This window comes from Impatiens glandulifera, chromosome 7 (genome assembly GCF_907164915.1).
Source record: "Impatiens glandulifera chromosome 7, dImpGla2.1, whole genome shotgun sequence".
NCBI classification, from domain to species: Eukaryota; Viridiplantae; Streptophyta; class Magnoliopsida; order Ericales; family Balsaminaceae; genus Impatiens; species Impatiens glandulifera.
This window is the reverse complement of record NC_061868.1, coordinates 37,223,824-37,295,139: the sequence shown is the minus strand read 5'-3', so window position 1 is coordinate 37,295,139 and position 71,316 is coordinate 37,223,824. Positions and strand designations below refer to the sequence as shown.

At 29.5% G+C, this 71,316-nt stretch overlaps 8 protein-coding genes across 12 annotated transcripts; 2 read left to right on the top strand and 6 right to left on the bottom strand.

Moving 5' to 3' along the window:
- The first annotated feature begins 3,987 nt into the window (after nt 1-3,987).
- On the top strand, nt 3,988-12,151 carry LOC124909828 (transcription factor TGA2.3-like). The gene is made up of 11 exons (XM_047450462.1): nt 3,988-4,121; nt 8,673-8,824; nt 8,930-9,015; nt 9,103-9,360; nt 10,391-10,468; nt 10,564-10,623; nt 10,705-10,782; nt 10,888-10,951; nt 11,040-11,320; nt 11,422-11,667; nt 11,759-12,151. Exons 1-11 carry the CDS (start codon nt 3,988-3,990, stop codon nt 11,903-11,905), a joined length of 1,584 nt encoding a protein of 527 aa, XP_047306418.1. The 3' UTR covers nt 11,906-12,151.
- Nucleotides 12,152-14,594: 2,443 nt separating this feature from the next.
- Nucleotides 14,595-20,030, bottom strand: LOC124945009 (serine/threonine-protein phosphatase 2A 65 kDa regulatory subunit A beta isoform-like). The gene is made up of 13 exons (XM_047485368.1): nt 19,913-20,030; nt 19,173-19,569; nt 18,693-18,939; nt 18,187-18,299; nt 17,362-17,441; nt 16,967-17,108; nt 16,782-16,862; nt 16,596-16,700; nt 16,036-16,218; nt 15,469-15,561; nt 15,233-15,372; nt 15,089-15,155; nt 14,595-14,964 (listed from the first exon to the last, which is right to left on the bottom strand). Exons 2-13 carry the CDS (start codon nt 19,563-19,565, stop codon nt 14,842-14,844), a joined length of 1,767 nt encoding a protein of 588 aa, XP_047341324.1. The 5' UTR covers nt 19,566-19,569; nt 19,913-20,030; the 3' UTR covers nt 14,595-14,841.
- Nucleotides 20,031-25,114: 5,084 nt separating this feature from the next.
- Nucleotides 25,115-26,806, bottom strand: LOC124945978. The gene is made up of 4 exons (XM_047486521.1): nt 26,539-26,806; nt 26,358-26,461; nt 26,114-26,285; nt 25,115-26,022 (listed from the first exon to the last, which is right to left on the bottom strand). Exons 1-4 carry the CDS (start codon nt 26,734-26,736, stop codon nt 25,228-25,230), a joined length of 1,269 nt encoding a protein of 422 aa, XP_047342477.1. The 5' UTR covers nt 26,737-26,806; the 3' UTR covers nt 25,115-25,227.
- A 1,827-nt stretch (nt 26,807-28,633) lies between these two features.
- LOC124944545 (serine/threonine-protein kinase prpf4B-like) lies at nt 28,634-37,227 on the bottom strand. 5 transcript variants are annotated; one of them, XM_047484826.1, is made up of 16 exons: nt 36,679-37,227; nt 35,285-36,426; nt 35,026-35,201; nt 34,364-34,563; nt 34,149-34,217; nt 33,248-33,320; nt 32,275-32,431; nt 31,899-32,190; nt 31,692-31,806; nt 31,412-31,575; nt 31,204-31,278; nt 30,224-30,411; nt 29,993-30,122; nt 29,615-29,694; nt 29,305-29,347; nt 28,634-29,199 (listed from the first exon to the last, which is right to left on the bottom strand). In XM_047484826.1, exons 1-15 carry the CDS (start codon nt 37,030-37,032, stop codon nt 29,320-29,322), a joined length of 3,243 nt encoding a protein of 1,080 aa, XP_047340782.1. In that variant the 5' UTR covers nt 37,033-37,227; the 3' UTR covers nt 28,634-29,199; nt 29,305-29,319. The 5 variants fall into 5 exon arrangements, 2 of the variants coding, with proteins under 2 accessions (XP_047340782.1, XP_047340781.1); XM_047484825.1 differs by having other exon boundaries at nt 29,993-30,070; XR_007099929.1 differs by having other exon boundaries at nt 29,305-29,694; nt 29,993-30,070.
- A 1,651-nt stretch (nt 37,228-38,878) lies between these two features.
- On the bottom strand, nt 38,879-41,588 carry LOC124910758. Its single transcript, XM_047451437.1, has 3 exons — nt 41,304-41,588; nt 41,135-41,216; nt 38,879-39,163 (listed from the first exon to the last, which is right to left on the bottom strand). The coding sequence occupies exons 1-3, from the start codon at nt 41,397-41,399 to the stop codon at nt 38,976-38,978; spliced, it is 366 nt and encodes a 121-aa protein (XP_047307393.1). The 5' UTR covers nt 41,400-41,588; the 3' UTR covers nt 38,879-38,975.
- Nucleotides 41,589-50,507: 8,919 nt separating this feature from the next.
- On the top strand, nt 50,508-52,600 carry LOC124945739 (dihydrolipoyllysine-residue acetyltransferase component 4 of pyruvate dehydrogenase complex, chloroplastic). The gene is made up of 5 exons (XM_047486228.1): nt 50,508-51,509; nt 51,601-51,792; nt 51,864-52,022; nt 52,109-52,192; nt 52,276-52,600. Exons 1-5 carry the CDS (start codon nt 50,616-50,618, stop codon nt 52,378-52,380), a joined length of 1,434 nt encoding a protein of 477 aa, XP_047342184.1. The 5' UTR covers nt 50,508-50,615; the 3' UTR covers nt 52,381-52,600.
- A 259-nt stretch (nt 52,601-52,859) lies between these two features.
- Nucleotides 52,860-54,228, bottom strand: LOC124910586 (ACD11 homolog protein-like). The gene is made up of 5 exons (XM_047451257.1): nt 54,129-54,228; nt 53,797-54,043; nt 53,541-53,713; nt 53,202-53,347; nt 52,860-53,128 (listed from the first exon to the last, which is right to left on the bottom strand). Exons 1-5 carry the CDS (start codon nt 54,152-54,154, stop codon nt 53,022-53,024), a joined length of 699 nt encoding a protein of 232 aa, XP_047307213.1. The 5' UTR covers nt 54,155-54,228; the 3' UTR covers nt 52,860-53,021.
- Nucleotides 54,229-56,266: 2,038 nt separating this feature from the next.
- Nucleotides 56,267-62,280, bottom strand: LOC124944990 (ubiquitin receptor RAD23c-like). Its single transcript, XM_047485344.1, has 13 exons — nt 62,041-62,280; nt 60,471-60,632; nt 60,232-60,273; nt 59,108-59,169; nt 58,949-58,996; nt 58,600-58,647; nt 58,312-58,489; nt 57,799-57,948; nt 57,642-57,713; nt 57,201-57,248; nt 56,987-57,102; nt 56,813-56,891; nt 56,267-56,682 (listed from the first exon to the last, which is right to left on the bottom strand). The coding sequence occupies exons 1-13, from the start codon at nt 62,104-62,106 to the stop codon at nt 56,563-56,565; spliced, it is 1,191 nt and encodes a 396-aa protein (XP_047341300.1). The 5' UTR covers nt 62,107-62,280; the 3' UTR covers nt 56,267-56,562.
- Nucleotides 62,281-71,316: the final 9,036 nt, after the last annotated feature.

Genomic DNA, 71,316 nt, shown 5'->3' with positions numbered 1-71,316 from the left:
CCATTCTCTAACCAATTTTGACCACAAATCCAAGTGCTATTAGAAAACTCCACAATTCGAGAGATCAAGGCACACAATATAAACACATAAATATGCATGCACCAGAGTTTTGGTCTCTATAGGAATTTAAACAGACATAAATCTTCTGCATTTCAATTAGTTGTTCTGAAATGAAGATAAAGAGACAATGCTAACATAATACTTCAACATATGTTAACATATGTTTTCATAATAGATAATCAATTCTTACCATACAAAATAAAATGATAATTCATCTTTAAGAAGTAATTCACAGTTTTCAATATTTGAATCTCCATCTTAAGTTCCTTCACTTTAGTCTTCAATTCGCCCATATTAGGGTTGCAGCAGAGAATGTTTACGACGGTTGTTGTGAAGAGGGCGAAGAGGGAGGCAACGGGGACTACTGGTGAAGTGGTCGGCGACAGCGGTTGCTAGTGAAGAGGTCGACAGACGGTGGTTGCTGGTGAAGAGGTCGGCAACGGGGGCTGATGAGGAATGGGCGAGGCGGCTACTGAGGAACGGAAGGAATGGAGAGGAATTGAGTAAATTAGGTATGTAAAAAAATGAAGGAAATTTATTTATTTAATTAATGACTTAGGTTCGTTTGAAATTAAAAAAAACTTTAATAAATATATAAAATAAATACGTGGATGCCACATGGATACAAATTTAACCCCGTTAGATGGCTGCCGTTATTTTATTTATTTTTGACACATTTTGACAACTTTATATACAAAAATAGAATTTTGCGACTTTGTAAATAAAATTTACACCTCGCTCTAATTTTTTAAACAAAATTGACATTCTTCCTTAAAAAGTATTACTTTTGAACTTTTCATGATTTTTTTAGTATTAAAGGTTGTCTCGTTTCTCTTTCAATCACTCAAATTTGAGTTGATGTTGCGTTTTATTCTGTTAATTATCATGTTTAACTAAATCGATTTTTTCATCTCAGATTTTGGTAATTTTAATAATACTCATAATCATTAGTGGATCATTTGTTGTTCATACTCTTCGGTTTTATTGGTGATTTTTTTGAGTCCATGTACGTTCCTTTCTTAGCAATTAATGAGACAAAATATACTTTTTAGTAAAAAATTACTCGATTTAATCTTTAATATGGTGGCCTACTTCTAGGTATCTTTTCAAGATTTGTATATATGGATTTCTCAATATTTTGACAATATATATAAATGGTCTGTCATTGAGAGAACATTTTCGGCTTTGTTCATCAACTCTTGAACTCTTGGCTATGGATAATTTTAATTGCCGTTAAAAATATTTGATAGATATTTTTCTAACACCGTTTCATTGATTCATTCGATTTGCTCTATTTCAACACTTGTTGTTAATAAATTTAAATAAGTTCGATTTTGGAGTAATGCTCAAAAAAGTGTTCGATTGTTCGATTAACCGTTTTCCAAAAAAAATTGTTCGATTGTTGAATCGTTTCATTGTGAATTTTATTTTTGTTAATTGTTCATACAATTTAATATATGGATCATCATTTTTATATTTATATTAATTTTTTAGAATTATTTATATTATTTATTAATTAATTTTTTATATATAACTTTTAATTGAATTAATGAGAATTAATTCTTTATAAAAAAAAACTATATAGATCTTGTCCCTTAATAAAACTCATTTTCAATTGTATAAAAAATATGTTTATCTCCACTTTATTAAAATTTCTATTGAAAAAAAAAAAAAATATATATATATATATATATATATATAACAATTTGAAATGAACTCTTAAACTCACATATATCACTCAAAATTTTAAGAGTAAAATGTCGAGTTAACTCTAAAAATCATACAATTGAAGAAAACTAACGAATCTGATTTTAGGTAAATTTTCAAATAGTTAAACTCTTATAATTTTAAATTTACAATATAGAATTTTTTGTTCTCCTTTAATTGAATTGATGACTAATTTGAAGTTTACACATCCATACGGTGATACAACACTTTGTAGAGTTAAATTCAGAGTTATAACAAGAGAGAATATCGCGTTTCAGAAATATGTTGAAACCCATGAAAAACGGTGCCTAGGATTTCCTTGGTCGGGTCTTCGGTCGCTCCCTCGATCAACCCCTTTGTCGGAAACTAGGTCGCGATCATGGGTTGAAATTATAGGCATGTGGTTCGGTCTTTGACTAGCTCGTCGGTCCGTTGACCTAACCCGGAGGCTAAGTCGGCGACCTGCCGACGACACTATCGGAATCTTCGTCGGTCGACGACTTTTCCAACGAACTTTAACTCAATTTATTTTTTTCAAAAATACCTAGAAGACAAATAAATCATTAATATCAAATAAATTCACCAAAATTCGTCTATATATTAATATATCACGTATCTTATATATCAAGTCCAATCGACAGGGCAAAGACAAAAAAAACATTATTTATTTAACAAAGATAAAATATATCAATAATGACTTTTTTTTAATTTAACCCATTATACATCTTATTATTTATTTAAAGTTTGAAATAAATTATTTTAGGAGTCTAATTATCATGGCAACGTCTCTAAAAAAATAATTATTTATTTAATAATTTGAACATTAAGCTCGTATATGGAGGGTATATAATCATAGACTCGAAATTTATTAAATATATATAAATTATATTATTATGGAGTAAAAAATATGCTTGGTTAATTTTAAATAGCTCCATATCAGTTAAAATTTATTTATAAATCACATCATTTAAATGATTTAAGTATCCTCTCATTTATGAACTTTACATTCAGTTTTATGCAAATTAGATAATAAATAATAATCTTTTGTGACAAAATCTCCCAAGTATACAAAGTTCTTGCAACATCTTCTTTCAAGTTCTTTCTTTCTAAGAAAATCAACATTATTTCTAAGAAAATCAAACATTATTTGTCCAACAAATAATAACCTCACTTATTACAAATATGGCCCAACACATTCATCTTATATGAATTAGATCAGTATTTGACCGGGAGAGGCATAGGCCAACTTGTTTGTCATGGACATTAATTTTGAAGCCCAAATAGAACATTAATGGTTGTTTTTGTTTGTAGTTGTGGTAAATTCTGACTCTATTTAAAATGAGATTGAATACTGAATGATACAGTCAATTGAATGTCTCCATGATTTTACTCGCTGACTCTCTTCCCCATAACGAATACATCACACACAATCCTAGGTCTAGACCTAGGCCTAGATCCACAGAAAAAAGGCATGACACACCTACATATAGATTCTACGCGCCAAAAATTAGTAGATCCTAGAGCTTTTTATTTATTTAATTCTCTTTTTCAGGGTATTAACATTATTTTAATTATTTAATTTATCAATTAATATATATTAAGTGAAAAAAGTATAGATTCATTGAAACCTAAATTTTAAACACAAACAAATTTCAAATACTCATTTTTTTATTGAACAAATGTTTTTGGACAAAACTCATAAAAATCATAAAAAAAATATCAAATAAGTCCTTAAGATTAATTTTGTTTTTTTTTTAAATTTAAAAACAAATCTCATTTATTATTTTACTTTAAATATATAAAAAATATTTTAATATTTTAATAATTTATAATACTATAATAAAAATAAAAAATAAAATACGGTATTTTAAATACCACAAAATTATCTCACAAACTCACATAAATTACTACTGAGAGTTCCTCTATTTTCTTCAGAAAGTCTCTCGAAATCGGTTAAGGGAGTCAAATGAATTGAATTAGTCAAAAATTATTTATGGTATTTTGGTTGTTCTTAGCTCAACTTGTTAGAATATACATGATCAATGTCTTTAGATGTAGGGAAATGATCACTGAAGTAGAGTGATCATTTCACGTTTTGAATAAACCAAAATTGTTGACTGTAGGTAGGGTTTCATCTTTGAGAAAATCAAATATATATATATATATAACTCGTTCTTATCCCTCCAGCAATCACGACGAAGAAGACAATCGGGGGATGAAATGACGTTGTTACGAGCGAGAACGCGAAGCGGTCCGTTGGCGTTCCATCAACGCACCGTTGCATTTTGGCCGTTCTGTCGCGTTTCAATTTACAGAGCTAACATGCGCGTTAGTGTGTTGCTTGCTTCGCGGATGTACGCTTCCTCCGTTGGAGTAAGTGACATTGGTGGCGTTGGATGACAATTCAGCGCTCATCCAATGATTCTGGTTCTTGCTACAACCGTTTTTCATAGTTCCGTTTTTCATAGTTTTAGTTACATAGAATCACATATTTTATTTTTATTTTAAAACCTTAAGAGTTTGTTTGAAATTATTTTTTCTTTTACACTTTTGGTTTTATTTTTAATTTTGTAAAAAACATAAAATATTTAAAATAAATATGATAAATATTTTGTAAATTTTTTATTTTTATATTTTTGGATTAAATAAATAATTATTTGAGATGAGATGAGTACCATATTTCACCTTAAGTTATTTATTTTAATTCATCTATTTTTTCTAAAATTATTTTGAGATAAAATGAGTATAACATTTATCCCAATTAATTTTATTTATTTTATTTGACCATTTTTCTTAATTAATTATGTTTTATTTATTAAAATAATTAATCTAATTAATTGTTTTAATTAGGTTTTAGCTTGGGTTAATTATTTTGATTTTATTTATTTAAAAATAAATTAAAATCATTATTTTAAAATTAAAAATTAAAAATATAAATTTTTATAATATATTATTTTTACTAAATAAATTTATAACAAATTAAAATAACTGAGTTACAAACATAATTTTAAAATACGATTGTGGTCCTACCGGTTTGACCTTGAAACGGTTAAATGAGTTGTTCGACTTTTGATTTAAATACGATTACTTTTGAACCGGTTCGACAAGTTGATTCGACCGAAAATTTGAATCAATATTTTTTGAAAATCTTGGCAATAGACTTTATATGCATACACAAGGACGAATCTATGTAGGGGCTCGAGTGGGCTGAAGCCCATCCAAAAAAAATATCACGGTAGAAATATGACATTACTCTTAATTTCTTAACAAAATTTAATATAATTCATTATTTTTTTATCTAATTATTAAAAAATGGTAAAACTTTATTTTTATATATTTATTTTATTCAAAATTTTCTCGTTATTATTTTAAGCGCACCCTAAATTTTTTTTCAAGTCTAACCAATTCGAAATTTGAGTCCGTCACTGTACATACATTTTTCTATTTATAAGAAGACAATGAGTGATATTTGTAGGGATTCAATTTTTGGATTTTAACTCTCCTATCATTAATCATAATTCGGCTCTTAAAATCTCTTAACTAAGCATAATATGCTCGATGAAATGCTAAATGGGTCCAGAGTTGTCGTCTTCTTTATCGAGTTTGTTGAAGTCATTTATAAAAATAAAATTAAAATTCAGTTCAACAAGATGATTCAATCCGTTACATCAAAGTTTGCCAAAATTTTGAATGGTTAACCGAAACGATTTTAGGAACCATGGTTAAAATATACTTGTCTTTTAAAAAGAAAAAAGAAATAGTTTGGTTTTTGTTTTTTATTAAAGGGAATAATATCAGGAGCGATTCAGGAGTTGCAGTCCCCATCAGATCAGATAAGATGAGAGAGAGTGATGTGAATTGTCAAATGGATCGATCCTCTCTCTTTTCTCGGTCTGATAGCTGTAATTAAATGCAGTTGGAAATGGTAATTATTTCTTTCTTGGGAAACTAAATTGCTAACCAAACACAACATAACCCTTTCTTTCTTTATTTGCATATTTTTCTTTCATTAATATTTGCTAATTACGTCTTTATTATTATCACAAGACAAATTTAATTATAATTTTTAATATTGAATTATTTTAATTTAGTAAAGTTATTCCAATAACCCTAATCGAACAAGAAGGTCTACATTTTCATGTGTTTTTTAAAAATATCTTGTTCTAAAGAGATGATATGTGAAATTGAGGAGGAAAATTGAATTCTTTATATTTAGGTTATCTCTATATATATATATAATGATACTTAATTTTGAAAGTGTCTGAATTGTCGGGTCGAGAGTTGTAGCTAATTTGAATATATATGTGAGAGTAAATTGATACTTGGGTCGGATTTTGGGTTGATCCGCCCATAAATTTAAAACGATTAAAAATAAAATTAAAAATGCTATAGATATGTTTCGAACTCGCAACCTAACAAAAACAAGTACAACTCATTAATCAACTAAGTTAATAACATATTATATTTTAAATTCAACACCAAATTTGATAAACGTGGGACATGTTTAACTAACTAATCTCTCTATAAATATAATGATGCTTAATTTTAAAAGTATCCGGATTTCCGGGTCAAGAACTGTGCTTAATTTGAATATATATGTGAGAGTAAATGAATATTTGGGTCAGATTCTAGGTTGACCCGCCCATAAACTTAAAATGGTTAAAAATAAAATTAAAAAATGTATAGGTATGTTTCGAACTCGCAACAAAAACAAAATAAGTACAACTTTTTAACTAACTAGGTTAATAACACTTTATATTTTAAATTCAACACCAAATTTAATGAACGTTGGACGTTGTAACGATATATTTTTATCCGTATGCATCGTACGGGGATTTTCCTAGTTTAAAAAATAGAGAAAGAAAAATAATGATGGTTGATGATTTTGAAAGATAATGATTATTATTGGTAAAAAGACTTATAAAGTATTGATGCATATAAATTAAATAAAAAAATTTAATTTAAAATATAGAGTATTTTAGTATTTTGGTTAATGATTTAAGTGATGTAATGAATGAAAGAATAGTGAAATAATATTTGATTTTGTTTAGATTATTTAAAATAACACAAACAAAATCAAACATCACTTTACTCCCCTCTTATATATCATATCACTTAAATCATTAACCAAAATACTAAAATACTCTTTATTTTAAAAAATAAATAGTTATATATCAATTCATTTAATTTATTTTTAATAAAAATAATCACTACCTTTTCAAAATTATCCATCATCGTTATTTTTTTCTCCCTTTAGGTTTTAAAAAAATTCAATCCAGATAACCCTTTTAAAAAAAAATGTAAGAGTAGTGAAGAAAGATAAATTATTTTTATTTTTTATAATAATTAGATTACATCACATTATTCATTTTCTCTATTTCAAATTCAATCTACTTACCATTTAACCTTGTTTTATATAAATAAAATGAGTTATTTTAGATTTTTTAAAATTAATTATTAAAATATTTTTTATATTTAAAAATAAAATAATAAAATATTGATATTTTAATGCATAAATTAAATAATTAAATATTAGAATTATATTTATAAAATAATAACTCAATTAATGAGATCAATAGATAATATAATTTTTACTTCACCATTTAAATTATGATCTCACTCAATTCTTTAGGATTAGTTTCACTCTAACATATTATTTGTTGATTTAGCAAATAATAATATGTTAATAATTTTGTGTAATAAGTTAACGTAAAAATTATAATCAAACACATTTTGCGTTTAAATACAATTTTATCTCTATTTCCTACCCTATCAATCGAAAAAATTAAAACAAATAAGTTGAGTATAAACTGAATACTATAAAAACGTATTTGAAAATAAGCTAAATAAGTTCGAGCAAATAGTTTGAATCAAACTTACCTTTAGTTAAAATAATCTATGGTAAGTTTGATTCAATTTATATTTAAATAAATTTGTCCAAGCTTATTTAACTTATTTTATTTTTAGATACGATTTCTTACAATTCAATTTATTTAGTTTGAATCAAACTTACCCTTAGTTAAAATAACAAATGAGTTTCAATCTATGGTAAGTTTGATTCAATTTATATTTAAACTTATTTGTTCAAACTTATTCAACTTATTTTATTTTTAGATATGTTTGTTATGATTTATAGATAAGTTTGATTCAATTTATATAGTTAGAAGAGATATAAAGAGAAAATTGTGTTTAAATGAAAAATGTGATTAATTATAATATTTTGTGTTTACTGATTACATATAATTATTTTAACATATTATTAAGCAAATGCTAAATACTCATAATTAAACTTTGAATCTAACTCATCCTTAATATAATCTACCCTCTTTTTATCTATACTAAGATGAATTGTAGCTTATTCACATAAGTTATTTTTTCATCTTATCAATAACCCAATTTTTATAATTCAATCTTAAACAAAACAATATTTAAATAACTTAAACCCCAACCAGAATTTAATAAATGAATATATATATAAAAAATTAAATTGTAATCCGGAATTATTTGAAAATAGGACAATGTAAAATCCTCTCTAGTCCCTAGTATAGATTTACAGAAAACCGTACCGATACGCAATCTCTCTGCATCTGCTTCTTCTTCTGCTCAAGTTGAAAGTTTTCATCTCTCTCTTCTTCGTCCTCCATCTTTCATCTTCATCACGATCACGAACAAACAAACATGACGCCATTACTGCACCCTCCCTCTCTCTATATATATTGACAGTAAACCCTAGGCCTCTCCTCTCTTGTAAAAAAATTGTCAAGTTGTAATTAAGAAAAAGAATAATCAGTTCACCTGAAACTCTCAACCATGTATTCCTCTCTCTACCTAAGGTTAATGAACTCACTTTTCCTCCATTAAAATTGTGTACCAGTTCCTGCTAATAGTTTTATATAATGAAACAGGCGAGGAGAAGAAGAAGAGGAACGAATGAATGAAACGGGATATCCGGATCTGGAAGAACTTGAACAACCCGCTGTCTTTCATCCTTATCCTCCTAATACTTCTCATCATCCTCATCATCCTCATCATCATCCTGTTGTTGATTCAAATCCAAGTATGTCTTCTTCCCTTCTAAAGCACTTCTCTTTCTCTCTCTCTCTCCGGATTTAGGGTTCAATATATCTGCATCTTCATAAATTATATATTTTTATATTTGTAGGCTCCATTTACAACAACAACATGAAGGTAAGAAATATTGGTGCTGTTTCTAACAACAACATGTTACAGTTTGGTTGCTTGAACACGGTAAAGAAACATGACCCACCCATCACCTACCCGACCCAACTTGTTTATTATGATTTTATATAAGTGGGTTTTGATTGATGATTGCAGAATATTTGTCCCGAGGTAATGGGTTCATCAGGGAGGGCAGATTTCTTGATGCAGAAAGGGTCTCTAATGGCGGCAATTGAAGGAGGAGGAGGAAGAAGAGAGTCGTTGGGAGGTGGGAATTTTAACAGCTGGGGAGATTCTATTGCTGCTTCTGCTGCTGTTGTTGCTGCTGCTGCCATGGCTGATAATAATAGCCAACAGACTGACACTTCTACAGATGTCGATACTGATGATAAAAACAACCATCATCATCAACAACAACAGGTTTCTCTCTCTATTTTCTGATAAAAAAGAAACCCAGATTCATAATATTTTTTATTAGTACAAATAATTGTGCATGTATTGCTGCATCATTGTTTCTTTCTTTCCTTGTCATGCCTCTATCAACCGATTGTTTTTTTTTTTTTTCAAAATATGTTTTTGTTCTATTTGCCACTTTCTTTGACATCCATTTTGTCTTTTCTTTTATTCAATAATTGAATTTTGCTTCTTTTTTTAGGACAATTTTCATCATTTACATAATCCAAATAATATAACTCCAATGAGAGATGTAGGTTTTTGTTTTTGTTTTTGTTTTGAAAATTTTGATTATTTAGGGCTTTTTTGATTTCTGAACTCTCAATTGCATAATAAACAATATATTGGTTTTAACTTATAAACTAATTGAAAATGATAAGTCTGAACTAAATTCAATTTCTAGTCCTTTGTTTTTGGATTATTTGAAAAAAATAATTTGTCTGTTAAAAAATTTTGAAAATAAAATTTTTGGGTGAAAAACTTGCATTAATATATTGAAAACTTCAAGTTTTTAATAAACTAATAGTGGGTATTTTAATATTAGGATGGATTAAAAATATGTACGGTTTTTTGGATTTTATTTTTAAAAAACTACCTGAGATGTCCTAGAGCTTGTTTGATCTTCGTTATTTAATGTTTTTTTAGGGGGTAACCAAAAAATTTCTTTTAAAAAAAGTAAGTTATTTGATTTTTAATTATTAAAGTGTTTTTTATATTTAAAATTTGAACTTCATGAAAATAAAGTTAGAATATTTTAATATGTTAATTGTTATTGAAATTATTTGGTGGTTAGAATGATAATTATTATAGAGAATTTCTAAAAAATTTATATAAAATTCCAAAATACTCCCAAACAAAACTCCTAAACTAGCTCAATATTAGTTTTTTGGGTTAAATTTTAAAAATATTTTAAATTTGTATAAAAAAATCAGTTAATTTGATATTTTAGATGATTATTTGATTATTTTGTAATTTTTTTTGCCCATTGGTGCAGGCCAATAGAGGCCAGTTCGACTTGCATGCGGTTGTGGATTCTGATCAACAGATGAGGAGAACGGGGGATCAAAAGGTGGTTTGATATAATTGTCACAAAATTTGAATTTTTTTTATATACACTATTTCCACCCTTTGAATTTTTTTTTATGTTATGTATTGTGCTAGAAGACTCTTCGAAGGCTCGCTCAAAACCGAGAAGCTGCTAGGAAAAGCCGATTACGAAAGAAAGTAAAAACATTGAAATCGGTTATTTTGTTGTGAAAATGAAATATCAACATGTCCTCTTTTTAATATTACAATTTTGCATAGGCTTATGTTCAACAATTGGAGAATAGTCGTGTTAAGCTTAACCAGCTTGAGCAAGAGGTTCATCGAGCAAGGAATCAAGTACTACTCTTATTACATTACTTTATTGCTTGATTTTGCGTTTTCTTTTTGTTCTTTAGAAGTTTATTAAATAAATCTTGTTGGTTTTTCTTCCTACGGACACAGGGATTGTTTGCATCGCCTAACGGGCTCTCAATTGATCAAGTTGGTTCGCCGGTTGTAGGAAATGGTGATCTTTCTTTCGAACTTTTTTGGTAAAATAATTGTTTTTTTCTTTTGTAACTCAAATTGAGATTTTTAAAATTCATTGGTGATAGGAGGTGGAGGAGCGATGGCGTTTAATGCGGATTATGCACGTTGGCTTGACGAACAACTTCGGATGATCAATGAATTAAGATCATCCTTGAGTTCTCAAGTTGGGGAATCGGATTTAAGGCTTTTGGTTGATGGAGTAATTTCACATTATGACGATCTTTTTAGGTTAAAAGGAATAGCTTCCAAAGCCGATGTCTTTCACATTCTCTCTGGAATGTGGAAGACACCAGCCGAGAGGTGTTTCATGTGGTTGGGTGGATTTCGTTCGTCTGAACTCTTAAAGGTGTGCTTCTGTTGGTTACATCTTTGATGATCTGATCTAGATGAGAAATTGTTGACTCATTCATGAAAAAGTTTTTAATTCTTTACAATTTTGAACTTCAGATACTCGGGAACCAGCTGGAACCGTTGACAGATCAGCAATTGGTCGGAATATGTAATCTGCAGCAGTCGTCTCAACAGGCGGAAGATGCTTTATCCCAAGGTGTGGAGGCTTTGCAACAATCACTGCTCGAAACTCTTTTGCCTAGCTTGGGTCCTAGTGGGGGTTTAGGAAATGTAGCCGATTATATGGGACAAATGGCTATTGCCATGAGCAAACTTTCGACTCTCGAGAATTTCATCCATCAGGTAAAACCTTGTCAAAGTATTTTTTTTTGTTGATAATTTGAATATGGCATTATTTTGCAATACATGACACTTTTTTATGTTTGATTTTTAGGCGGACCTATTGAGGCAGCAAACATTGCAACAATTGCATAGGATCTTGACAACCCGACAAGCGGCTCATGCTCTTCTTGTCATAAACGACTACATGGCTAGGCTTCGAGCCCTTAGCTCTTTATGGTTGGCCAGGCCGAGGAATTGAGGTAAAAAGAACACCATGTATAGTGGTAGTAACTTTTGTAGGTCTTTTTTTCTTTTTAGAACACTTGCTTATTATTATGTTGTTTTGATTATGCCACAATATATCCAATTATGGGAATCAGTTGTATATTTTAGATTGAAGTTTGATGGAAGTTTTTTTTCATGGAATCTTTGAATTTCCAGAAATCATAGGAGATCAATCTTTGCCTATGTTTTCCTTCTTATGTTGACAATATAAAAAAACCCTTGTTCTTGTTCCATGTTCTCTGCAGTTAAATATTTTTTGGTTAATTTGATTCAGCCTATTCTTAATGATATCTTTGATATTTTTTTCTTATATATACAAAAATAAATAAATGATGTTGAGTCCCAAAAAACAATTATATTATTTATTTATTTATTTTAATTATGAAATATAATTGTTATAATATAATAAGTAAATATAATGAGAATTAATATTATATATTTTTATTTAATTCTTTACTAATTTTAAATTATTTTAAATTTATTTAAAATAAATTTAAATTTTAGAATATATAGAAATATAAAAATAAAAATTTATTGAAAAAGAAAATAGAGAATTAATACTGTGGAGAAAATTGAGAAAAAAAGAGTAAATATTAAAAAAAAAAAAAAAAAAGTAGGTTTTGCAGGGTTCCAACAGTGGACCACATACTCTAAACAAAAATATGGTATTTTTTTTATGTAGTATAATATATTAAAAAATATATTATAAAAATAATATAAAAAAATAAAAAATAAATATTAATAATGTTATATGTTTAATAATATTTATTAATGTGGAATAAATAAAACAATTTTATTGGAAGATGGGTCCTCATCCAAAATGAAGAAAGAATAATTATAATTATTTAAAATATTATTAATCTATAAATATTTTAAGTAAAATTAATATTATTTAAATTTAATTAATTTAAAATTGGTTTTGGTTTTAAAAATTAAGTTTAATCTTAAATTTAATGTTAATATATATTTTATCTCTTCGACACCACTTAATTTTTTGATTGATGATCATTTTGTGACTAATATTTTTTTTATGCCTTTCTTTTTATCCCCTCGGGAAATCACCCATCAATCTTAGTCGACCTCAATTGATGACAATCTCTTATCTCTCGTCAAACTCAATCACCAATCTTAATTTCGACCTCACACTCGACAAACCACCCACCTGACCCCCATCTCGTGATCTCACATTTTCAAATGTTCGCCAAACTAACCACTAATTCACCTCACACTCGACAAACTACCCACCACTCGTGATTTCACACTTTCAAATGTTCGTCAAACCAACAACTAATTTTGACTTCACACTCGATAACCACCCACCACTCGTGACCTCACACTTTTAAATGCTCGTGAAACCAACAACTAATTCTGATATCACACTCGACAAATCACCCACCATCCGACATTCATCTCGTACTTTCAAATGTTCGACAAATCAACCACAAATTCAAACCTCACATTTTCAGATGCCTTGTATCATTGGTTTAAAAGTTGCGTTACCATATATTATAGTCAATAATGCATTATTATAAATCTTAAGCATAAAGTATGAACACTTTAACACGAGACCATTTGAAATTATTAAAATAATTTTATTATTTTATGTGTATATATATTTTTTATATTTAATATTTATTATTAATTAATTATTTTTTATATTAACTAAAAAATTATTTATATTAATAAAGAAAATATTATATATGTATATATAGAGAAAAAATGTATAATAAAAGATAAAATGTATTTATATAAAATTAATAATGAAAAATAATATAATATATATACAAGTAATTACATTTAATATATATATATTATTAATAAAAAAAAATATATATTTTATGATTAGTGAAAATATATATATATAATTAATGAAAGTGAAAATAATTTTAAAAAGATATATATATTTATAGTTTTTATAATTTAAAATTTAATTAAGAATGAGTAAAATAGAGGGCAGAGAAAATATCTTATGATTTTATAAATTTTAATATATGAAATACTGTATAAATAAATTCCTAAATTAAAATGGGATAATTCTGTCATCTTTAGTTGGTAGTGACTTAAAAATTTAATAGAGTGAAAGTAAAAAATTGTGTTTTAAGTTTACTCGGTCAAACTATTATAGCAACTTAAATCAATGTAATCATTAACTACAATGCTATAAAAGTAAATTGTAAAACAATTTCCTATGTGCAATGAAAATATATTGGGAAGACAATCCTTACCATTTAAATTAAATAACATTGGAAAGGTAAAATCGTGCCATAAGTAGGCCCTATATTGTATTTTTCCCATTTAGGAAGTTGTTTTGATTGAAGTTTTTATTTTTATTTTTAAATCATGATTATTTATTCAAATTTTTGTTAGACAAAAAATAAACTGTTATAATATATTTTATAAAAAAAAAATACAAGTATTTAATGAGATTAATATACTATGAAATATTAAAAAATAGCTCACTTAACCTAGTAGTATTAAACTTATTAATTCGTTTTAACTTTTTCTTTTGAGTATTTATTATTAAAATTTAAATAATTATTTAGGGTTCATTTTGGGATAAAAGATGATTTGAAACAAAATACCAAATAAGGCAGGTATATGAAAATTGTAGTGCCTACAAAATGGAGACTTGAATTGACATTCTTTGATGCTAAAGTTATGTAGTGTGACAAATTAGTGAATTAATTGAAAGTAAATTGTTATAAGAATGTGACAAGCAGTTGAATCATAGGATAACAATATTATAGCAACATAACTACATAGCATTACACAACAAATAAGAAATATTGGTCCAAAAACTAAATTCACACTAATATTATCTATATTAACCATACAAACAATGCTGAAATGAGCATTTTTTTTACTGATTTAGCAGCTATATCAAATGTTGTTAACCATATCTCTTCAACTTTAGCTAATTATCATGGCATTATCAATTGCCTTGAGTGCTTGTTTAGCATAAAAACGCACATCTACATCTGGATCCTCCGCGAGCTCATTCAAGCACGGACGAATTGTATTCTCCACCACTTCCTGCACCATATCAATTCATCCTCTCTCACGGTTAATGTACATACATTATATAACTTTCTCTTGTTTGGGATTCATTTTTACTAGAAAAAAATAGATGATATAGGTTGGTTGGTTGGTTACTTACAGATTTGTCGATAATAGGAATAAGGGTCTGCAACACCTTTGCCACATTAAACTTTATGTTTGGTACCCTGACAAAAATAATTATATTATTAAAACCAAGTTACAATCTGCAACGAGTGAAGAACAGCCAAAAATAGTCAAATACCTATCCTTTGATGCATCCACAATCAGCGGTAGCAATTTTGAGCAAGTGATGTCTGATCCCATCACAGGGGCCAGTAATGATATTGTGTGTAGAAATGTCATCCGATACAAATAATGTGGGTTACTACTCATCTCAGAAACCTGTTCAACAAGAAAGTGCAACCAATGCTTATCAAAACAAAAACTCGAAGCAAAAAATAAGTAAACAAAAAAATACTTCTGATTGATCTCAGACACCTGTGGAATGATATGCTGCATTGCCCATTCTGGGCCAAATACTTCAGCTAGGCGCATCAAATTATTAGCAGCAGCATCACGGATAGAGTAAACCTGTGCCAAATAGAGACGATGATGGCACATCAAATGTAATTCAATGCAAATAACAATGAATAACTAGATCGAATAAAACATCGGTCAAAACAAGACAGAGGAGTAAGGAGGCTTGACTTAACATTCTTCATTGGTCAATAATGACACAAGGCACCTTATCAGGAAGCAAAAATAAATAAATTTTCTCAAGTCAAGCTGATGGTTCAAATATTTATCCATTAAACAAAACCGGAGTGCTTGCAAGAAAAAAATCACCATTCAAACAAGAATCTCTAATGTGTTGTACAATGTTCTATACCGAAGTTTTCATACACAAAAGCCTTTATTACTTGAGAATATATTTTCTCTAGCAACTGTAAAAAATCTACAATGCCAGAAGAGTAATACAGTAAATCTAGAATATCTGCAGAACAAGTGTCTTGTAGGGAACCACAAACAACAGAGAAGAACAAGATAAAGAACGGGTCAGCTAACCTTGTCTTGTAACCACTGCATGCAGAGAGCACCAAGTTTATCACCAAAAAATCCTACACCCAGTTGATTTGCCAACAGAGGCATATACTCTATTATTGCTAACCGAACCCTCCAATGCCTATCCTCAGCAAGCTCAACTATAGCCGGCAATAGAGACTGAGATAACAGATCAATTCCAATAACCTGCAACAATAAAAATCCTTTGAATGATTACACAGGCGAGAACTAATGTTCTGTTAAGTGTCATTATCACACTTATTAACAATACAAACTTGTCGAATCCTAGAAGTTGTCAGATGTAGTTTTTTCTAAAATAATCCTTTTTTTTGGAAAAAAAAGCTTATTGAATATGTTATAAAAAAAAGGGGTAATTGGGTATTTTGTTCGAAGATTTGAATGATTTGATTGATGATGGGAGAAGGGGTTATTTGGCCATTAATTTAGAGATATTATCTGGACAAGAATCTGAACATACACCTAATGTGTCCTGGAAATGGCTAACCATGCAAATGGCAATGGAAAAATCTGATACATTCCAACACTAGTAAATGGTTACACACCTGATTAACTTGATCAAGTTTGCTGATAACATTCAAGCGTACATCAGGGAACTCGTCTTTCAGAAGGGAAAGGAATATTGGAAGAAGTTGTTCAATTGTTGCATCCTGTGTAATTGACAAAAAAACTTTCTGGTAAGCAGAGGTCCTTCATTTGTTAATCAAGTTTGTAGCTAGGCACATTCACACCTTTCCTAAAGCAGGAGCCATTCCCATTATAACTGAAGCCAATGCAGATCGCACATGCTGAGAAGAATCTGAAGAGAGTTCCTACAATAAAGTTGCCAGCTAATAATACAGTTGACGAATATTATACGGATAAATTAACCTGCACAACATTGTTATGGTGCAGCATGCAGATTAAAATGAATTACCTTCACACAGGGAAGAATGTGCTCACTAGCAAGTTCTGGACTAAGAATTTGGCAAAACTTGGTCACCTTTCCGGCAGCTGCAATACGTACTTCCGCCTCATTATCTCGAAGCAAGCGCACATATGCGGGAATCAAATCAGTCCTTTAAAATAATATGGTCACAAATCATTAATCAAAGAGTTAGCATCAAAAATAGAAATGGATGAACATGGGTTCAGATGTAGCATTATGACATATAACTTCCATAATCTTTATACCGACAGATGAATATGTGTTACAAAAGAGAAGAAAATATGCAAATGATTAGGAAATAGAAGATATGCAAACATTCCCTATGAGTGTTCTAGGCATTAACCACAATCAGAGAATATCCAAGATTAATACAGGAAAAATACCTAGTGGGTTCAGACCCCACAGCTTCACAAAGCTCATATAATTGATTTGCAACCATGTAACGAACACGCCAAGATTTATCCTGTTTAACAACATAAATGAGAAATATAAGCATAATAAATGCTTCTATAATATATAAAAAAATGAACTATAAAAGGAAAATTGCAACGCAATGATCAAAAAACAACTAGACTCAATAACTAGTTTCTCTGATTTGACAAGATTAACCCGAAGACCATATGTGTAAAAGAACATCAATAACAAAAATGAACAAAGCCACAATGACTTTTATAAATACAATAAAACCTGATAATTTTGCATATAACAATGTGTATCAGACTTTACCCAACTGGGTCAAAGCAGGTACCAGACACGGGGGTTTGCCATCTCAAAAGGCAAATAACCACGTGAAAATGTTCATAAATGCAAAACAAAACGAAGATGCACAACATAAGTTGTAAATATATTTAGGCTAGAAGATCACTTGAATTTAATGTCAAAGGAAATTACATGCATGCAGTACAAAGATAATTATTAGCTGATCATCTCATGACTTGTTCTTACCAATTGTATCTGTATTTGTACCATGAAATTTTCATTTAAAAAATTTCATGTAACATCAGCTTTAAGAATGGGATAAAAGTATCATTTCCTAGAAGAAAATTAAAAAGAACAATGCAGACTTGAATCATCAAAACTAATTCAGATCTCTGGGGTATACAATGGGGAACTATGCGAAATGACAATAATTTAATCCAACACTGCAGCTTGCAGAATGATAAAACTGAAGTTTCGCAAGCCAAATGAAAAACTTTAATAAATAATACCTGGGAGAAGTTCACAATAACAGGGAGTATGTGTCCGACACAGTCATTTGGATCCAGTAATTTTCCAATTGCAGTACATCCCTCAACTGCTAATAGACGAACAGAATCCTGATCTGAGATGAAAGAAATCAACAAAAACGAATTAGCCATGTATCCTCAAATCAATCTAAATAAATAATGCATGGCAAATTTACAAGGGAAGGGAAACCAAATTGATAGACAATTTCTTCCTCCTCATGGATTAATTAACTATTTTAAGAGTTCGTTCTATCAAGGTCAATGCCCTTACATAAAAATGAATAGACATTATGTCTTCTACAGTCATTTGAAAGAACATTGTCAGCCTTTCTTTTAGGACAAATAACTAAATCAAGCTATTTGCACAAAAAATCCATATTTATGCATAAAAGAACCATCATGAATTGTCTTTTTAGCTAGTTCGTTGGTCGGTTTAAATTCCTTCATGAATCTCCTGCAAACATATAATCGCAACATAAAAGGCTTACCATCCTGAGTAAGATTGTCAAAAATTGTTAAGATGTCAGCCTTCAAATGAACAGGTTCGACAGTTGCAGCAAACTTTCCTAAGTTTGTTGCTGCAGACCTCCTAACCATAGGTAGGTCATCTTGACATAGTTGGCTATATAGTGATCTCAATTCAGTCTTCGACATTTCTGGAGCAGTAGGGTACACGATGTGAAATAGCCCACAAGCTGATATTCGGGATGTAAACCATTCACCGACTGCCAATCTCTATAGAAATAAATGAAGGATAAGCATTTTAATTGTGATCCTTCAGAAGATACAATAAAGTGTATTGAGAAAAAACAAGAAGCTATAAGCATATATTTCTTATAAAAGCATTTTCCATTGACAAACATAATATCTGCATCTTTTTTTTACTTTCTGAAATTACCAGATCTTCGATATGTGGCATGAAGAACTCCAAATATACTAAATAATGTAAAGAACTAGAAAAAACTGACCTTCACAAGAGGAGCAAAATATTCAACCAAGTTGCTTTCCTTCATTTGAGATCCAATCTTAGATAATGACTCAACAGCTTTGTCCCTTACACATGTTTCCTCAACAATGCAAAGAGTTTCAAGTGGCGGTAGCAATATATGTGCATATTCAACCCCACCAACAAACGGGATAAACACGCCTAATTCCTCAGCCATTGCCAAGAGAACCTCGTCATCATCATCGTTATTCTCACTTAGAAAAGGAATCAATTCGTTCCGTGTTCGCACCTCCCCAAGAGCGCGAGCAATTGTTGAAAGTTTCCTAATAGAATTCAACCTAAGTTGAATATTATCATTCTTAAGCTCATCAATCAGAACTGCTATTGGGTATAGTGGTTCATCAACCATTGCCATTGTGCTGCATGATCAATCAGTACAAATTGATAATCAGTTTCTACATATGATTAAAGGAATCGATTATGCCAATATTGTAGATCAATTGAGAAATTAAATAAATAAGCTTCTGACTATCATTTTCAAGAACGAGAAGTAATCTTAGATGGAAATCGTTAGTATTATCACGGTGGATTAAGGGATTTGAAAAGTCGAAGCCAGCAATCAGAGATCTGAAGGTGAATCTGGATAGGATAATATGTAAAGGGCGGGAGATCTCAAGAAGAAATCAATTGAAGAAACACAAATCATGATATTCAAGAAACACAAATCATGATAATTAAGAAACATGAAATTATCTTAATCACCTGTTAACGAAAATGGGTCTTGCTGGCTTCTTCCTCTGTGTTCCAACTTTGATGAAGAATCTGGATTCAGGATTGGGGAAGTTCGTGTGATTTTTGTCTGAATTCGAAAAATATGGAATATTTATTTATTTATTCATTCTATGGTCAAAAGCTGGAAATATTTTGGGCCTGGTTATAAAACCAATAAGCCCATTCATAAAAACAAAGTTTAAAATTTTATATAAATAATTATATTTTTGTTGGAAAAAATTATATACATTTTTACCCACCATTGAATCAATTTTATTGTCCTCATGGTTTTTTAAAATAAACTTATATATAATAAAAATAAACCTTTTTTTATATATGGTAGTTGAATAAGTGTACAATATATTAAGTATCTTACAAATAATAATATTATTTTCAATTGTATGATGATGTTAAAAAAAGTTTAAAATAAATAATGTATATATTTGTAATAGATAGGCGGCTAAATATTTTATTTTTCTCTTTTTCTTTTTCTAAAAAAATCTAGACAAATTTGAAATACATATTTTTTTTACCCTTATAATAATTTTTTTAATATTTGAGGGTGTTAATTTTTTTCTTAAACATTTAGATTTAAGTTGTTGTTGTGTTTTTTTTTCGATGCGACAAATAGTTGGATTGGATTTTTTATCTCAATTTTTTTAATCTAAATAATATTCTCAATCGTTGATAAGTCTTGGGTTGCTTGTATCATCTGATTGTATTGGTGATCATTTATCGAGTCCTTATTCGTCATTTCTTTAGCAGCAAAAGAGACAAAACTATTGAATCTAATTTAATATCTATATATATAATGATGCTTAATTTTGAAAGTGTCCGAAATGTCGGGTCGAGAGTTGTGGTTAATTTGGATATATATGTGAGAGTAAATGGATACTTGGGTCGGATTGTGGGTTGACCCGCCCATAAACTTAAAACGGTTAAAATAAAATTAAAAATGCTATATGTATGATTCGAACTCACAACCTAACAAAACAAGTACAACTTTTTAACCAACTAGATTAATAACATTTTATATTTTAAATTTAACACCAAATTTGATGAACGTGGAACGTTGTAACAATATAAGTTCAACTTTTTAACTAACTAATCTATATATATATATATAATGATGCTTAATTTTGAAAGTGTCCGGATTGTCGGGTCGAGAACTGTGGTTAATTTGGATATATATGTGAGAGTAAATGGATACTTAGGTCGGATTATGGGTTGACCCGCCCATAAACTTAAAATGGTTAAAATAAAATTAAAAATGCTATAGGTATGGTTCGAACTCGCAACCTAACAAAAACAAATACAACTTTTTAAACAACTAGGCTAATAACATTTTATATTTTAAATTCAACACCAAATTTGATGAACGCGGAATGTTGTAACAATATAAGTTCAACTTTTTAACTAATTAATCTATATATATATAATGATGTTTAATTTTGAAAGTGTCCGGATTGCCGGGTGGAGAATTGTGGTTAATTTGGATATATATGTGAGAGTAAATGGATACTTGGGTCAGATTGTGGGTTGACCCGCCTATAAACTTAAAACGGTTAAAAATAAAATTAAAAATACTATAGGTATGGTTCGAACTCGCAACCTAACAAAACAAATACAACTCTTTAACCAATTAGACTAATAACATTTTACATTTTAAATTCAACACCAAATTTGATGAACGTGAAACGTTGTAACAATATATTTTTATCCGTGTGCATCGCACGGGGATCTTCCTAGTTTTCAATAATAAGTTATGCAATTTCATCTTTCATAAGAAAACAATTGAATTTTTTTTACACTATTTCATTAGTTCCTCTAGTTTGTTGTATGAGTTTGTTATTTAGCATCAACAAATTACATGATTGTTAAATTTTTTTATTGATTTTTTTTAATTATTTATATAATTTGATATCTAAATTATCAATTAAATTTATAATATTTATTAATTATTTCTTGTATTTATTTTCTTATTGAATTAAATGATAATTAATTTCTTATATATATATATATAATTAATTGGTAAAAGTTTATAGTTGATTTTGATGGGATCTAAAACGGGAATTTGATGATCCTCAAGAAGGGTTAATTTTAAAATTAATCTATGTTATTTGTAAAAAATAACATTTTGTCCATAACAAAAGACTAAATTATCCTTAATAAATTTTTTCTTCTTTCTCTTCTTCTCTTTTATTATTTTCTTCTTCTCCCCCAACAACGAGTATGCTATCACCTTCAACGTCTATATTATCTCCCCGACGACGTCTAAGCAAAGCAACGTTGGACGTCTGTTTCTACTTCCTCTCCTGACGTGTGCTATTCCCCCGACGACGTCTAAGCAAAGCATCTACGCAAAACTATAGCAAAGGCTCTCCTCGACGACTCCATCAAACTAGATCTTCAACAAACGCCGAGTCAATCAATGGGTAAGTTATATATTGCTTTGTTTTATGTGTCATATTATCCGACTTGTTTAGCTGAAAACACTTGTTATTAATCAATTGGGATAGCAAAGTGCATTTTGCACCGACGCAAAGTGCATCTTGCGCACCGACGTAAACTACACTTTGTGTCGGCACAAGATGCACTTTGCGCACTTTGAATCGGTGCAAACTGCACTTGCATCGACGCAAACTTCTGTTAAAAAAATTTGCGTTGGCGCAAACTGCACTTTGCATCGGTACAAACTGCACTTTAGGCAAATTGCATTGGTGCAAATAGAACTTTGCGTCGATGCAAACTGCACTTTGCGCACTTTACATCGATGAAAATTGCACTTTGCGCAACTTGAATCGTCACAAACTTCAACGTAATGTACAGTTTGCAAACTGTGAGTATAATTTCACTCACTTCTGTGAATTTTTATCAATTGTAGATCACAATATATTTGTAAGTGTTTTTGTCCTCTATGATGGAGAGTAAAAAATTGATGATGGTGTTAGTTCTTTTATCTCAAATTCATGTCAATGTGTGAATCTATCTCAAAATGCTACATATGTCTAATTAGTTGACATCGTCTATGATGCTATTGGTGTGGACAAATTAAAATATGATTTAGTGGTCAAAATGAAATATAATATGGGTATGCTAAATGCTCCTCTTAATGTTATCAAACTAGATAGGAATGTGACGTTCTATTTAAAAAATATTGACTTCACTCCCCTATCATCGCAGTCCACTATGTGTCTATTTAGTAGAGAAATCACTACTTTCAACTTAAGAAAGCAAAATACGAGGAGAGGTAATTCTAGGATGTCTTCCTAATCGTGACGAATTCCAAATATTTGACCAGGAAAATAACATATTTGAGCAGCAAGATGTTTTTCCAAGTGAAAATGACATAGTGCACTTACCAACGCAAATTACAATTTGCGCCGACACATAGTGCACTTGCCAACACAAATTGCAATTTGCGCCGACACATAGTGTGCTTGCCAACGCAAATTGCATTTTGCGTCGGTGCAAATTACAATTTACACTTAAAAAAATTGTATATTACTGAACAAATTAGTGCACTTTGCTCATTAATTTTTGAGTTAATAGACTACATTAAAAATATACATCAATTGTGGTTTGGGCGGGCTGGGGATCAAGTAGTCTTCTCCACTTGGCTGCCAATTTGAGAGTCCTTTCATCTTTGGTAGTATGTTTATCTTCATTATTTCTCTTCCTCCCATCTAGTCAAGGAATTCATCATAAATGTTGTCTCCCATATCTTTAAAGTCCTCCCCACAGTAATTTCTCTTCTCCTCTTTAGACTCATCAATCTCGGTGAAAACATTGCACTTCAGGTGGGCAGTGACTACCTCCTGGACGGAGTTGCTCCTGGAGACTCTATAGAGCAATATCCTTGGGCATATAAGTTTTTCTCGCTCGGTCCTATCCGCAAATTTGGGGACAAATGTCTTGATAACCTCTTAGGTCCACACTTGTAGGCAAGTGCGAACCCATGAATAGTATAAGCAACATCACAATCGCTTTTTCTTTCAAGGTTTCCCTCTTGGCCAGATCCTGAAGATGTTTCATGTCTTTATCAATACCCTCTAGGGTTGCTCTGAAGGACACCTTTCTCCATGGAAATTGTAGGAACATCTTCATGTCCTCCACTATGCAAAAGATTTCCAAACTTACCCTCCTCTTATTATCAGCAGCGAAAAGATATTGGTAAATCAGGTATATGAGTTTTATCTTCCATGCATCCTCCTTATCAGAGTATTGGAGGAAATTTGCTTCAACCTCTGATACTCTAACAATCATTTACTTCCAAAATATTTGTGGACCATCGGTGGACATTCGTCAACATCCCTGTTTTCCACCACAGGAAATCTGTCAAAGTGAGGCATATCACCAATGCATATTCCTTCATGCCCCAGCAAACCTCCTCACCATTGACCAAGAACATTATCTCCTTCGAATTTGAGTTGTTTTTCCTGATCAGCATCTGATTAAGTATTGTTTCTGAGAAAAACACAGTTGGGGCTTTGAATATATGCTGAAATTGGTCTGCAAAACCCTATCCATAAGATCAAGATTATTAAACCTCTCATTAATCTTTGACAAGTAGGCGTTGGCGAATTTCCATCAAACACAGCCAGGAAACTTCTCAATAATGGATTTGGTTTTGGTTTTGGTTTTGGTTTGGTTGGTGTCATCTGCAAAGAAACAGTATGTTAGACTAACGAAAACACAATTTACTGAATGCAAAGTGAAAACTACAATTTGCGTTGATGTAAAGTGCAATTTGCTTTGGCGCAAATTGCAATTTGTGTCCACACAAAATGTAATTGCGTCGACCTAATATACAGATTCACACTATTTCAAATCATTCAGCATTCACATAAAATAATTCTTTCCCTAAACCTAAACCATTTCATAAACGACGGAAAAACAAAAACTCACATGAATATACATTGAAAACGTCTGCTGAAATGATGAAGACGTCGTTAGGGGAGGCGTTTCGACGTCGCTTATTAAGGGTAATTTAGTCTTTTGTCAAGTGCATAAGATTATTTTTGCAAATAACATTAATGGTAGGTTATTTTTAAAATTTACCCTTTTTGAGGGTCATTTCATTACCTTTCCTTTTAAAACCTGTTGGATTGATTGTAAAATTAGTTAATACCGTTTTAATCATATTTAAAATATTATAAATACAAACAATTTACATAGATTTATGTATTTTTGTAAATAAGTGGAAAGGATAGTGGATTATTTATTCAAACATAAACCACATACTATTAGGAAAGAACAAAACTGGGGATTCATTGATTCATCTTCTTCTTAGCTAGCATTCACATTCATAGCCACAGCCGCCTTCTTCTGGTCCTCACAGATGCAGGTTTTGTTTCCATCTCCTTCTTGTTCTTGCTTGAATCAACCACCGAAGAAGATTCTTTGGAATTATCCACAACTACTACTTCTACTGGATATCTCTTCTCATCTTGTTCTTTTAATGATCCCCTCATTGCAACAAAATCCTCTTCTTCATCCCTTGTAGTTGTAACCTCTGAAACCTCGGCCTTAATCTGTTCATTATTGGTCTCATCTTCTCCTTCTTCTTCGCTCTCATCAAAACGGATCTCATTCTCAATCCCATTTGTCCTTTCATGGCCCAAAGCTTCCTGTCCCTTCCTCGTCTCAATTATGCTCTCCTCCTTTATTTCTTCTTCCACTTCAGTTATCTCGTATTTGTTCTCAATTTCATTCCCATCCTTGTTTACCGGCATGTTCCTGGTTGTTTGATCCATTCCTGGATTATCATCATCATCATCATCATCATGGTGGTAGTCATGTGTCCCAGACTTGGAGAGCTCCACAGCTGCTCGTGCAGCCTCCGCAGCGTAAGCAGCAGATTCAAAAGCAGCCTGTGCTGCATCAACCACATCCTTGTATTGCCTCCTCTTCCCCATTTTAATCGAATCAGATTCTTCAAAATTGTTCATGACCGGTTTCTGTTCAACAATCACCACCTGTTTCTTCTCATCAGTTATATCCTCAATCTGCAAAACAACATTATTCTCTGCTGCAATTTCCTCAAGCACCTTCAATCTATTCTCCAAACTTGGCTGTCTAGGCGATAACTTCAGTATCATCTACATCACATACAATGAATTGAAGACCACCACATGAGAAACGACACAGATTTGATTCAAATAATATACATACATACATACACACACATACCTGTCTGTTAACAGAGCAATTATTTCGCAATTCAATAGCGCGAGCAGCGAATTCCTTTCCATATCCATGAGTGAAGATTGATCTAATCTCTTGAAGCTCAGGAAATTCCCCACACCTAGAAGCAGCAAATAGCAAGCACGACACCGCTTCATTAAGCTCTTCTGGACATTCCCTGCATAATCTCATTCAATTCAACTCACTTCGATCGGATTATAATATAAATTATATATATATATATACATACCTCTGTTGTTGAAGAAGGTTGATCCTCTCGAGAATCATGAAACAGTATCCTTCAAGCATAACAAAAGCATCGATCATGTTATCTTCTTTGATAACTTGCTCAACCTGCAACCAAACCTATAATCAGTTATTAACAATGAATGAATGAATGAATGAATTGTTGAATAAACAAACAAACATACACGGAGAAGAGCTCGGTGATGGTGACCGGGGAAAGAGAGGAGTTGAACGACGTCTGAATGAGCATTGGAGCGGCGAGAAAGGCGCTGGTTCTTAAGGACAGATAAACGAGAGAGAGCGAGATTGAGTAAGGGTTTAAGTTTGGTGGATTTGAAGGTGGACGTCCTTCCTAACAAGGCATCAAGCAGCTTCTTCCCCATACAGATATTTGCAGGAAGAAAGATCCACACAGATAAGATCAAACCACCGAGCTCTGAACTTTTCTACTGATGATGACGACGACGATCATATATATATTATTAGTTTTGTTATATAAACCGTGTAAAACAGGATTTCCTTTTTCAACTTATCAATGAAGATTCTTCACTATTTCTAGACTTTAGAGACAGTATTAATTCATTTATTTATATATATATATAATTATTTTAGAATAAAATAACAAAAAAAACATAGACAATCCGAACTTGTGTGCTAGAAAATATTGTATTTTAATTTATAAAAAACTATAAATTATTAGTTTAATAATTAATTGAAAATATGTTTAAGCTGTTAATTTAACCAATCAACCACCAAATAAATCCTTAGAAGTTATTCATTAATTAAAGTTTTAAAAAATTGTTCAAAATACTCAAATAGTACAAGTCTCTAAATTTTACAAGATATATAATACATTAAGGATGTGTTTTATAACCATAAAATTAAATTTGATATTTTTGATTAAACATTTAAGATTAAAAATTGAATTTGAAATTAAAATTTTAATGAAATTCAAACTAATATGTTTTTATAATTCTCAATTTCATTTTATTCAATTTGAGATTGTAATTTTAATTTTTAATTTTTTATATTTCCTAAATAAAATATATTATAATTTTATTATTTACAACATAGTTAACATGGCAATTGTTTTTTTTATTTAGAAAATTAAAATATTTAATTAATATATCTATATATATATTTTTAAATTTAATAACTTTTATAAAAATTGACCTTTAAACAAAAACTTTTTATATTTAAATTATTCTATTTGGTTTTCTCATACAAATATTTTAATAATATAAATAATATATATTTAAATTGTTTTTATTATAGTTTTTTAAACATAAATATTAGAATTAAATTACAATTTAATATTTTTTTAAACATAAAAAATTGAATATAATTAATGCCAAGTATTATAAAATTAAAATATGTCAATTTCACATATCCAAACATATCCTTAATAAACATTAAATAACAAATTAATAAAAAGTGGTAATAGGCTTCTACAAGGATATTTGATTTCACATTTATTAGTTCAACGTCTTGTTTGGTCTTCTAATCACATATTTTTTATTTATCAATTAAAATAACAAAATATTCACTATTTAATTTTTTATTATTATATATTAATCATGTAATGTATTTTTACTCAAATAATTTAGTTTGTATTAATAATAATATTTATTTATTATTATTTTTAATTGTTTATATTGTATCTATGTTTAAATACTTTTCAAATATATATATTTTTCTTCTAAAAGACCAAGAAAAAACGTTTATATAAAACGAATAAAAGACAATTGAATGATAAATTTTGAAAATTTTAGATGACCAAAATTATTTTTGCAAGACTGACTTTTGAATTATATAGAATCATTTCTTTTATCATTTATGAAAATGGTTTAAGAATAGTAAATGAAAAATGGTTCATACTCCGAAATTTGGAGTTTTATTTGGAACCACTAATGAATTCAATTTCAGACTTTTCTTTAAAAAAAATTCCATAGTGATCCCTACCTGTGCAATATATTTGATAAGTAAATTTAGTTCAAAATTATATTTTAATTTCTTATTTAAATTAAATAAAATCTGAACGATGACAATTTATCCATCCAATATTACATTTTTTAAATATATTTAATATAGACAAAAAAAAACAAATTATTCTAATCAGCAATATAGTTAATAATAAAAAAAAAAACTAAATATTGAATAAATGAACATCTAATTTTTTGTACTGTTACAACATCTCAAGAATTGTTCTTGTTATAAGATGGTTGAGAATAATAAGAAACGTGATTATCTCAATTAGAATATCCAAATAATGATAAACTATGAAAGTAAAAAATAAATTTAATATTTGATGTGGGTTGTTACAATATTTGACTACTTATACAACATAAATTGTTTATAATAGAAAGAAAATTTAATTTTTAACACTGATTTTCTCACCTACTTCACATGTTATGATTTTCTTCATTCCGTTTTTTATTTAATGTTTTATATATATATATATATATATATCTTAAGTCAAAATCAAGCCATTTTTAATAATAATTACATAAGAAAGATGATTAAAATAAAACATTGCGTGCATTAGGTGTGAAACAAGAAACAAGAAACAGACTCATTTGTCAATAATGTTAAACAACAAAAATAGCAGCTGATAACGTGTCTCTCCATGAAAACACAATGCCCTAAATGGTTGGTTTGAAAATATGCAAGAAGGAAATCACCTGGAATTTCCAAAGATATTCTAGAAGCTTTCTCTTTTTGATTACTTACTATCAGCCCCAAGCAATTTTATGCAAATTCAATAGGATTATTTTTGGGACAAAGATGATTTTAAGGTTAGATATACTTACCAGCATATACTTACAAGCAATGCCGAAGAATCGTACCTAGAAATGAAAGAAAAATATGAATCAAACATATGTCCAACAATACACATTACCTAGCAACAAATTGACTAGAAAAAAAGAAGATGAAATGAAACATGGTCTTACAGAAAGTACTTCACTTCAGAACTGCAACTTCTCAGGTAAACTCCTTCTCAGGAACAATTCATGGATCAGATGTAATGCAATGTCATTAGGTTGTTACAAATATGTCATTCATATACAATAAATAAGCATAGATCTCCACATACAAAATCAAATCCTAGAACTACATAAATGGATGTGTTATGAAATAATCAATCAGTGGCCAAATTTCCTCTACATGGTAATAATAATAAAACTTCATATAAAAAGACTTGCAAGGGAAAGACAAACAATAGGTATCTTGATATGTTCCTAACAAACAAATCAATGGTACCTTCTCCAGAGTGTCTTTTCAATGCATCTAAAGCACTGCATGGTTGCCTCATTGCACTCACTGGCACAAGGAAAGATCTCCTGAATGAAAAATAATATTAGAACACCGAGGACATCGAATCTACATAATACATTAATAGCAAATATATCTTGAAGTCATCTCTCTCTTATTCCCCAAAACCACAACAATTTCCTCCATCCTGTCATCATTTGGGTGTATACATATACATATATATACACAGTAAGAAAGTTCTATGTACTTGATCAAGAAAAGGAAACAAGAGAGAAATAAAAAATTCACAAAAATCTCCACAAAATAAAAAAAGTTGTTAAATTAATCACTCATCATTAAGAATTGTCTCTTGGCAAGTTGTCTTACAATAGAACAGAAAACATTCCATCGAAACGACCCCTGCAAGGATGAGAGTCCGACACATCCACCATGCCATACACATTGCTGAAACTCCCAATTTGCCACAAAGAAGAAGATGCAGAGACAGAATAAATGTCTAAAATTATTAGCAAGCAGCCTGAATATAAATTTTAGCCATAATGTACCATATATGGCTAACAATATCTCGACTCAGAAAATCAGCATCATTGTTCTCACTTGCCCGTGATAAATGGGTGGCTCAAGGCCTGTGCTACAGTCAATCTTTTTTCTGGATCCAATACAAACATCTTTTCCAGAAGGTCTTTGAAATTCGCAAGCATCTTTGGATCCTCACCAGGCGAGCCACAAACAATTGTGCCTATATCTTTCAGCTTCATGCTAGGGGGAATCAACCTCCTCATTGTCTACACAAACAGAAAGAGAATAGATAACCAGCCTATTTGGAAATGAAAGTATATTTTCAGTTTGGTATAAAATTGTTTTATCCATATATTTTCTAGAACCTGATCCAGATTATAGTGTAATTTTGATACAATATTATAGTTCAATTGGTAGTTATTGGCAGTTAAGGGTAGTTCTGAGTAGTTATGTACAGGTCCCAAGGATTGGGTTACCCTAAGCAACTTTATTTTTAAGCAAGCTTAGAGATATATAATATTGTAACGTTAAAAATTAAAAAAAAACAGCTTAGCTTAGTTAGCAAAGTAGCCTATCAATGAGCCTTGCACCCCTAGTTAGAACCTCTGCAGATGTTAAGACCTGAGGGGTAGGGGAGGAAGGGTTTGACCCTACCTCTTCGCCTATGTCACCTCACCCTCTGTCCGGCCCTGGGTAGTTAGTAAAATTAGAAGTAGTTTTTATCAGTTGATAGTTATTTTTTCAGATATGATTATTTAGTATAAATAAGGAGTTTATAAGGGATGTAAGGAATGTTGAATGAATAAAGAATTCTCTCTTCCAAGGCTTCTTGTCTCTAAACCTTCTTGGAATTCTTCTATCACTAAATTAATTCCGTATCAAATTTTTTGCTTCATTGGATTAAATTATGTTTGGGACCATAATCCATATTATTTTCTTGATCGTGACCCAGATAATAAAACTGTGATAACAAATAGGCTCAATAAGAGAGTTAGGTATAACAAAAGTAAATATATGACTGAAGAAACACAAACACTCAATATGATTAACATTTTTACCTTCTTAGTAACAGGATCCTCTTCGATTGCAAGGAAATTTAAGTCCTGGTCAAAGTGTTGCTCAGTGAAACCTCCCTGCCAGTTTCAAGAGAAAAATGAAACCAGGCATACTAACAGCAACTTGTAATCTCAAAATGTACAAACTGACTTGCATTCTAGAAGTTCAAATTCAAGTAAAAAGGAGACCTTTGTGTAAAATCAGGATTACCTTTTTAAGCATCTTCTTCGGGAATGGACCTTTCAATTCCATATGAAGGCGAAGCATGTCATTGTTAGTAGAACCAGGGAAAAGTACCTTGCCACTGTAAAGCTCAAATAAACAGCATCCAACAGACCACATATCCATAGGATGATCATAAGGCAAACCCAAAACTACAGCAAGAGAAAACTAGCATCAGTATTACTAATTATTCTTTTTCTAGGCCAGGGTTTGTTCTTTGAAGGACAATTAATTATTCTTTAATGTAGCTTGGGAAAAGGACACTTACTTATTTCAGGGGACCGATAGAAACGGCTCACAAGATAAGGTGTAATCTCATTTTTTCCAGCAAACATAGCATTACCAAAATCACAAAGCTTTAGAACATTTTTTGCTTCATTGACCTAAAAACCCAATTAAAAGGGTGTTAGTTACCTACACTTGCATATCTGTACAGGAGGCCGAACAATAATGACAAATAGCTATTGCAACTTACCAGCATGTTATCAGGCTTTATATCACAATGAAGAACGCCACAGTTCTTGAGATGCTTCAGTGCAATAAAGAGTTGCTTAGAATATGCTCTAACAGCAGTGAGTTTAAGCCCAATGTTGCGACCAAACTTCTTTAGGACTTCACGCAGATTCATATGAAGAGATTCAAAAACTAAACAAAGATGATTCCGATATTTAAAAGAAGAAAGATAACGGACACAATGTCTCCTGTTCTCCGGGTCAGCACCAACTAATTTGTTTAGTATGATGAGCTCCTCTTTACCAGCCTTGTGCCTGCATCATTCAAGAAATAAAATCATTTCAAAGTCACTAAACATAAACATACAAAGGAAGAGAAGGAGAAATTTAGTGATTTACATTGCTTCTCTATTGCGTAAAATTTTTATTGCCACTTCTTCAGGATCACCAGGTCCAGCCCTAAGATCCCTTGCACGAACTACTGTAGAGAAGACACCTCTCCCATGAGTAGCTGAAACTTCATACCGACCATCTAGTAGCTCTCCAACTCGGTAACCTGCAAAGAAAGATCTAGCATGTAAGAGTTAAGTTTATATAATTTATAGTAAATCTAAAAACACCTTCAAGCAAAGTGACAATGTTTTGCCTAGAAAATTCATCATATAGACTGGTTTGCTACGTCAGAGATCCTATTCCATACAAGAAGTAATTTGTTAATTTTGCAATATATATATATATAGTCAGGTATTTCATTCTAAACAAGAAAATCTATATGTACTACAAAAAAGATTTTACTATATTTGATACAATTTATCAAACATCTTAAGAGGCAGTAATACAAGAAACAACTAAGAAAATCTTATAAAAGCCCAGCTATACTGAACATGGCTATCTTTCGATTTAAAGAAAAGTGCAGTTATATAAACACTGTCACATTCCATATCAGGGAGACAGTCTATTCCTCTTTACTTGGGAAACAAGCTCCTCGGACACGTTACCAAAATTCCTATTCAAGTCTTCAAATTTTACCATGAAAAGAATCACTCTAAGTAGACATCACTAAATAAGCAGAAGAATCAGATAATCAGACTAAGAAGCATATAAGCAATATAGTCATTTTATTGGAGCAACTTACATATCCTTGCTGCTATGTAAAACTATCATCAGCAATATGTGTTGCCTTTGTGAATCACTTCTCTCAAAAGATATATAAGTTAACTATATAATGATCACCTCACGAGACACTCAATCATTTCATCTTTGTGTACTCATTCAGCTTAGGCAGATGAGAATTCCATACGGATAAGTAGAAATCAAGTAAAAAGACTATTTATGGAACAGGAAGATTGTAAAAGGGGTCAGTTATACATACTATAATATCCATCTGCATCATCCCAGTTATCATGAAGGTCACTCCTTTCAACAGCTATACCATCTCCCCTGGCCTGAATGAACAAAAGATTGGACTCAAAGAATCAGTAACAGAACAATGAAACAGAAAATTATAATATCACATAGACAAACAATACATGACAGCTCTTCCAACTTTCTTTTTCTTGGAAAGGAGCAATGAATTTTGTTAAATTCAAGGAAGCCAAACAGTACTTACAAAAAGGATAATGCCGAACAAGAAAGAAAGAACACCAAAAACAATGAGTAAAAGAAGGACCAACATAATCTATCAAAGTTGGAAAGAATAAGGAAAACCCCAATGGAAAAAAGATCAAGAGAGCAACCCAGGGAAGTAAACATCAAAATCAGAGAGCCAATTTTGGAAATGATTAGATTATCAGATATACTTCTGATTCTACAACAGTGGGATATGAACTGTGAAATATGGTGATCCAATATTCCTTCTAATAGATTCATGCACAATAAAGAGATGAAAACCAATTCCATATCAGTGCATTTAATTATTTTTAAAACATATAATTTAAGTTGTAATAACTACAACAAGAATCTATAGTTAATTGTACAATAATTTATCACACATTAATAATGTGAGATTTTTTACATCAACTGTAGCTAAATCAACATCACTAATCTCAGCACAAATTCCATGGATAAATAAACATGATAATGGTAGATAAATGTCAACTAGTTTTAAGTCAATGTATACAACTTACATAAAATAAATTATGTCAACATTTCATAATTATCGCAAATTCACTAACATTAGTTATACACATCTTACAACACTCAGGCGATGCATGTTTTGCATGAAAAGGGAATCAAATAATTTTAAAATAGGTGAGATCAAGACAAAAACTTACTGTTTTACGTACTCCAGCTGGTGAATCCCCAAATATATCATCACAAAAGCTTTCATGTGATCTCTCACTCTGCAAAAATATAAGTGTACCACCGTGAGAAAACAAAAGTTTCATGTAAATTTGAAGTTCAACACAACAAAAGACATACTTCAACAGAATTAGAAACAAGAAACTGAAAGATATATTTACAAAAATAAATAAACAAGTTAAGAGACCTTTGGAGAACCTTCTCCCAGAGCCCCAGCACCAGAAGTTTTTTGAACAGTAGAAACCTCATTCAGGAGTGGAGATTTGCCAACATCCAATGAAGGTCCATCAACATTGTTATAAACTCCTTCAACCCTGCCATCTGAAGTTTCCAGTACAGTCCGGTCACCAGCAGCATCCACAGGGAAGCATGCAGCGTGTTCCTTTTCTGTCCAATCATAAAATTCTTATTCTCAAAACTAAGTTGAAGTAAATTGTAATGGCAAGATGTAAAGACATTCCATATAAGAACATTATATGCAGAATAGACCATTAGGAGTTTAGGATGCCCGCCCATATAGTTTTGTCACAAAACCATAATACTAGACTGGATAAAGTCTAACAAAAAAAACAACTAAAGTAAGGTCAAAATCAACTATAGATTCTCCACAGAAAAGAAAACAAAGCAGTTGCACTAAAACATTATTTTGAACAATAGGAGGAAGATGATGGAATAAAATTTCACATTTATTACAAAACAAAAAAGAAATCCTCCTCTGCAAATCCAAAGCTTGGCTTTGTCAAGTGGTGTCATAAATAAGGATATAGATTTAATTTAATCAGATAACAGATTTTCCATGACCCAAACAATAAACTAGTAAGAATAATAACCTAATCTAAAGCAGCATACCGGAATCCTCAGACTGAGGTTTGTCCATTTCCACTGATGGTTTAGCTTTATATTTTTCAAGGATTGCCTGCATTCGCCTTCTGCTCTCCTCTTTAATTCTTTTAAGATCCTCCTCTTCCTGATCTACAAGTTGCAAGGCAAATTTTTCTTCATAATCCTCCGTCTCATTTTCCTCTCTATAAACAAAATCATATAATAACCATTAACATAAGGAACATAGCAGTTTCCCACAAATAAAATCACAGTTATCAGAGAATACCTCCTGTTCTCCTCATCTTTATCACTTTGTTGTTTTTCATCAAGTTGCCTATGCTTGGAGTCAGATTTCCTATTTCTGTCAACTTGATTAACTTTTTCATTCTTATGATGTCTGCTATTCCTATCAGCCTCTCTATCCCTTTCATTGACTCCAGATTTATCCCTTCCCGTCTGCCACTCCCTCTCACTCTTATGGTCCCTATCTTCCCTTTCCCTTCTCCACTCCCTATCTTCTCTTTCCCTCTCCCACTCACTATCCCTTTGCCGCTTTCTCTCACATTCGTCCCTTTCTCTCTCCCTTTCTTTTTCCCGCTGCCTCGCTCTATCTCTTTCCAACTTTCCCTTGTCCCTCTCCTTATGTCGTTCCTGTCTTCTATCGCTTTCTTTTTCCCTCTGCCTTTCTCTATATCTCTCTCTTTCCTCCTTTTCCTTGCCCCTCTCCTTATTTCTTTCATGTCTTCTATCCCTGCCCATATCTTTCCCTTCCTTGTCCCTGTCTTGTCCATCCCAACTCCCCTCCCTTTCCCAATCAGAATCCTCATGGCTAAGATGCCTATCTGATCGTCGAGGATACAAGCTATAACTAGAACTTCTTTCCCTTTCTTTATCCTTGAATATATCTCTACTATGATGCCTGGTACCCTTGCCTCTTTCAGAGATGTTATCATTATCCTCTGAATCGCTGGATGTGTTCTTTCTATCTTGGGCAGCTACTGGAATGGAAGCCTGATCAACGTTGCCATGCGACCAAGATCTTTCCCTGCACCCATCATGAGACCTAGGCTTATCCCTTCTATGCCTTTCCTCACACGGAGAGGACTCAGAAGACATTGATTTACTATGATTACTAAAATCATCCTCACTCCTGTAATATTTCTTTCTCTTATTACGAGTTTTGACAGGAGACTGAGGTTCTGCAGATGTCACATAACTCTCTTTAACAGATTCCAATCCGGTGTCACCATTCATATAATGTTCATGAATCTTATTTAGAGCAGTACTTCCATCAGCTGCTTTCACTTTGACATCTATATTGAAGCCAACAAGCAACTCATTGTTATTCTTGGCTTCTTGTGATCCCTTCAAATGAAGACCATCTTTTACTATGTTTTCTGCAAGCTCCGTGTTAGCTCCATTAACTCCCTGTAATAAGCAATCTTCAACCAATCAAGCTAGATAATTGTACTTTATATGCTTGAAAATGCACAGAAGACATGTGAAATATCAGAATAATTCATCAGGCATAGAGAATTAAGAGTTAATGCATGACTTGTTGTTCTTACAAATAACTTGAAAGCCATCAATCTTCAAAAAATTGCCTACAGGAAGCTGCCTTGAAGAAGTGAAAATTAATCAAAGTGTATCAAACATAGAGAAGTAAGAGCAAGTACAGACCGTGTTTGTAAGATTCTCGGATTTAGCAAGCACTTCAGCAACCTTAATTTCACCGTAATCAACATCAGAATCCAATCGCACCTTCAAGGCACCGACATCATCAACAATCTCTCCTTCCTCCATATCGTAATCCATGCCACCAGTTGGAAGAGTAGTCATAATTTCGGCTTCTAATTTGTGTTCTTTCTCGTTCGAGATATCATCCTCTCCTTCACGTTTTCGGCTGCTGTGACGATGGTCGCGGTGACGACGATGATGGTGGCGGTGCTTGCGGCGCTTGGAGGAATCTTCAGACTCGTCATCGGTAAGACGGCGGTGCTTGCGACGGGAGCTATCTTGAGAATCGCCGGCCATGGTAGCTATAGGTTCACGAAATCTAGGGTTAGGTTGTCCTGCTTTGATGGGGAACGAGAAGCTGCGAATGGAAGAAGAACAAAGTTCCCCACGACGAGTATTTAGGAGTAATTTGACCTAACTATCCTTCTTCTTCTCTCCGGCGATATTCATTGAGATGAATAATTCCATAATATTCGTTTAAGTTTTCTTATTTTGCTAACAGAATATTATGGGCTCGTAGTTGCTTAAGAATATCAGTGTTTAATATATTCTTGATAAGGATACCGATTTGAAGAACCCAAATATATTATTTCAGCGTTTTTTTTTTATTTGACCAATTTGATGAAAACGGATATCCTATCATACCCGTTGGGTAGTGAAGTATCCATATTCGAATCCGATTTTTAATTTATTATCCGACCTGACTCCCCGACGTCGACGGGTATCTCTATTTATATATGCGTCCTCGATCCGTCGGGTATCCAATGATTTCCGACGAGTACCCATTATCCATTATTCCATACTAAATATTAAAAAAATATTATATTTTAATTAACACGTTTATACTAAAATTATATAAATTAAATATAATATATTTACTATAAAATATAATTACTTAAAATTATTAATAAATATATGGTTTTGCTCTTACATGGTATTTTATAAAATTAAAAAAATATTTTTTTATAATAATATAAAATTTTAATATATTATAATATATATTATATTAAAAAAATCCGTTTATATCATTTTATTTTATATATATTTTAAATAACATGATATAAATTTTGTCTCGCATGATTTTTTTTATTTTTAGAGTCTAAAAATTTTTTTTATAAAGAATAGATGCTTTTTGACAATTTTGGAATCATATTATTTTTTAAAATAAATAATAATATTAGAAAAAGTATTGAATTTGATTTTTTTTAAGTTTGGGACTAGAAAGTTAGTTTGAGATGAAATAATTAAATTATTTTTTTTCTATAATAATAAAAACATAAGATCAGGTACAAAAGTTATTATTATTATATATTACAAAAGTTCCACATTTCTAAAATATCATATATATTGAATATTATAAATAGTTCTAAAATATCACAAAATCATATAAAACATTCTACAATATCATAATATAGTGTAAAATATTCAAGAACGATATATGCTCACTTTTCTTTTAAAAATAAATAAAATGTTTAAAAAATATCACGAGAGTTAAGAAAAGTAAAAATATTTACGAGGAAAATTTTAAAATAATAGAAACTTATCTAGAACTTGTTCTGGAATATAATGGAAGAACAGAAGTGTGAAAAAAATTGGCATATTATAAAATAGTTTTAATCATATACATTATTCTCTATTAGTTGTAATTATAAGTAGGAAGGCGAGTAAAACGTGGCTTACCATTTTTTCTATCATTTTAGTTTGGGGATTTGATTTTTTAGTATTATTTATATTCAATCTATTTTGGATTTTTGTTTTGTTATTATTATCCCTCCTAGTTTGAATTTGAAGTATTAATTATAGTTATATATTTATTTGTTTTTATTAATATTTAGGGTGGAGTTATATTTATATATATATATTTTTTATTAATATTTAAGGTGGAGTCGAGACTAAGGATACAACGATTAAGTTGGAAACGGAGCAATTCAAATCGAATTCCGGAGTGAATTATAATTCTCAAAATAGCTTTGCACAATAGTTGTTAATGAAGGTCGTAGCGAGGTTGGTTGGTTGAGGTATTTGTGGTTATGTAAAATTTATTTATTGATTGTTGAGGTGATGCAAATTAATTAATATAGATTTGATGCAAATACCATACTATTTTAAAGACATAAAAAAGAAAAATTTTACATGTAAACGATGTATATGAACCAAACCTTCAATTAAATTTACCTGAAAACAATCTAATGATAATACAATTATTTATGTTATTATGTTTCTATTATATATAACCTCGATTAGTTGGTTGAAGTGGAAAAATTAAATAGACGTTTGATCATCTTGACCTTATTGAAGGGCTTCTTCCACGAGGAAACGATGGGGCTGGACCTCCCTAATATCGACGCCTTAGTGATACCAATAGGATATTTGCAAACAAGGGTAATCTTTTTATCCAACACACTTACTACAATGGACTCAGTTTCCCCTAAACCCATAAATATAAACAAATGATTTAGAAGTTAGAACAATAATAAATTATAAATAAGATATTTTAAAACAATTGGGTAATTTGGCATTTAAAAAACAAATTATTAATGAATATATGAGTGGAAGTGATAGCAAATTATTAGAAAGCTTGGAGAAACAATTGCGAAAGGGAATCCAACACAAGTAAAGGGAAGGCCCCCTATAAAAAAGAATCCAATAATGCAAAAGTATTCATGATATTATTTTCATTATTCCACATGTTATATAATAGCAGTACCAGCAAACAATAATTACATGTAATTACTAATTAAATAAATTTACATTATTTTTATTATTGTATTTTGTCCTGCAAATTTTAAATATCTTATAACAAATTATTCTATTAGAAAAACATATTAATTATATTTATATACTAAAATGGAATAAAAAGTATAAATTGATATTTTTTAAAATATATTGAGTTACTTGATTGAACTTATAATTATAAAGACACCTTATCTGTATATACTATCAAAATTATAATTAAACACAATTTAAGTTTAAAAAACTATTTTTTTTCTTTTCCTCTCTAACATATTTTTTATATTCAATCTCATTCCTCTTTTATTATTTTTTTCTTATTTCTATCTAATTTTTTAATATAATTTTTATTTAACCATCCAATAATTATGTATTTTTAGATGTATATTTGTTTTTACTTATTTTTTATTTACTTATTTATTTTATTTTATTTAAAATTTAAAATTATATATTTTAATAAAATTAAAAAAACTAATTTATTCTTATGATTTATATTTAAAATAAATTGTTTTTAATTTAATTAATTTATTAATATTTAAAATTAAATTAATACAAAATTCAAATTATATTAAATAAAAATTATTAAATTTATAAATATATAATTAAGTAGTTAGTTATATAATTCAAATGATTTATACAAATTATTAAAAGAAGGTTATTAATATTTTAAAAATATAAATTTTATTACATAAAAAAAATAATAATAAAATTGATAGATAATTTAATAAATTTAATATTATTTATTCGTTAAACCCAATTTTATTCAGAGTGTTTTCAAACAGGCATATATGTTAAATAAATTATAAGATTAAAATATTTTTTTTATAAAACTTTTTATCTATAAATAACTTTTCTAAATGTTAAGAAAAGTTTTTTTTTTCAATTCTTTTTTAATTGTTTAGCAGAGTATTTTTGTTCATGTGACATTTTATTTAATCACATATATTTTTAAAATCTGAATATTACTTATAGTCTTTAATGGATCGTTAAATTCTCGAGTATATATTTATATCATTTATAACAACGAAAAAAAGACAAAATAATCTTATCTCGAGTTGCATTATTTGCAGTTAAAGTATCTTAGAAAACTTTATTTATAATATATATATATATATATATATATATATATATATTAAGTTAAATTAATATTATGTCATTAAAAATGAATACAATATAGTAGGATAAATTGTTTTTTTAGAGTGTTAAGCTCTTATGTTCAAATTCTATAAATATTTATCTTTATTAAAGGGGTTATCCTATGTCTTCGCCTCATCTAAGGCAGACCCTCTAGAGTTGTTTCTCATATGTCCGCTAAACAATTATTGAAATTTGATTCTTTATAATTGGGTTCTAAAAACATGACATGAACATTTAATAATTTTTTATTGGGTTTTTTACTTTTGTAAATTGGTCCTACATTATTCTTTATTTAAAATAATAATAATCAACCCTTAATAAATAAATAAATAAATAAATAAATAAGCAAAAAGAATCCTATGATTTTTGGGTAAAAAATAAAGTTTCAATCTGTCTCTATTCAAGGTACAACCTTAGTCCTAGTTATATTGGGCAAACAAGTGCTAAAAATATGACCGTTTATTGGGCAAACAAATCAAATTAAACTAATAAAATTATTTAATTTGTATATATATTTGGGAAGGAAACTAACCGTTGATTTTGGATATGAAGTGAGCAATTTTTTCACGGCAGTCTTTACACTGAAAATCTGCTGAGAGGACAACTTCTTGAACCTGACAATGAAGAATGAATAATTAATTAATTAATTACTTATATATATATAGTTTAGAAATGAAAAAAAAAAAAAAGAATAATCTTACCGGTGGAAAGGTTAGGGATTCAACAAAAGCAAGGCTAGTTTCAGGGACATTTTTTGATCTTTTATTTACAGCAAGATCTGATGATCCTACTTCCATGGCAATATACTTATAACTCTGGTTCTTCTTAATAAGATATAAATGAGGGTAAGTATTAAGTAAGATGGGCAATTCCAGAAAATGATGCTTCTACTTCCTTCGATGGAGCAGTTTCATCTTGATTAATTTCATGAGACCATAGATGCTTTGAAAAGAGAGAGAAAAAAGAAAGAGAAGAAGAGAGTGATGTGAAAATATTGGATATTGGATATTGGAAAAGAAAGTAGCATCATTATAAGAAGTAGAAAAGTAATTGAAATTGAGAAAGGTTAAATTAATTATCTTAATGTTGAGTTGACAATGATGTCTAAATCCACTACCACCACACCCTCCACTAATTATTACTCGGTCCCTTACTTACGACTTTTTTTTTTTTTTTCTTTCTTTCATTAAATCCGAGAACTTTCATGTTAAATAAATTAATTTATCCAAAATAGTCCTAATGTCCCATCAAAAATGAACACAGCCTATCTCACCTTAATAAAAAAAAATAGTACTAAGATTAGTGTTAGTATTGGTTTTAGCTTAAAATATAATTTGATTTTGTTTATTATTTTGTTTTGAAACTGGGGCTCAGTTGGTTTGGATTTTTTAAATAAATTAAACATTATTTCACTTATTATATATTTAAAAGTTAAATTATTAATCAAAATACTAAAATATATTTTATTTTAAATTTTTATTTTTTTATTTTATATATATATATTAATACATTATAAGTATTTTAATAAAAAATAATCATTATTTTCTTAAAATCATCTACCAACATTATTTTACCAACATTATTTTACGTTCAACAAATCTATATGGTTCAACAAATCTATATGGCTAGCCTTACGAATATTGAAACACTAGTTATTGAGATGAAAAAATTGGAGAGATTTGATATAAGAATGAGGAATTAAATGAGCCAACATATTTTCGTGAGTATGAGATTGAGTATCCGTCTTCACAATTCTCGGGTTGCGATGACACATCTAATGTTGAAAAAGGAGAGTGCGGACAAGTGATTTATAGGGACTAAGAAGGGTCCCTATTTTACTTTGTCGATTTTAATCTGAATATAACTTTAAACGACTCTTGTTTAGTCACGAGATATGGTGAATCATGGTATGACGAGGTTAGAGTCATTATATAGTTTTTTAGGGAAAGTTAGGAATTTAAGTAGAAAATGAGTTATTGGGCTGGTTGAGTGACAACTCGTTGGCCCGGGTTTTAGGCGAGTGGACTAAATTCGTTTTTCTTTTTATCTAGAAAACACCCTTACCAAATTAATTAAGAACACCGACTATGCTTGATGATGATTAGACGATGAAGCAACGGTGATGTCACGTTTGACTGGTTCAACACAATTGACCAAAGTCAACTTTTATTTTCAAATTTTAGAGTGTTTTTTTTGAAAATTAAATAAAAAACAATTTTATGGTCCATCCTTATTATCTCCGATGCTCTGTATATCATGAACGTGTTAGTTTTAAAAATTTTATGTTAAATTTCAATGAAGGGCTCTTAGAAGGATTATTCGTCGAGAATGTTCAATAGCAATATTATAAAAAATTTCATAATTTTTTGAGTCGGTCCTTGTGGAGGTGTTTGTTCGTCCGAATTTTGAGTTATTTTTTTAAAATTGACATTCGAGTTAACCCAAAATAGACTCAAATTAATGAACAGGTTTGCTCTAGTCTAATATTGATGTATGTATATTGTACTAAACCGATAATATTTATTTTAATTATTAAGTGTAAAATAGTGTGTCTACCATCCTTTTATTCAACAATAAAAAATTATCATAATTTACTCTCCTCGTGAATCTCCTAAAAGATATGAGGAACCAAAATGATAGATCTCATTAAGAAAATTTTAAAATAATTTGCAAAAATAATTTAAAAAATTTATGGGTAACATCATTTTAAAATTTGTTTTCGAGTTTGATGTTTGGTGACACTCGAGAAAATGTCGCACTATGTCCTCCGTGGCCGTTAAAAGACGGTATTTATTTCACAAAATTTTAGTTATTTAAAAACTCAAATTTTACGTTTTATTTATCAAATTATTTTTCTAAATCTTAGACATTCATTTAAGTTTGACATTTTAATTTTAAAATATTATATAAATGTTGATACCTACGATTGTCAAAATTGTGAAGAATGATACTTGAAAGATATCAATTAAATAATTTAGATCTAAAAAATAAATTCAAACGAGTCTTTAATAAAATATTTTTTTATAAATGCTCTAAAAATATTTTGAAGGTATTTTCTATTTTTCAAAATTTTTAAAAATAGTTTAGAGACTCTAAATATAAAAGTATTTGAAAATTAAAAGGAAAAACAAACGGGTCTAAAAAGGCCTTGGATAGGGACTTGGGTGGACCGCGGGTTCGCTAGGCGCGGTTCGGGATCGATCCGGGCCGACTTGGACATGATTTGGGTCAGGTCAATGTGGTTTGGCCGCTGGTCAACATAGAGCGAGTGGAATCGGTGGACGAAGCAAGGCGCGAACTGGACTCACGCGCTGAAGGCGAGTTTCGACTGAGTTGGGGGCATTTTCAACCTCGTCAGAAGTAAAAATTGTAGGTTTTGGCTTTTGCTTAGGAAACCTCAGACGCAAAACCAAGGACATGGGGAGCTTCGTCTCCTCATTTAGAACATGTCCACAGTGTTCTTGAGTTGTACTTCAATGTTCAATGTCCAAATGCATGGTCGGAGCCTCGACAGAAAGTTAGTTAATAAGTTGGTCGGAATTTTTGGATCTTATTCAATTCAAGTCCAAATTCATTTTCAAACCCACTTATAGTTTTCTCGTTAGTAGTAGGACCAAAATGAACCGATTAAAGTAGACCGTGTTAAGCTTTTCATTGGTTTTTAAAATCAAAATTCGGAGTCTTTTTAGTAAAATCTTGATTTTAAGCATACATGTTTCAAATGTCCTCATGTTGGTTTTAAAATGTTCCCAACATCATTTATAAATAGATTTATAAATAGTTGGGATACTTATTGGATCGTTGTTCATTATCTAGGGTTCAAGAATAATAACTCAAATTAAAAAAATGAATATTTTTTTATTAAGGTTAATTGATTCTTGACATAAAGCTTATCATCCCTATTGGGATCAATTTTAAATCATATAATGAGAATGACAACTTACAGTGAGTTGGAGAACGGTTGTAGACTTTTGTTGAATATTTTGGATGAACTACAATCAAGTTTAAAAGCTCTATACAAGATTTTCTAAAAACTTAAAAAGTGACAGATTATAATGGAAACTGATTGATGATATAAGGTTGAGTCATTGTCCTTCGTCTTCCTCGAGCCCTCCTTTTATAGTCAGCCTATGCCAGCAAGTGGCTTAAGTCGGTCGAATTTCAAACAAATCATTAATGACTAGCCACTTGCTCGATTGAATTCCACTTTCTCAGTAAGTAAGACGCCTTAGAGTTGTAGGAGAAATGATCACACAACTATTGTAATCATTTTCTTTTTCGAACTTTCTCGTTGATTGAGAAACAACTTAGATAAGGATTGACCGATTTTAAAGAAATCGATCGTTCTTATCCTTGTCACGAGTAAGAAGACGAATTTGAGCAGTTGATTGCTCCGGCTGCGTTCCATTGACATTATGTTCTAGGCTGGGGCGTTCCGCTTGTTAGCGTTAACTTGTCAATGTCTCCATTTGGCATGTTGGCTGCGTGCCTACGCTCTGCGTGGCTAAGGCATTGTATGATTTTGACTAAACAATTTTGGCTCTTTTTGGCCCTTGTACTTTTTATTTTATGGAAAAGAATACTATGTATTTGTAATTGTTCACCAAGTCTCGTCATTAAACCACTACACAACATATCATTTCATTTAAAATAAATATTACTTTTCATATAAATTTTTTAAGTAATTCTCTAATTATTTAAATTTATAAAATAAATAATTTAAAATATAATATTTTTAATAGGTTTTTTTTATTTTATTTTTAATAAATTTATATATAATTTTAATTCTTGTAAATGTTTGGAAGTAATATAGGATTTAAAAAAAATTAAAATTCATACATAATTCTAATTTTAAGTTTAGGAAACTTAAAATAATATTAATTTTTTTAATCTTATTATATAATAATATAATTAACCATAGTTCACTTAACTCTTTTTTGTTTAATTTTTCATAATTCTTTAATATAAGTTTTACTTAACATTGTAATATAATTTGTCCCTCTTAAGTAGATATTCTATTGTTTGGTTAGAGGTTAAATGATAATTATGTTTATCTTTTTTAATCAAATTTGACAACATTTAGAAGAATATGTATACAAATAACAATTTTTTAGACCAGGCATAAATTTAATAGATGACTTGAACCTTAAGAATAAATATAGTATTTTTCTCATTATTTAATTTATTGAATTTTATTTTAATTATTTTAGGATAAATAGATACAATATTTTCCTTAAATAATTATTTAATTTATTTTAAACCTTTACTTTAATTATTTTGGACAAATAATATAATATTTTTTCTAAATAATTATTTGTTTTTGGCCTATATTTTAATTGTTGAGATAAATGAATACAATATTTTTTCTAAATAATTATTTTATTTTAAATCCTTTAATGAGTCTATTATTTAAAAAATATATGTATTTTAATGACTCAAAATTATTTTTAAAAAATTCTATAAATTGGTGAGTCAAATTTTAGTGTCTACAAAAAAAAATTCTTAGTTGTAGCATACTATATATTGCTTTAGTGAAACTAAAACAAGGATGGATTAGTGAATTATAAGTGGTCCATGTAATTAACATAGGTATAGTTGTGAGACTCTTTATTTTATAGAGATTCTCGTAGTTTTATAGAAGAAAATGTATTATGGTGAGTCGTTGTTGTACATGTTATAAGGAGGTAAAATTAACGATTCACTTACTTTTGTATTTTTAAATGTGGTTAGAACGTGTAGTCTTTTGTGGAGTATGACTAAATTCACTAGGTGATACCCAAGTGTTTGTGTAGTTATTGTGAAATTTGGATTGAGACAGTTCATATGACATTAATACATTTTTGGTTATCATCTTAATTATTTGATAGTGGACTATATAGCTAGAGAGAAATATTGAACCTGTATTCGTTCGATGCATATCATTCATAATATTGTTATGATTGACGTTTCCTAATATTTGTTTCAGAAAGTCGATGGAATTATTTGTTATTTAAATTTTTAGTATTTACAAACTCGTTAACCTCTTGGATAACGCGTTTGTATTATTTTTTTTATTTTCATGTTTTTTGATTCTTATTTATTTTATTTTCTTGTGTTTTAACTATTATTGATAAGAGATAGTGTTTAATTAGGGTTTAACTTATATATAAAAAACAACCTAATACCTTGATTTTTCATTAAAAGCTTCTCATATTGTAACTTCAAATTGATTTTTTTTAACAACTTTGTTAAAATATTTTAGAATTGGCATTCTTTGAAATATCTAGATCCGGAATAATTTGAAACATTTTTTTTATAATTAATATAAAACTTTATTTTATTCAAATATTTTATTATAATATTAATTTAGATTCTTAATTATATATTAATAAATTTAATAACGTTCTCGGTTTAAATCCATATCTCTATATATATATATATAATGATTAATTTTTAAAGTGTCCGGATTGCCGGGTCGAGAGCTGTGCTTAATTTGGATATATGTGAGAGTAAATGGATACTTGGGTCGGATTGTGGGTTGACCCGCCCATAAACTTAAAACGGTTAAAAATAAAATTAAAAAAGCTATAGGTATGGTTCAAACTTGCAACCTAACAAAACAGATACAACCTTTTAACCAACTAGGCTAATAACACTTTATATTTTAAATTTAACCCAAAATTTGATAAACGCGTGACATTTTAACAATATAAGTTCAACTTTTTAACTAACTAATCTGTATATATATAATGCTGCTTAATTTTTAAAGTGTCTAGATTGTCGGGTCGAGAGTTGTGGTTAATTTGGATATATGTGAGAGTAAATGGATATTTGGGTCGGATTGTGAGTTGACCCGCCCATAAACTTAAAACGGTTAAAAATAAAATTAAAAATGCTATAGGTATGGTTCGAACTTGCAACCTAACAAAATAAATACAACTTTTTAACCAACAAGGCTAATAACACTTTATATTTTAAATTCAACCCAAAATTTGATAAACGCGTAACATTTTAACAATATAAGTTCAACTTTTTAACTAACTAATCTATATATATATATAATGATGCTTAATTTTTAAAGTGTCCAGATTGCCGAGTCGAGAGCTGTGGTTAATTTGAATATATGTGAGAGTAAATGGATACTTGGGTCGGATTGTGGGTTGACCCGCCCATAAACTTAAAACGGTTAAAAAAATAATTAAAAATGCTATAGGTATGGTTCAAACTTGCAACCTAACAAAACATATACAACCTTTTAACCAACTAGGCTAATAACACTTTATATTTTAAATTCAACCCAAAATTTGATAAACGCGTGACATTTTAATAATATAAGTTCAACTTTTTAACTAACTAATCTGTATATATATATAATGCTGCTTAATTTTTAAAGTGTCTAGATTGTCGGGTCGAGAGCTGTGGTTAATTTGGATATATGTGAGAGTAAATGGATACTTGGGTCGGATTGTGGGTTGACCCGCCCATAAACTTAAAACGGTTAAAAATAAAATTAAAAATGCCATTGGTATGGTTAGAACTTGCAACCTAACAAAACAAATACAACTTTTTAACTAACAAGGCTAATAACACTTTATATTTTAAATTCAACCCAAAATTTGATAAACGTGTGACATTTTAACAATATAAGTTCAACTTTTTAACTAACTAATCTATATATATATATAATGATGCTTAATTTTTAAAGTGTCCGGATTGCCGGGTCGAGAGATGTGGTTAATTTGGATATATGTGAGAGTAAATGGATATTTGGGTCGGATTGTGGGTTGACCCGCCATAAAATTTTTACCGTAATATTTTTTTCACAATTTTATATTATTACTAGTTTACTCTAACTTAAGTTGTTATTAGCTTTTAGTCCAATATCATATTTTAGATGATAATTTAAATGACTTAAATACTATAATTATATTTTTTTATATAATAAATTTGTACCCTACAAATGCACCTTTGGATAGTTCACCTTATAAAATTTTATCATATTTATGAAATTTCCAAACCTTATAGTTTTACCATTTTATATTTTTTTTTGTTATAAGAAAATTCAAATTTCTTAATTTATTTTAATGTAGTACCTTAACTTGATTTTGAATTAAATTTGACCCTGACAAAACTGAAATTCAATTGACGTAAGATTATTGTTTTTAATTGATTTAGGTTCTCAAATTATGTTTCTTCAGTCAATTTTAAACCAAATGTTAGTTTAAAGTTAATATTTAACTATCTTTTACTATTATTTTAATTTTGAAACATATATAATTTAATATTAATTAATTAAGTTTTTAATAAAAATAAAATATGCACCCCAATTTATTTTTTGAAAAATATATATTTAGTTGTAAAACTAAACTACATTAAAAAATAAAACTTATAAAAACTGTACTTCCATAATATATATTTTGTGATTAAAATTAAAAAAATTTAAAAAAAAGATAAAAATTGAACTAAATGTGGTTTGAGTGAGTATATGATTCTTAAATAGAAAGTCTCCAATTCCAAAAAAAAAACATTTCATGAAAATTTTGAATAAATATATATGAATTTATTTGAGATGAAATAACATAATTCTTAAAAACTATATATATTAAGAAATGTTTTATAATACTAATTTTAGAAGTATATTTTAAAATACTAACATAAGAACTTCATTTGTATAATAATAAATAAATAAGAATTAGTTAAACATTGACTTCAAATGGAACCTTTTAAGTTAATTTTGATACTATGTTGAAGATCAAAATCAATTAAAATAATAATTTTATATTATAAATTTGATTGTTGAGTTAACATTGATTTCATATTGATTTGAGTGGACTTTTACTGTCCACTAAGTTTTATATATTCCAAATAATTTAACTTAATTATTTCATACTTCTTCTGAGTTTTGCCCTCTTTCTTGATTTAAAGATAACTGTACATCCACCACAATTTAACCTCTAGAAACGGTTAAATAGATGCATGGGTATTTGGGGTCCCGATGGGAATTGGATACCCGCCGGATTTTGCGATGAAGATAAAAAATAACATCAATCTAGTCTAGAATAGAAAAAGGGTCTTGTTAATTGCTGAGACGGGAGATTTGGTGAATTAATCTAAAATTTAATTCGATTTGAATCTCAAATACTATTTCGGATTGAATATTTTCGAATGGACTAAAATCAGATCAAATTGAGTCCGAATCGAATTAAATTATGATTATCTAAATTATCCAGAATACTTAGATAAAAATATATTTTTAATTTGTTTTTTTTTAAATTATATTTTACTTAAATATAATATAATTCTTTTTTACTTATTTCTTTCTGTATTGTAAACTTAAAAAAAATAATTATTATAAAAATATTTTAACACTATTTTTTTATAATTAAACATTAAATAATAAAATAAATGAAATAATTAGATTTTTTTAATTCAAGAGGAAGCATTTAACGGACTAATTCGAACCGAATCTGAATTACAGAATTGGATTAAATATTTCGGTTTAGATTAAATTTGGATCGAGTTTAATTCGTATAGTATTTGAATAATCTAATTAATTTAAAATTATTGAATAATTTGAAGTTGACATCTACAAATATATAAATATTTTTTAGTTTTGATTTTCCAAATAATATTAATCCAATCCATATTAATTAGTAGAATGGTTTGAATTACATATTGAAATAAATTTAATTTGAATTTAATACAAATAGAAAAAAAAACGAATTGATTTTACTCGTCACTGGTTATCGAGGTACCAAATTGTAAGTTAAATAAATATATTTAAATAGAATTTAGAAAACAATTTTAAATATTTGAACTTTGATATATTAGTTTTGGGATAAAAAATGATGAGAAAGTAAAATATAGGGAGCTGTTAGAAAGTTTAAAGAAAATAAGGGCCAGCTCAAACACTTGCGGATTGCACAAAGCTGAATCACATCGTCTTCTCCGCCATTTTTCCTACTTCCTCCCTTCCTGTCTCTACAATTCATCAATCTAACAACAACTGCATTTCATTCTACCATCTCTCTACAATGGCTTCCATAATTCAAGCTAGGGTTCCCAAAGTTCACTTATCATCTTCTTTCACATCATCAATGTCCAGACTCCAGTTACGTCCGTCCTCATTGCCAGTTATTAATCGGCGGAGGAGCTCGACTGTAACAGCTAAGATCAGAGAGATCTTCATGCCTGCTCTCAGCTCTACTATGACTGAAGGTAAGATCGTCTCCTGGATCAAATCCGAAGGCGAAGTCCTCTCCAAAGGCGAATCCGTCGTCGTTGTCGAATCTGATAAGGCTGATATGGACGTCGAGACCTTCTACGACGGCATTCTAGCTGTTATCGTCGTTGGAGAAGGTGAAGTTGCTCCTGTTGGTGCTCCTATCGGTTTACTCGCTGAAACCGAAGATGAAATTGCAGAAGCCAAAGCTAAGGCAGCAGCAGCCAATGTATCATCATCATCATCTCCTCCTCCTCCACCTGCTGCTCCAGTAGCTGCTGCTGCTCCTGCTCCTGTTCCAGTTAACTCTGCAACTCCAGCATCTAGTGACGGTCCAAAAAAGATCGTTTCAACGCCATATGCAAAGAAACTGGCGAAACAGCACAAAATCGATATCAATTCAGTCACCGGTACTGGACCTTTCGGTAGGATCACTCCGGCGGATATTGAATCTGCTGCTGGAATTAAGCCAGCGAGTCAGAGTCAGAGTCAGGTAGTAACCGCTGCACCTCCATCTTCATCACCACCTCCTCCTTCAAAGGAAGTTCCAACTACATCTTATCCCGAGATTGCAGGATCTTCTGTGGTTCCATTCACCACAATGCAATCAGCAGTGTCGAAAAACATGATTGAAAGCCTCTCGGTCCCAGTTTTTCGAGTTGGTTATCCTGTATCTACAGATGCTCTTGATGCTCTTTATGACAAGGTATTCAAATCAATCTGTTTTGTTTCTAGTTTGTCGAATTTGTTTTTTGTTGATAAGATATACATGTTGGTTGTTGTTGTTGTTGTTCAAGGTTAAGAAGAAGGGTGTGACAATGACAGCGTTGCTGGCAAAGGCGGCAGCCATGGCAATTGCACAGCATCCTATTGTGAATGCTACATGCAAGGATGGTAAGAGTTTTACCTACAATAACAGTATTAATATAGCTGTTGCTGTGGCAATTAACGGTGGACTGATAACCCCTGTTCTTCAGGACGCTGACAAGGTTTGTTTCTCGAGATTCCAATTTGAATAACTTCGTAAGATTCTTGTATTCATTTTCTTTATGGGTTGCAGTTGGATCTTTATCTGTTGTCTCAAAAATGGAAAGAATTGGTAGAGAAAGCTAGGTCAAAACAACTTCAGCCACATGAGTATAATTCAGGGACTTTTACTCTCTCCAATTTGGGCATGTTTGGAGTTGATAGGTTCGATGCTATTCTTCCACCAGGCCAGGTTTGTTTCTTCATTCCTAGATAAGTTTTCTTTACGTTTTCCTGCCTTCTATATGTGTAGTTTTACTCAAAGATCAATCGATGCAGGGGGCTATTATGGCTGTTGGAGCTTCTAAGCCAACTGTCGTTACTGATGCAGATGGTTTCTTCAGTGTCAAGAATAAGATGCTGGTAAGGGCTCCTTTACACAAATATATCTTTTGTGTCTTCTTGTAATGTCTGTCTTACAATTAAGACAACATTTGTTTTTACAGGTAAACGTTACTGCTGATCATCGGATCATCTATGGTGCTGATTTGGCTGCATTCTTGCAAACTTTCGCAAAGATTGTTCAGAATCCCGAGAGCCTTACAATGTAAAGGACATTCAAAGGGTAGGCAATTTGGTTATCTTTTATCATCATCATCATCATGTATTCTCGATCAATGAACCATGTTTCTCATTGTAGTAGTGTTTGGCAAATTTTGAGAACGAACAGGATTGAGACACTCAGTTATGTTTTTCATTTCTTTTTAACTTATAACTTGTTCCATCTCTATAAAATCTCTCATCCAAGTTGGAATGAGACATGTTCAATTATTCATCACAATCCCATTTTTTCATTTGGTATAAACAAATGAGCTTAAACATAACAAATATAAACTATAGATCAATGTTATTTTTTTTTATTTATAACAGAGAGGGGCATAAATAAATAAATTACATAATTTACCTAATAATCTTCTAGTATAGGTGATAGTATATATACTTTTGGCATGAAACTATGTACAAAGAAAGCATATAACCCGAAAACCTTGTTGGTGAAGAATGAAAAATGGTTTGCAGTCGGTCAGTAGCATCACCAATCCAAGCCGAAGTCCCTCAACTTTGTCTATGAATTTATATACCTGTTCATTTCATTTTCAGCTAGTTCATCTGTAACCAACAACACAAATCTGAAAACCTTGTTGGTGAAGAATATATTGAGATATGGTTTCAGTAAAGTCAATCATCATCGTCGTCACCAATCCAAGCTGATGTCTCTCGACACATACAACTTGTCTATGAATTCTATAACAGGCAACGATGCCTTTATATACCTGTTCATCTCCTTTTCAGCTAACTCATCTGTAACCAACAACACGAATCAAAATCGCGATCTATCGATGAAATATTGGTGGCAGATATTAGTTAATCTCACCAGTTGCATTCAATTTAAGTAGAAGTTGTTCCCTAGTTGGAAGAACACACATTCCAGCATAAGCTGCAGTCCTTACAGCCCATGTATGGTAAGGTGCACAAACATCTGCATAAGCTGTTGATGCTGCATCTTTCAACGAGCAAAATCTAAAACGTAAAACAAAAATTATGTATAGAATAATTAAACCGTTGTTATTGAGTATTGACGGAGAGCGAGAATTTGGTGTCATGAATGGTATCTGAAATGATGTGACAACACGTGATTGGGCATCATTCTCGACAACATTCATAACACCAAATTTCAGTTGTTATTATAGGTTTCAGTGAAGAAAAAACATACTCTGGTGATAAGAAATTCTTGAAGATTGCTCTAATCAGATCAAGTCCTTGTCTAACCCTACGTAAATTGCGTGAATTACTTCCCGGTGTTCTCACTGTATCGTTTCGCACATCAATATCCAGCATGCTACTCAACGTCTCGTATCGATTTCCAGCTTCAACAAGATTATGTACCTAATGATTTTGAATTATCATACGAGTCTAAGATCAGAACGGTTAATGAATGAATGTACGTACAATTAGGAAATGGATCTAACCTTGGAGACGTATTCCAGTTCGGCAAATCTGAAAGCCATGCCTAGGCATCCGAATAAGACGGAGACTAAGGAACATGCATCGCAAAACGGCTTCAATCTGAGTTCGCCGGGGCTAGTACCGGCATCATTCACCATTTTGGATAGATCCTCGAACGCCTCTGCCACAGCAGATAGCGGTCTCTGTTTTGTATTGTCGGAATCATCAAAGACGGGGTTATCATTGACCATATCGGGCATGGACATAGTCCTGTACCAAACAAACAACGCCAGAATTGAACATTTGAATGCGAAACAACGATTGTTTTATACAAATTCTTTTTGACAATTCTTACCTGTTGAATAGATATTTCAGAGCCATTGTTGATCTGTTTTAGGTATATGGAATGAAAATCGCTCTGCCTGCCTGATGTGAAAGGAAAAGAGAGGAAAGAGAGAATGAAATGAAAAGAGAGGAAAGAGAAAGGTCGACGAGAGAGTTTTACTATTCAGAATTTCGCGCCAATACGTTAACCGTTAATTATTATTATTATTATTAAATTATTAGTACATCAAAATTGAAAAAAATATATTTTTAAATATGTATTAACCTACTTAATTCAAGTTACAAAGTTGATTTTTAAGAACAAATGGCATGAATCCACATTAGTTATTCTTCATTCTTATTTTTTTTAAATGTCATTTTTTCATTAAAAAACACTCAAGATCTTGCGTTTAAAAAATTTTAAATAACAAAAGAACTTGTCTCTTATAGAATGTTATTGTTATATTTATTTTTTTCAAATTATCCACCAAGATGTTATTGTTTACTCCCCATCTTATCATTTTTTCTCAAAAGTGAGCTACGATACAACACAAGAATGTTCTGCAGAAGAACACATATGTCTCTAATAAAGTCACAATGAAGAAGAATGTGATTGATAACTTATTTGTTCTTCTTAAAGAGAAAACACTTACAAGTTAAATGCATCCTCTACTTTTTAAGTTTGACAATAATTAAAACTCTCTCGTAAATTGATTTCCATGGGAAAAAAATCTTAGATGGGATTTTAGTTTTTCACACTTTCTTTCAAGGGAACCGAGTTGGCACCCATTGGTTGGATGGTCGCATGGTAAATGACACTAGTTTTAAGATTCTAAGAGTCAGCCAGAATAAAACTAACGTCAGACTACGGTTGAATTGTAACTTGCATAAAGGTCTCTAATATGCTGTCAAGTATGTCCTCTTTAGCGAGTGAGAAACGTCAATGCAATATAATTCTCCATTTAGTGAGGCCGAAAATAAGTCTATGGCAGTTAACCACTCTAACTTTTTATTATTAGAGATCTCGTATAAGTCTTGAAAATAGTCAACCAATTTCCCTAGGATGCCACGTGTCATTCTATAAATCAACTTTCTTTAAGTTTGCCCACTAAAAAAGGGGAGGGTAAAGGTCTACGTCTTAGTAATGTGCCCTGGAGGCTACTACTCTTGTATTAATTCCCTAAAGATACCTCCATTTATCATGAAGTGCATACTTGGTAATGATGGTATTCTTCCAAAGACTATCATTCTCATTATTTAAACATCCACCATCACTTACAAAGAGACAAAATATTAAAAAGAGATATATCCTTGATTTCAAAACTACCTTCAAAGATGCTAAGTTTTGTAATGCCTCACCTAACTAGATAAATGACCATTGTAGAGTTAATGCTACCTTAGAAAAAGTTTCTCATTATAGATTCAATTTTATTCACCATAGAGACTCAGATAGAGTGAGGGACATAATGAAAGTGAAAATTATGACAAGAGATTCTTCATGAAACTAATCTTCTCCCTTAGAGAGAAGTTTGTTCTTCCAAAGATTCTATCTATCTTTCATTTTCTGAGCTATAAAGTTTCAGATGTCCTTACAACTACCCCAAGTACTTGAAAGAAATATGTCCGATTTTGAATCCAAAATGTCAGCCAATACATTTATGTTTGAGATATTACCAATGAAAAAAAGCTATGACTTATCTCTATTAATCATGAGCCTTGAACACGCCTAAAAAATGATGAGGAGCTTTCTAAAAACATAGATGTTATCGAAAGTGGATTTCGCAAGATAAAGTGTGGCATCTGCGAAAAGATGAGTAATGAAGTAAGTTTGTCTCGATATTTCCAAATTTATTCCCATGAGAGCCTTGTGGTGGCTGCCTTCTCAAAAAGTTTATTAGACTAGGCTGGTTGCATGAAGAAATTTTTTTATTCTGATGTAACCAATTTTGTAGCTAAAATATTATCCCCTAAAATAAGCAAACAAGAATTAACACAACCATTGAATCAATAGTTTTATTCTCTTCTTCCTAAAATAACATTTGGAATCAGTTTTGTTCATAATTAAATTCATATTATTATCCAAATGTAGGTTATTTTTTTCATCAAATTTAGAGTTAAACACTCCATCATAAGCAGTATATTAGAAATAAAAAACAAAGGCAAATGAAAAAAGAAGAAGCAATCTACTACATTTATCTGTTGCCATCATCATAAGTTATTATATGGACATTGTCCATCTTTTTTTGCAGCAACAATCAATGTTATATCCCATCCATTCAACCATATCGGAGTGTTGCATAAAGACAGAACAGAAGACCCAACTAGAAAATGAGACAAGTGCTATTGTCAAGATTTAAGAAAAAAAAACAAAAAAAAAGTATGAACAACATGACGAGGAGTCTCATCAAAGTAAAAGGGGAAGAAATAAATAGAAACCAGTTTCTCCCAAACATAAATATAATTACTTATTGTTCCTCAAACTCGTGCATGTGGTCCAAAAGGTAATTTGCAGCAAGTTCCTCGTTCTTGTTGCACGCAAAGAACACCTCCAGTACCAGCGCCCTTTCGAATCCCATCCCTTCAAGCTGTCCGTATCACAACAAAAACTTAAGACCTTAGATGTACAACCATTTGGAGAAAATGACTAAAATATCCTTGTTATAACCATAAAGTAAGGTTAATATAGTATTGTGGTTGAATGATACTACTACTTACACGTTCAATGGCTTCACGCTCCTCAGGAGTAACAGTTACAGACTGTGGCATTCCCCCAGCAAGCTGGTTCAATAAGTTCCTAATAAAAAGAAATTCATTCCAAGACAAATTTGAGCATTTTGAAGAATATTGAATTATAAAAAACCAAATCAAGCAAGACCAATATCTTATTACCCTTCTCCACCACTGCCTTCAACAGGTTCATTGATCAGGCGAAGAAAATCAGATTGATGCTCCTGTATAAGCCTCATTAGATGAGGATTTTGCTTCCCTAGCTCCTGAAGCATAGGCTGCCCTCGACAAAGATAAATAAAAAAAGTAACAAAAGATTAATGATCCTCACCAATAAAGAAACAACATTCAACAACAGACAAAAATAAAAATAAACCTGTAAAATTTGTGGATTTGCTTGCACCATGGCTCTTAATGCTTGAAACTGAGACAATAACATATGAGTAAGTACTTATTTAAATTAAGTTAATTTATCTGCTGTTATTTCAACTCAAATTAAGCTAAAAGATATTAAACTGCAAAATCTGGTTTAATTCAGTAAGCTATGCATCAGTTAACTCAGTACATAATAAAAATGCCTTAAAAGACAACTTTAACCCTTAGAAGTTATTCAAATTATGTAAATATAAGCATAAAATAGTCATTAACACCTTTTCCAACAACACTAGTTCCATATCTTATCATATCATCTTACTGACATTTCAAGTAATTAAAATTGAGATATTAAGTATACTTAACTCGTTCGGCACTTAAAAATTCAGTATTCAACACTTGATTTTCAGTTTTATCACACAAACAAATTCATTACAACACATACTTGTTGACTATTACGCAGAAAATCCAGTGTGCCTGCACCCGCAGTGTTGGACCCCCCCATGCTTGGCAGACCCTAATTGCAAGATCATACACCAGTCAGCAATCAATCATGCATTGAAGTGAGACAGAATGACAATGAAATTGGGTAAATAAACTACCTGAGGAAACAAATCTAATGGATTTGCATTAGGTCCACTAGAAGGAACAGGAAGTGCTGCTGTGATATCTTGTGCTGCTACTGGTTGAGGAGGCTGAGCAGGAGCACCAGGTGGTGGGGCGGCGACAGCATCAGCTTGCTCAGGAATCCCCTGCAAATTACCAAATTTCACACAATCAAGTTAAAGGTACAGTCTTAACATGTGTTCAAGAAAATAAAGGAGATAATAATTCATTTACATTAACGAATTCCAGTTTCCTCTTCTTTTTTTTCTTTTTCATTTCACCGTTTCTATCTTTTGCTTTTTTTCAATCGATTTTATACAAGTTTAACTTTTATATGTATAAAAAAGGAGATAATTCATGTTAGCATCTTCAATTGATAGATATGGGTAATTGACAATAGAACAGAGACAACATGAAATACATATTTCGGACAATAACAAATCCATGCAAACTAAGAAGCTAGAAAAACATGAAAATGTGCAGATTAGCAGCATAGAGTAGGCACTTACCGAGTACAAATATTCAACTGCCCTCTCGGGGTTGTTAAAAGCAGCACGAAGAGCTCGAACAACAGTGTCCCTGTCCCACATACCTCCACCCATGTCCAGAATTTGTTGGATAGTTCCCTCGAGATTACTTCCAGCAACTAGATTTGAAGCTGCTTGACCATATACATCAGTCTCTGACCTGATTCAACATGCTACTGAAACTCATTACTGGATCCATATAGGACACTATAACAAATTAATCTTCAGATTATAGAAGATAAGCCGACACAATGAAGGAACTATACCCACCCTGCAATCACAGGTGTAGCTGAAGCTGCTGCTGGGACGGGAATTGGACTGTAGAACAGAAATGATGTATGAAACCAAAAACAGAAATACTAGAAAACCATGCTACAGCAATTTATTATCTGTCATAGGAAACTCATATATTTTAGAACATGGTTTTCTAAGCTTAGCACCATGACCCCAAACTTAATACAAGGTGCTTTCTGTGGATATTGAACCTGAGACCTCAGTCTCTGAGTTCAACACTCTTATTGCCACTTGAGTTACACACTGGGTGGGCATATATGATACTTTAAACCAAATAATCTTTAGATTAAAGAAGATGAGCCCCAATTGAAGGAACAATACCCACCCTGCAATAACCGGTGCAGCAGGAGCTGCTGCTGGGACAGGAATTGAACTGCAGAGAAGAAATGATGCATGAGGTAAAAAAAATACAAAGGTACTAGAAAACATTAATCTGCAAAAGATTCATCTTTGCACACAATCCACAAAGCTGTGTGGAACTCACACTGTTGAGGATGCTGGTGGGGGTTGAGGGGTTGCAGTAGGTGGAGCACTTGTCTGTGGTGCCTACATATTGTATAATAAGATATGAAAATCCAACTTTATATAGTTTATCCATTAGTAGGTCACTGGAGCTAAATAAACGACCGAGGAAAAAGTACCACAGTTATAAAAGGCTCCACATGAACAGGTGTTAGTGATTCAAAACAAAATATTTGAAAATCAGGTTGTGCAAGACCATACTGAGTTAATGTAGGAAATTTGATGGATTTGTTATTCCAATATAGGGTAGGGGGTTCACGAGGCTGTTTCTGTTCTAAATTGTTTTTTCCTAAAACAACGGCATTAATACTAAACCTTGTTAGGTGAGTTTTTCACTAAATATAGGTGCACTACATATTTCAAGATGCAAGGTACACATTTACCTGATGTTCATTTTCCTCTACATTTATTTTTATTATTTGACAAGAGCAGTCCTGAATACTTGCCGAATCTATTATCTCTTAAGTTATGTTTGGTTTCTGCAAAATTTGGAATTAGAATTGGGGGTCCAATTCCAAAATCTTACATTGTTTGATGACATAAAATAAAGAATTTGAATTATCATTTCAATAGAATTGAATGTATATGACATTTTAAGTTTCAACTTCATCCTTCCTCCTCCGGAATTGTAATCAATGATTACTCCAAACATAATAATTGTAATTCCAATTCTTATAAAATTGGAATCATAATTGCAATTCTAATTCCAACTCCAAACTTAGCCTTATATTTTGGGAGCATGATATATTGGAGTATTGCAAACTCAAGTGAAAATGAAGGGAAAATTGAGAATAGCATCAAGAGAAGAGTCCTCCATTAGAAAAGATCAAAAGCATGCAGCTAAAACTGAAAGATGCATAAATTCAACTTCTAATTCATCTTAGAAGTCCACGTGATATTACCACCATGGACAATTCATTAGATGCATAAATTCTTCTTTCAGATTACGAATTGTCTAGAAATTCTATACTTGATTTACCATGTAAAAGAACTGAAAAGAGAACAAGGCTCATGAGTTTTAGCACACTTTTTGCCACTTCAACTTCTATATAAAAATACAATTGGTACTAAGTTTATTATACTCACCTTCACTGCGGGTGCCGAACTTTCACCTGTTGAGGCCTTGGTCTGACAATAGTTGTTATCAAAAGTATTAGTTAACTAGCAACAAGAAACAATATGACGAAAATAACATTCATTACAAAGAAACGATTGAATAACATTTATCAAAATCAGACACGTGTTTAACACTGTTCAAGAAAAATATTATGAAAATGAAAAGAAAAATATTTCTGTTTCTTTTCATTGGAAAAGATTACATTTACCTTAGAAAGCATGATGACAATAAAGCTGTTTTCAGCAACCTTGTTCTCTTCCAATGTAGTTCCATCCTTTAGAACCTTCCCTTGATAAATAAGCATCTGCTGTGCAGCAGGATATACATCTGCTCCTTGGACAGACTCTATGTTTTTTTTAACATCAGCAACCTAGAGAAGTAGTTATCAGCATAAGACGAAAATAGAAATCAACAAATGGAGCAATTAAAACTAAAAATAAGGATCAAAGTTGAAAACAAGCTCTATAGTACTCGTCTCTCTAGCTCCTAGTATCCTCTTACATGCTAGATGGACCTTCAAGAGGTATGCATTTAATTAATTCACAATGAGTAAACATATATAAATGGATTGGGATAAGAATGTAACACAAATTTAGGTCTTTCGGGAACATTAATTTGTTAGGATAATCAAGAAACCAATATCATGGGAACAAGAAAAGAGTACTTCCAGCCTTTAACATAGTACCTGTCAGATTGACCAACATTTTCACTGGCTTAGACATTAATAAACAGGGTAGTTTGAAGCATAAGAAAAGACATCATAACAAACACTCGAACAAATGTTACACACAATGATCATCCTCTATTTATGTAGTTTAATGTAGTTAGTAATGTCATATAGATCTGAGTACTTTAGAAGAAGGTATTAACCAGTTCACTTCAATCTCAGCAAATCAGACTCTTATTCTTATACTATCTTGTTCAAAGAATAAGGAATCATAATCAAACTTTTCTTAGTATAGCCTTGTGTGGCTTATTGTATCATCTGGACCATGTCCTCTCGAATATGGCTAGACATCACATAACCCTTGGAAATATCCAAGAAGGTTCCCAAATCTCAATCAGCTGACAAACTAGAAAGTAGGGAGAAAAGAAAGCAAAAGGACAAGCAGTGAGTGGATAGGATGGGACATGTAAGTCTGCTGTAGTAAAATCAACTACTGATGTCACCAAACAAGGAGAAAATCTTTAAAGTAGAAATCTTTCATTCTGGGCATATAATATAAGATATATGGAGCCAGCAGGTAAAAGGCTTGGATTTCACAAAATTCCACTGGTGAACTAAACTGTATTAGCCTTAGCTGGGTATAATCAAAATCTATTTTGCAAATAATTACTAACAATGATACTAGCTCATAAAAAAACATTCAAAATCTGATTTCAACCTCACACCAGCACAAAAAGTAATACCGATATTTTCAGTCACCAGTAATATAAACATCATTGACGTCAAAACCAATGTAAATCACAATTTATTCAAATAATCTAACAAGGACGATATACAGTTATTTCTTCATCAATTTGCATTATACGGGGAAAACAAGAAACATGTCAATATTCACATAGGAAAACAATCATCAAAAACCCAACAATTATCGGTTCTACCCATTCATTCAAAGAGTGCGGCTCTTAAAACTCAAATTCATACAAAGTTAATAAGTAAAGTTTCTAAATTTCATTATATCCAGTCCGCCCATGTAACATTTGATAGAACGAAAACCCTAACAGATAGATAGATAACCCAAAATGTCAATCAAAAGCGAATAAACCATGCTTACCGTATCTTCAGGCTTCACTCCGATTTCGAAGTGAGTACCCTTCAAAGTCTTGACAAAAATCTTCATATTTACTCAACTGTTATGTTCGATCTCCGATCCTACGAGCCCGACTGTAGATTACGCCGGCGCTCCGATCCAACGTCGACTACTTAAGTCTATACCCTAGATAGAATGATGAAAGTAGAATTCAGGAGAGAGAGAGAGAGAGAGTAAGAATCCTTGAAGCCTTATATTCAGCTTCGCTGTTAAATCTGCACGGAAGATGCGTCGTCAAGAAATATCGCGCTTTATAACGACGTCGTATTATACACTACTAATCTGTTGTTTATCCTCCAAGAAATAATATTATAGATAGACGGCCTGATTTTTAAGTATGTCCCTAATGTTTTTCGCTATTTAAATATGAACCCTCAGATATTTTAGATTTTGAAGTAGAAAAGTGATGTTAGATATTTTGATTTTTTTTTTATAATTTATTGATTATCTTTATTTGGTGATTTAATTTATTAATAATATTAAAAAATTTAAAAAGTAAATCATTTTTGCTTTCTCAACTTTTTACAAATTCACTTTCTACAACATTGATTTTTAACCATTAGTCACATCCAAATTTTGTCTGTAATAAATATTTTGAAATATCAATTAGAATAGGCAACTTTATGGTGCATTGTTGATCATGGTCTGATTCTGCTATTCCCAAGTTGACGAAGGTTTGTCGTAGAAAATGAAAAATAAATAAAATTTTATATATATGTACGGGCTAGAGGTTTAACTTAAATGGTTTCGGTTAAGTCCGATTTAATCTCTTATTTTAAGAACCAATTAATCATATTAGTATCGGTTTTACTAATTTAACCATGAACTAATAATTCAATTTTCTAAATTAATTAATCAACTCTTTAAATGATATTTTTTTAAATTATTTTTTGCGTCATACTATTTTCTTCATTTTTTTTTATCTATGTAATAATATATTATATTATTATTATTATAATATAATAATATTTTTATATATTTAGAATATATTACAATATATTATATTATTGTAATAATATAATATATTTTAAATGTTTCTATTTGTAAACTAATAGTCATCTAAATTATATATTTTTTTTTAAAAATAATTCTATACGAAATATAATTTAAAAATAACTAATATATATATAAATTTATAAATATTATTTATAATATTTATAAAATAACTAATATAAATATATATGATTAAATTATTAACAGTTTGAAAAATAGTTTAACCAAAAATCGAACCCTAAACCGATAAAATAAAATTGGTAAGCTACCAGTTTTGTTTGATTATATATTTTTCCGTTTTTTTAATAAGGCAATTAATACTGTCTTATTTTGATAGTCCTAAATTCTTAAAATTATAATATTTATTAGTTATTTAATTAATTAATAAATATATATTATAAATTAATATATTTTTCTCTTAATTATATTAATATATTTTATATGAAAAATGTTATATAATAGATATTATAATTATATATTTAATTTATGTATATATTTTAATTTTGTTAGAATTATGATTATTATTAATTTTTGTTTTAGATTTGTGGGCCTAAGAAATTTATTTTTAAATGGGCCTAATTCTTAGGCCAGTCATAGTCATGAGTCATGACCTTATTTTACCTCAAATATCTTATGTTTTGTTTTTAAAGATAAGTTTGTTTGAATTATAGAGGGAATTTACTTTTGAAAAAAATGATGGTTATCTATTATCTTCTCTACCAATTATACCAGCCGCAGCAGGGGAGCAAATGAGGTGTTATTTGGGTGTCAAAAGAGGAGGGTGGGAGGCAGCAGGGGGGCAAAAATGGGGATCAAATTTTGGGTGTCAAAATTTGATACGGGTGTCAAATTTTGTTTGGCCAATGAGACGCTGCCATGTGGCAGTTTAATATTTACTTTTGATTTTATTTTCTTATTTTAAAAATACATTTTAATAATAATTGATCAATAAAAAAAAAAAAAAAAATTATATCAATATTTTTTATTTTTCACGATCTATAATAGAGACTTGGTTTGTGTCATTTGGACACCAAAAAATTTCAGAAATTTTCTACCATATTATCATCCTTGTTTGTATCACCTTTCTTTTGAAATCTTCGTTTAAAAATTAAAAATTACCAATGTTTAGAGTGTTTGTTTTCTAATTCGTTTTAAATAATATTTGTATGTTGATGAATAATATTGTTTGTGGTTAAAAAAAATAAAATTATGTATATGTTTAAATGATGTGGAAGTGAGAGAAAGTGAAAAAGTAATTTTGATACCTTGAATAACACGCTGCTGTATGAAATGTTAAAAAGTGGGTGTTAAAAGAGGTGTTAAGCTGACGTGGCAGGGTGTTAAATGAAAAAATTTGACACCTGCTGTGGGTAGTCTTATAAGTCTTACTTATTTTTAACTTTACAATTTGTTATATTTTAATTTATTAATTTTATTTCTCTCTTATATCAGGATATGTCAAGTAACTTATAATTTCTTATTTATTTGTTGTAACTCCTCTTTAAACTAAAGATGAATTACTATTGATAACAAATTTGTTGTAAAAAAATGTCATTAGAATTCTTTGTTACATATAAAACCTTACATTAAAATTTAATATTGTATGCAAAAGACCTTGTGGTAAAAATCATTTCTACAAGTAAGTAAGTTTACATGATAAAAATGTTTCAAGCTAAATTTTACTATTAAATAATTAAATTATCAAATTTTCATTTAATTAGGTATTTTTTACTATGAAAATAACCATCTTCTTATTTTTAGTCATGGCCTGAAATTGAAGCCCATTATTATAAATTTGGGCTGATAATGATGTAGTCCACTCATATGGATTATGGAGTGGATTGATATTTTAATTTATAAAAGGTAAGGAATCCATGGCCCATTTGGAAATAATTTTGTGAGTGTTTTTGAGCTCATCTTTTTTGGTACATATAAAAAATAACTTCTCACTCAATTAAAATTTAGTTTAAATAATATTATTTGATAAAGACAATTATTAAAAAAAAAAGTGATTCTTTTTCAAAAACAAATAATTTTTGGTTAATGTGAAACTTTTTTTTATGCCAATCACATCTAATTCATTTATTTTTAAAGAGTATTAAGTGGAAGCATATAATAAATTCAGATATTCTATTTTATTGTTCATCCATGTGTAAAATTTGGGGTAAAAAATTTTGCAAAATTTGTTGAAAATTTTATGGGTAATATTTAGTTCAATTAAAGACTTTTGGATGCATGACTCACAATTGTAACATTGTTTATATTGATAATAAATGGGTTTATTGTTTTAATCTATCATTTAGTTCAATTAAAACAAATCCTATTTGTTATTTATAATTTATTTTAAATCAAATCAAAATATGATTTTATTTGCTTGTTCTTTTATCTCTTGTAGTTGTTTATTGATCAATTATCTTTATAAAATGATGATTAATTATAATAAAACCATCTCAACTAATGTGTATGGATTGGGTGATTCCAAAAAGAGTATAATTAATTAGGTGGGAAATGGGATAATTAATAATCCAAAGTCAAGTTCAATGTTTATGGTAGGGGAGGTTGTTGCTTTTTAATTTAATTAGTAGCTTAGCTATGAATCAAAAGTAACTAAACCAACAAATATGGATCAATGGCCAAAGGTGTTGTAAAAGCAATTTCCAAAAACTATTTATAATTTTAATGACATGTTTGTTAGATAAGCTTTGCATTATGTATAAATAATGAAAAAAAAATTATTGAAATATAAAATTACTGTTACAATCTTCTTATTTTTCAATGAGATATGCAAAATTTGAAAGTTTTTGTTTTGAAAGATTAATGTTTGTATTACTAACATTTTAAATAAATAAAAGAAAATGGAAAGAGAAAAAGAAAAAGAAAGGGAATAAGAAAATAATATATGCTCCTTTACAATAATATTTAATCTAAATGACCTTGTACTTTAAAACAATACAATTATATTTAAATAATAAGTAGATGTTGTATAAAATAAATTACAAAAATAATATATATATATAATTATAATTAATTAAGAAGCATCATACATAACTTTTATTTTGCACATGTTCCTAATTTTATGTTTTTAAATAAGTTTTTTTATTTATTATTATGGAAGTTTAATATAATAACTTTTATTACTAAATGTCCTAATTTTATGTTTCTAGTTGGTTACATATATAGTTTTATATTTGGTTTATAAATTAATTTTTATTTTGTTAATCCTAAATTTATTTAATTAATAAATACATGTTGACTAATTATATATATATATATTATAAAATAAATTACAAAATAAATATATATATATATTCAATTATAATTACGAAAGTTTATATAAAATAACTTTTATAATGCAAATGTCCTAATTTTATGTTTTTAGTTAATTTATATAGTTTTTAGTTTATTCTTCAATTAATTTATATAAATTAATATTTATTTTGTTAATCTTAAATTTATTTAATTAATAATTTAGATAAAATCGTTCTCTCATAGTAATTTTTTTTTTTGTTTTGCAATTGTCTCATAATGTCTCTCTGGAATATATTTTAATGAGGTAAGTATATTTAATTCTTGTATAATTTTATACACAAAATACAAACATCTACTACTCATTCATTTATACTAGTTTTTTTTAATTATTATTACTTTAAATTGAAATATGTGAGAACTATATAATTTAACGAGTAAAGAAAACTATGAATAACTAGAAATTTAGTAGTAGCTGCAAGTTTACTAATTTGGATAATCATCACAAAACATTTTTGGAGTCCCTTTGAAAAATGTAAACATTTTTTTGAGTGATTTTTAAATAAATTGATTAGTTTTTTTACTTTAGTTGAATGGATATTTTATTTTTGTAAAGTTACACTATTTTCTTATGTGTGTTAATAATTGAACCCAGTAATATGATTCTAGAAGAAAGCCCACAAATACAAATATTGGTCTTTTTTTCACATTTTCTTCCCGAACTCCTAATATCAAGTTATATTCGAGCCTTTAACTAGACCCGAAACAATTTCATTATTAAGAAAGATAGATGTCGTGATTTTAATCGTAATGCTAACTTTTTATATTAAAAAAAATATATATATTATACATTTAAATGTAAATTAATATTGCAATTGAATTTTAATTTTAAACGCTTTAAATAGCCTTAAATATAAGTAAAAATTATAATTGAATTGAATTTAAACCTCAGGCAAATAATGTACTATTACTATTGTAGTCTTGTATCAACAATTAGTGACTGTGGATGAATCAACAATCTATTGTCAATTAACAATGTCATTATTAATCAAGAAATATTATTCATTGATTAATCAAGAATTAATGATTTAACGCATTAGATGATAAATAAGCGTTTGCTATATTTTTATTCTCGATCAATAACCAAATTAAAGTCGCTTAATTTTTTTCAACAATATAAAAGAATAATTAATTTGTCCATGTCTATTACAGGTAAAATCATCTTATTGTGAAGGTTTTTCGAATTTTTCACTCAACAAATTCTTCGTTATAGTATTTTTGTGTGCTAAATCATTACAAAGAACATAAGAAGAAATCATCAACAAAAAGTTATATACAAACAAGACCCGGAAAACTGTTTTTAAGAGGTATTCAACACATATTTCAGATGAACCTTTTTATTCGATAATTAAATTTCTTAATATATTTTACTTATTTCTAACATAAAAGATAAGTTGTATGTCCTAAAAACATCATAATGTATCAATTATAAAGGAACAATCTTTTTGAGTATAAATAAAAAGAGATTGACAAACTATATAATTCTTAACAGATTCTTTTCTTTCTTAATGATCTAGTGTATATTTAACTATTATTAAAGTCTAGAAATCAACACCCCATAATATATATAATCTAAACTCAATTAAACCGCAAAATCCAATGGATGATCCAAGAATATTTTAGTGAAAATTATTTGGATGAATTAAATACATATGGAACTGTTTAAAACTATAGGGTTTGAAGATAACAATAAAATTATTTTATGTGGTTGATATCTAACAATGAACATAAAAAGTTCATTTTAAAATTATTGTATAAAAATGATTTTATAGTTACATAACTGTACAAGAAAGATATATATATATATATATATCAACAAATTGATTGTATAATAGACATCATGAATTTAGTTGAATTCAGTTTATCAGTTAATTAGTTGTTTATTCCATCTATAATTTTCTATCAATTGTTTTTTTTTTATTTTAATAATCTTGGGCATGTTTGATTTAGCGTTTATAAACAGCTTATTTGCGTCTGCGTAATAAACATTTAAATTATAAATATAAATACATTATGATTTTTTTTATTTATAATTATAATTTTAGAAATTAAACTAGCCTTAATTATCTAAAAGTATTGAATTACAATTGAAATGAATTATAATAAGAATAAAGTGAGAGAACTCAAAAATAAATGGAAAAAATTAGATCGGAGGTAGAGTGTAAAAATTTAAAAAATATATATAATAATAATAAATTGTTTTTTTATTCATATCATTTATTTTAGAATATATAATTTTTTTAATTTAAGTCATTTATTAATATTTAAAATTATATATTAAAAAAAAACCTTATAAAAATTAATATATTAATATAATTTATTTTGAATATATATTATTTTTTAATTTAAATTATCTATTAATATTTAAAATTAAATTAATAAATATATATAACATTATATATATAATATTAATTATTAAATACTATTATAAATATAAAAAATAGCCAAACTTAATCATATCAAACTAGTCCCTCATCTAGATTTTTTTTTTTTTATTTACTGTTTTTTCTAAAACTTAACATTAATATATATATATATATATATAGTTCATTTTAAAATTATTGTATAAAAATGATTTTATAGTTACATAACTGTACAAGATATATATTTTATAATAGACATCATGAATTTAGTTGAATTCAGTTTATCAGTTAATTAGTTGTTTATTCCATCTATAATTTTCTATCAATTGTTTTTGTATTTTAATAATCTTATCTAGAGTTTGTTTAATTTACTGTTTTTTCCAAAACTTAACATTAATATATATATATATATATTGTTTGCAGTGACTTGTTATTGTCAAATACACTAAAGACAAGTAAACTTGTCAAAAGTCAGAAACAGTGGTGTCTGGATTTTGAAATTGAAATAATTTCCTTATAGTGTCTTGTTTGAAATTAGGTGGAAAAAATCTTTCATTTTAGCTGCAGTAACAATTAGCTGTGTTTGAGATGAATTAGACTTACCTCAAAGATTTTATTTGAAAATTATGTTTTTTTTTTGACATGTGTTAAGAATGTAAATGTTGACTGTATACAAAATATTAACATTTTTAATTTATCATGTAACAATTTCAATAAATATATATATAGTATTAGTGATTGTCTCTCAATATAATAATTAGTTATTACAATAATAAAGAATTGAAACAAATGAAATCTTTTTTTTTTTCAATCTTTCTTTTCAAAACATAATCATAATACAATAATATTTTATTTAATTTATTTATTAATTTTTGTTATTATTTTAAAAAAATATAATATATATTTTAAAATATATATATTTATATATTTTATTATTTAATCTATTCCTTCTCACTCGTTACATTAAAAATATATATATATATATATATATATATATATATATATATATATATATATATATATATATATATATATAAATATATAAGTTAATTAAAAAAACATATAAATATATATTTACAAATTACAAGAAAAAGAGAGATAAACAGAAAGTGAAATTAAAATAAACTTTTTGATTAATTATCTAGTCCTCTTCACTTTCCATATCATTTGTTGCAATTATTTTTTTATTAACTAATTAATTAAATAACTAATAATACTATATTTTAAAATTTTTAATAAATTTGGGACCTTTAAAAAGTGGTCCTCTGCCCGGGCTCCAACCAAACAAAAACTTAAAGTTCAACCACTCTCATAATTGTAAAAAAAAAAAAAAAAGATAAAAAAAAGTTGATTGTACAAAATTCAAAAACCAATTTGTACATACCTCTTTAGCCGACCCACATGTTATGTTTTTGAACGAGATAACAACCCAAGAAAATTTGGATATCCCAAATCTTCTCAATTCTATTAATCCTTAACTTTTTTTTTTGATTGAATTTGTATTCATTTTCGGTTAGAAATAAAAATTAAGAATAAGAGAATTTTAAAATATAAGTATATAACTTTAGATTTAGATTTATAATTATAAATTAAAGAATTTAGAAAAAGAATAAATGTCACCATATCATTGTTGAAAAAATGATAAAAAATAAGAAAAAAGAACGAATAAAAAAATTTGTTATTTTTTTAACTAATCAAAAATTGTGTCATTAATTCTCTTTTAAATTCTATCACCCTATCATTTCTCGTAATTCTCTTATAAATTATGATAAAGAGAATTTGAAAAAGAAAATAAAATAAAAAAAAATATTACGTGACTAAGGGCGAAAAAAATAATAAAATTTATCTCTTTTTACATACTTTTTCATTTTTTAACAATGATGACATCGAGTTTCCTTCTCTATCATTCCTAAAAAATATAGAAAAAAAAATTGTTTAAATAATGTAATAATAAAGTTTGAGACGTCATTTGGGCAGTTTGATTCTCTTTTTAATAATTTGTAAGAGATCAGTTTCTATTATCATTTGTTTTCATATTTTTTTTACCTATAGTGATATTTATATGTAATCTTATTTAGTTATATAAAATTATTTAAAAAATATTTAAAAAACTTGATAACTTCTTTGGTGTCCTATCTTAACCATATTTAACAAGTTTATATTATATCATCGTTATATTAAAAAAAAAAAGCTTAATGTTGATTTTTTCCCATAATATTATAATTATGTACCTTTAAATATGATATTAATATTGAAATAAAAAATATAATTTTATATCATAAGTAGTAACCCGGACTCAAGTTGACCGTATTTTAAAAAAAAATATGTATTTTTAAGAATGCTGGGTTCCGCTGCTCCTATGGAGTGCAACTAATCCCCGCGGGTTAAGCACATAACCCGCAAACACACTTAACCATTTAACCAGGTGCAGAACTTGCCGCCTAACGGGCTCAAACCCAGGACCTAATGGAAGCCTGAGAGATATACACCTCTTGTTGCCACTAGTCTAGAAGATGAGATGATGTAGTTCATGTGTTAATAGATTTAGACCAAATGTTCAATTGATTGATTTTTTTTT

Coding starts and splice junctions, on each gene's coding strand:
- LOC124909828 (XM_047450462.1), top strand. CDS start 3,988: ATGACGTTGTTACGAGCGAGAACGCGAAGCGGTCCGTTGGCGTTCCAT. Junction 10,783..10,887: donor TTCATCGAGCAAGGAATCAA/GTACTACTCTTA, acceptor CTACGGACACAG/GGATTGTTTGCATCGCCTAA. Junction 11,668..11,758: donor TCGAGAATTTCATCCATCAG/GTAAAACCTTGT, acceptor TTTGATTTTTAG/GCGGACCTATTGAGGCAGCA.
- LOC124945009 (XM_047485368.1), bottom strand. CDS start 19,565: ATGGCAATGGTTGATGAACCACTATACCCAATAGCAGTTCTGATTGAT. Junction 17,442..18,186: donor TTATTGTGAACTTCTCCCAG/GTATTATTTATT, acceptor GTTGTTAAACAG/GATAAATCTTGGCGTGTTCG. Junction 15,373..15,468: donor TGCAGCATATCATTCCACAG/GTGTCTGAGATC, acceptor CTTGTTGAACAG/GTTTCTGAGATGAGTAGTAA.
- LOC124945978 (XM_047486521.1), bottom strand. CDS start 26,736: ATGGGGAAGAAGCTGCTTGATGCCTTGTTAGGAAGGACGTCCACCTTC. Junction 26,462..26,538: donor ATCACCGAGCTCTTCTCCGT/GTATGTTTGTTT, acceptor GTTTGGTTGCAG/GTTGAGCAAGTTATCAAAGA. Junction 26,023..26,113: donor ATTGCTCTGTTAACAGACAG/GTATGTGTGTGT, acceptor TATGTGATGTAG/ATGATACTGAAGTTATCGCC.
- LOC124944545 (XM_047484825.1), bottom strand. CDS start 37,032: ATGGCCGGCGATTCTCAAGATAGCTCCCGTCGCAAGCACCGCCGTCTT. Junction 34,218..34,363: donor TGGGAGAAGGTTCTCCAAAG/GTCTCTTAACTT, acceptor ATATTTTTGCAG/AGTGAGAGATCACATGAAAG. Junction 32,191..32,274: donor TTACGCAATAGAGAAGCAAT/GTAAATCACTAA, acceptor TGAATGATGCAG/GCACAAGGCTGGTAAAGAGG.
- LOC124910758 (XM_047451437.1), bottom strand. CDS start 41,399: ATGGAAGTAGGATCATCAGATCTTGCTGTAAATAAAAGATCAAAAAAT. Junction 41,217..41,303: donor AATCCCTAACCTTTCCACCG/GTAAGATTATTC, acceptor CTTCATTGTCAG/GTTCAAGAAGTTGTCCTCTC. Junction 39,164..41,134: donor CTTCATATCCAAAATCAACG/GTTAGTTTCCTT, acceptor TTATGGGTTTAG/GGGAAACTGAGTCCATTGTA.
- LOC124945739 (XM_047486228.1), top strand. CDS start 50,616: ATGGCTTCCATAATTCAAGCTAGGGTTCCCAAAGTTCACTTATCATCT. Junction 51,510..51,600: donor TTGATGCTCTTTATGACAAG/GTATTCAAATCA, acceptor TTGTTGTTCAAG/GTTAAGAAGAAGGGTGTGAC. Junction 52,023..52,108: donor CTATTCTTCCACCAGGCCAG/GTTTGTTTCTTC, acceptor CAATCGATGCAG/GGGGCTATTATGGCTGTTGG.
- LOC124910586 (XM_047451257.1), bottom strand. CDS start 54,154: ATGGCTCTGAAATATCTATTCAACAG. Junction 54,044..54,128: donor CTGAAATATCTATTCAACAG/GTAAGAATTGTC, acceptor TGTTTGGTACAG/GACTATGTCCATGCCCGATA. Junction 53,348..53,540: donor AAGAATTTCTTATCACCAGA/GTATGTTTTTTC, acceptor TTTACGTTTTAG/ATTTTGCTCGTTGAAAGATG.
- LOC124944990 (XM_047485344.1), bottom strand. CDS start 62,106: ATGAAGATTTTTGTCAAGACTTTGAAGGGTACTCACTTCGAAATCGGA. Junction 58,490..58,599: donor GCTACACCTGTGATTGCAGG/GTGGGTATAGTT, acceptor ATGTTGAATCAG/GTCAGAGACTGATGTATATG. Junction 57,949..58,311: donor CAGTTGAATATTTGTACTCG/GTAAGTGCCTAC, acceptor GGTAATTTGCAG/GGGATTCCTGAGCAAGCTGA.